General features: G+C 45.0%; 3 protein-coding genes and 1 long non-coding RNA gene across 5 annotated transcripts; 3 read left to right on the top strand and 1 right to left on the bottom strand.

The window, feature by feature from the left end:
• Positions 1-13,475: 13,475 nt before the first annotated feature.
• On the top strand, positions 13,476-14,880 carry LOC123058686 (uncharacterized). Its single transcript, XR_006427274.1, has 3 exons — positions 13,476-13,651; positions 13,825-13,906; positions 14,640-14,880. It is a non-coding gene; the product is annotated as an uncharacterized lncRNA (long non-coding RNA).
• A 12,181-nt stretch (positions 14,881-27,061) lies between these two features.
• Positions 27,062-31,784, top strand: LOC123062313 (protein MICRORCHIDIA 6). Of its 2 annotated transcripts, XM_044485770.1 has the most exons (18): positions 27,062-27,143; positions 27,356-27,724; positions 27,821-27,895; positions 28,004-28,038; positions 28,149-28,227; positions 28,437-28,526; positions 28,616-28,691; positions 28,788-28,866; positions 28,950-29,084; positions 29,372-29,470; positions 29,574-29,675; positions 29,746-29,895; positions 30,064-30,156; positions 30,342-30,505; positions 30,596-30,971; positions 31,131-31,207; positions 31,289-31,331; positions 31,426-31,784. In XM_044485770.1, the coding sequence occupies exons 2-18, from the start codon at positions 27,388-27,390 to the stop codon at positions 31,525-31,527; spliced, it is 2,112 nt and encodes a 703-aa protein (XP_044341705.1). In that variant the 5' UTR covers positions 27,062-27,143; positions 27,356-27,387; the 3' UTR covers positions 31,528-31,784. The 2 variants fall into 2 exon arrangements, with proteins under 2 accessions (XP_044341705.1, XP_044341704.1); XM_044485769.1 differs by lacking the exon at positions 27,062-27,143 and having other exon boundaries at positions 27,234-27,724.
• A 1,606-nt stretch (positions 31,785-33,390) lies between these two features.
• LOC123062312 (uncharacterized) lies at positions 33,391-34,804 on the top strand. Its single transcript, XM_044485768.1, has one exon. It carries the CDS (start codon positions 33,614-33,616, stop codon positions 34,595-34,597), a length of 984 nt encoding a protein of 327 aa, XP_044341703.1. The 5' UTR covers positions 33,391-33,613; the 3' UTR covers positions 34,598-34,804.
• Positions 34,805-39,008: 4,204 nt separating this feature from the next.
• LOC123062311 (serine carboxypeptidase-like 18) lies at positions 39,009-42,117 on the bottom strand. Its single transcript, XM_044485767.1, has 11 exons — positions 41,832-42,117; positions 41,590-41,729; positions 41,423-41,499; positions 41,095-41,320; positions 40,907-40,944; positions 40,710-40,811; positions 40,529-40,612; positions 40,301-40,462; positions 39,679-39,989; positions 39,542-39,587; positions 39,009-39,469 (listed from the first exon to the last, which is right to left on the bottom strand). Exons 1-11 carry the CDS (start codon positions 41,972-41,974, stop codon positions 39,386-39,388), a joined length of 1,413 nt encoding a protein of 470 aa, XP_044341702.1. The 5' UTR covers positions 41,975-42,117; the 3' UTR covers positions 39,009-39,385.
• Positions 42,118-71,552: the final 29,435 nt, after the last annotated feature.

Below are 71,552 nucleotides of genomic sequence, written 5' to 3'. Positions count from 1 at the left end.
TAGAAACATGTACTTGAATACTTGACTTGTTTCTTAGTAAGAATAGTGGTCAAATTCGGGATTGTTCGCTGAAAAAATATAACTTTTTATTAATATTGTTGTCTAGGTTGATGGATTGGTGCATTTGTTGTGCTTGACATAGAATTTCTAATTTTGATAATTTGGCCGATACATTATCTTCTCCTTTTGGATGTTTGTGAATTCCGACATGTCCAATGGGAAAACAAATGCTCAGTTTAGTGACTTCACCTCAAATTCGGTTTTACTTGTTGAATGAGCAGGTTGTGATTTATCTTCAATTTCTCACAGTGGCCACTTACCTGCTGTAAAACTCTTGTTTCCTTTGTGCAGGGTGGTGCGGCCTTATATTTCAAGAAATAAAATCTTATGGCACTGCACCACCTCCTCCCGTGGCGAGGCCTCCCGCTCCAATGACCGCGGCGGAGTGGGGCACCAGTTCACGCCCACGCCGGCGGTCATCTCCGGAGCAGTGCAGGACCAGCCCCACTCCTGACCCAGCAGCTGCTGGAACGCGGCCGGCGGGTCGTCCCTCCTCTCCTCCTCGACGGGGAAGGCGACGTCCCCGGCGGCAGAGAGGGCCATGGCCTCCTCCAGGCCGTCCCACTGCCGCTCGTCGTGCGTGTACATTGAGTCATCCATGACACGCTGCAGGAGACGGGCCTCCTCGTCTGTCATGCGAGGAGGTGGAGGGGGCGACGGAGACGACGACGGTGTGGGCGTGACGCCGCGGACCCGCCTACGCCCGCGCTCCTGGGCGCGCTCCCGTGGCCGCCGCGACCCCGTCGAAGTGCCGGCGAAGAAGGAGGCGCGCCTGGTGTCGTGCTCGTCACGAAACCAGGTGTCCCACAGCGGGGAGTCGGGGGTGTACCAGGCGTCATAGAAAAGGTCGTCGGGGAGGAGGCGGCGGCGGCGCTCGATCTCCTCGGCGCGCGCACGGCCGCTCTTCGGGACCGGCGGGATGGGGACCCGGTCGGCGGAGAGGTGCCAGTCATTGGGGAGATGGGCGTCGCTCCAGGGGACCGGCGTCCTCGTCTCCCAATAACGGCGGCAGACCGACGCCCGGACGTAATGTCGGTCGCGCTCGCCGGCGGACGTGGGCGCGATGGAGAAGGCGGGCGGCGCCGGGGCCCGGCGTGGTAGCGATGGCGAGGCAGGCTCCTCCTTCACCGAGCCGCGGTGGTGTTCCTACGAGGAGCCGGCCTCGCGGTCGTGCCTGCCTTTGCGGCCGTAGTTCCAGAGGCCCATGGCTGCGGGCGGTCGGCCGGCGAGGTCTAGGCTAGGGTTTTGGGACGTGGTCGTCGCTGTCGGTTTCGAGGAGGCCGCGGGGTGGCGTGGGGCAGTGTGGATGACGACCCGTCCACACTTCCCACTTAAAGAAGGACGGCGACCGCACGACGTGCGGATGACAGGTGGGGCCGCCCGCTCGTGCGCATTGATGTGGGTGGGTGGGAGGTAGGTGGCCGCCTGTCACGCCGCCCCGACGCGGACGAGCGCGCGTCCATTTGGTGTCCGCCGCGACCCAAACCCGGCGCAAGTTTGCGCTCGAAATGGGTCGGCCCGGACACAAAACGGACAAGATGGGTCCGGGCCGTCACGCGCTGGGCCGCCTCCTTTGTCCGTTTTACCCCAAACAAACGGGACCGAATAGGATAGGGTCGCACGGTGGAGTTGGCCTAAGGGTCCCAATCGGTGAGAGGCGTAGGTTATGGTGAAATTCTTTTACTCTTTGAAGCGATTGATCTTTGAGAACGAAGAGAAATCTCTAGTTGAGAAGGACAACCTGGGAGTTTTTTTTTCTTTTTTCGTAGATTTATTTATTCAAAATGTTTTATCTCTCCACCAAATCTCGAACCGCTTTCATCGTTGGATTCCTTGCGTCGAGATCTTTAAAACTAGATCCTATATTAATAAGTTTTGACAAAATTTTTTTCTAAAAAAACGAACGAAAAAATTGAAACGGAAGCACGGATTTTTTTCCTTTCCGAAAGAGGCACGACCGTGACTCTCGCGAAAGCACTCCCGTATCTCTCGCGGAAGCAAAACCGTGACTCTCACGAAAGGAAGAAAAAACAGAAAACGCGTTTTTTTCCGTTTCCGAGAGGCACAACTGTGGCTCTCACTAAAGCACAACCGTGCCTCTCACGGAAGCAAAACCTTGACTCTCGCGAAAGAAAAAAAACAGAAAAATGCGTATTTTTATCGTTTCCCAGAGGCACGGCCGTGACTCTCGCGAAAGCACACCCGTGCCTCTCGCGGAAGCAAAACCGTGACTCTCGCGAAAAAAAATAGAAAATATGTTTTTTTTCGTTTACGAGAGGCACGACCGTAACTCTCGCTAAAGCACAACCGTGCCTCCCGCGGAAGCAAAGCCATGACTCTCGTGAACGAAAAAATAATAGAAAACGCGTTTTTTTTGTTTCCCAGAGGCACTGCCGTAACTCTCGCGAAAGCACCCGTGCCCTCGCGGAAGCAAAACCGTGACTCTCGCGAAAGGAAAAAAAACAGAAAACTTGTTTTTTTTCGTTTCCGAGAGGCACGGCCATGACTCTCGCGAAAGCAAAACCGTGCCTCTCACGGAAGCAAAACCGTGACTCTCACGAAAGAGAAAAAAAGAGAACATGTGTTTTCACGCAAATTTTTTTAAAAAAATTATCAAAAGGCTAAGGAAGACCGGTGAAAAATCAAAACGTTGAAAAAACCGTTTAAAAAGCCGAAAACGCGTGCGAAAAAATAAAAACAAAACATGTGGCGAATGGCTGAGAGCGTGCCAAGTGGCGCTGATCGTTGCGAGGCTCCCGAAGGAGCGCTCGTTAACTAGTTGCTCTCTTATTTAGCGAAATTCTCTTGTTACTCAATTTTTTTAGCGAAATTCTCTTTACCACCAAAAAATATATTTAGTACAATTCTCTTCAAAAAAATACCCCCTTTGTCTTAAAATTTTTGTCTTAGATTTGTCAAAATACGAATGTATTTAGTTACGTTTTAGTATTAGATACATTCATATCTAAACAAATTTAAGACAAGAATTTTAAGACGAAAGGAATAGCAAAATTCTACCACTTAAAAAATAGCGAAATTCTACTACCGCTAAAAAAGCAAAATTCTGCTCTTCTTTTTTTACTATTTTGCGAAATCTCCAAGATGATGTAAAATAGGGACAAACTATTTGCACTTTTACTTTTGAAGAATCTGCTGCAAACTATGAAGTACATAATCTAGCCAAGTTTTCGCTTACTCTAGTTCAGGGACGCCACACGTGGTTTGGCCAACGCCATGACATGAATTGTATCCCACATTTCATGATTTTCGATCAATAAAACTTGGATTTACCCCTCAAAGAAAAAATTAGTGAATTCAACAAAGATGATGTATAATAGGGACTGACTAGCTAGCGGGTACCCCTGCATCGGCCTCCCAGTGTGTGGCGCGGGGCACACAACACACGGGCTGATGCTGCATGGTGCGTCCAACCATCATCATGTGTCGCATGTAGGGCGCATTCATGGGAGCACTTTTTTTTTCTGCATGCATTTTTTGGGAGGGGGTTCCTTGTTTTTTTTTTACTTTTTGGATTTGGCTTGTTTGTTTGTGTCTAAAATAGGATTTTGTTTGGTATATTCTAGGTCTTTTAAAAAGAATCATTTTTTCTCGTGCGAAGCACACACTATGGGAAAAAAATGATTTTATACCTATTTTTTTTCTGGTTTTGCAGGTGGAGTTACCCTCGGTTTAGTTGTTCCCACTATTTAGTGCTTAAGACGCCAAAGATGCCTCTGAAGCGCCCACTAGTCCTCAAACCATGAAAGTTTCGCTTGCTGCTAGTCTGCTCGATCGGCTCATTTCATTCTTTTGAATGGTGAAACCAATAATTTTTTAAGATTTTTAAAAAATATTTTGGATATGTATAAATGTTCACAAATTTAAAAAATATTCATGCATTTCCAGAAATATGAACTGTTTAAAAAAGTTCACAATTTTTTAATAAATATTCATGAATTTAAGAATATAAGAATTTTTTAAAATATTCACGGTATTAATGTAATCAAGGTTCTGAAAAGTATTAGTGTTTTTTTAATATATGAACATAAAAGTATTCATGAATTTCAATTAATATTCGCGCATTTGAAAAATATTCTCAAACTAAAATATGAAAAAAGAAAAAGGGAAAATAATAGGGAAAAAGGAAAAGGCATCTGTAAACCGGTAGATTAAAAACATAGAAAAGGAAGGAAAAAAGACGAAGGAACATTCGAATGTTCCCAAGACCAGAAAAACATGAACTGTTACCTCGTTATTGTTGGGGAACGTTGCAGAAAACAAAATTTTCCTACGGTTTCACCAAGATCCATCTATGAGTTCATCTAGCAACGAGTATTCAGATTGCATCTACATACCTTTGTAGACCGTGAGCGGAAGCGTTCAAAGAACGGGGATGAGGTAGTCGTACACGACGTGATCCAAATCACCGATGACCAAGCGTCGAACGGACGACACCTCCGCGTTCAACACACGTACGGAGCGGATGACGTCTCCTCCTTCTTGATCCAGCAAGGGGGGAGGAGAGGTTGATGAAGATCCAGTAGCACGACGGCGTGGTGGTGGATGCAGGGCGTCACAGTAGCAGGGCTTCGCCGTGTACTACGAGGAAGAGAGGTGTAGCAGGGGAGAGGGAGGCGCCAGGGATGCAGGGTTGCGGCTGCCCCCCTTCCCCCTCCCTTTATATAGTCCCCTAGGGGGGGGCGCCGGCCCCTTGGAGATTGGATCTCCCAAGGGGGGCGGCGGCCAAGGGCTGGAGTGGCCCCCAAGCCAAGGTGGGGCGCCCCTCCACCCCTAGGGTTTCAACCCTAGGCGCATGGGGTGGGCCTAGGGGGGCGCACCAGCCCATTATGGGCTGGTTCCCCTTCCCACTTTGGCCCATGGGACCCTCCGGGATGGGTGGCCCCACCCGGTGTACCCCTGGGACCCTTCCGATGGTCCCGGTACAATACCGGTGACCCCGAAACTTGTCCCGATGGCCGAAACAGCACTTCCTATATATAATTCTTCACCCCCGGACTATTCCGAAACTCCTCGTGATGTCCGGGATCTCATACGGGACTCCGAACAACATTCGGGTTACTGCACATACTTATCTTCACAACCCTAGTGTCATCGAACCTTAAGTGTGTAGACCCTACGGGTTCGGGAGACAAGCAGACATGACCGAGACGACTCTCCGGTCAATAACCAACAGCGGGATCTGGATACCCATGTTGGCTCCCACATGCTCCACGATGATCTCATCGGATGAACCACGATGTCGAGGATTCAAGCAACCCCGTATGCAATTCCCTTTGTCAATCTGTATGTTACTTGCCCGAGATTCGATCGTCGGTATCCCAATACCTTGTTCAATCTCGTTACACGCAAGTCACTTTACTCATACCGTAATGCATGATCCCGTGACCAGACACTTGGTCACTTTGAGCTCATTATGATGATGCATTACCGAGTGGGCCCAGTGATACCTCTCCGTCATACGGAGTGACAAATCCCAGTCTTGATCCGTGTCAACCCAACAGACACTTTCGGAGATACCCGTAGTATACCTTTATAGTCACACAGTTACGTTGTGACGTTTGGTATACCCAAAGCACTCCTACGGTATCCGGGAGTTACACGATCTCATGGTCTAAGGAAAGGATACTTGACATTGGAAAACTCTAGCAAACGAACTAAACGATCTTGTGCTATGTTTAGGATTGGGTCTTGTCCATCACATCATTCTCCTAATGATGTGATCCCGTTATCAATGACATCCAATGTCCATAGTCAGGAAACCATGACTATTTGTTAATCAACGAGCTAGTCAACTAGAGGTTTACTAGGTACATGTTGGTGTCTGTTATTCACACATGTATTACGATTTCCGGATAATACACTTATAGCATGAATAAAGAAAATTATCATGAACAAGGAAGTATAATAATAATGCTTTTATTATTGCCTCTAGGGCATATTTCCAACAGTCTCCCACTTGCACTAGAGTCAATAATCTAGTTACATTGTGATGAATCGAACACCCATGGAATTCTGGTGTTGATCATGTTTTGCTCTAGGGAGAGGTTTAGTCAACGGATCTGCTAAATTCAGGTCCGTATGTACTTTACAAATATCTATGTCTCCATCTTGAACATTTTCAGGAATGGAGTTGAAGCGACGCTTGATGTGCCTTGTCTTCTTGTGAAACCTGGGCTCCTTGGCAAGTGCAATAGCTCCAGTGTTATCATAGAAGAGTTTGATTGGCCCCGACGCATTGGGTATGACTCCTAGGTCGGTGATGAACTCCTTCACCCATATTGCTTCATGTGCTGCCTCCGAGGCTGCCATGTACTCCGCTTCACATGTAGATCCCACCACGACGCTCTGCTTGCAACTGCACCAGCTTACTGCCCCACCATTCAAAATATACACGTATCCGGTTTGTGACTTAGAGTCATCCAGATCTGTGTCGAAGCTAGCGTCGACGTAACCCTTTACGGCGAGCTCTTCGTCACCTTCATAAACGAGAAACATTTCCTTAGTCCTTTTCAGGTACTTCAGGATATTCTTGACCGCTGTCCAGTGTTCCTTGCCGGGATTACTTTGGTACCTTCCTACCAAACTTACGACAAGGTTTACATCAGGTCTGGTACACAACATGGCATACATAATAGAACCTATGGCTGAGGCATAGGGGATGACACTCATCTCTTCTATTTCTTCTGCCGTGGTCGGACATTGAGCAGAGCTCAATTTCACACCTTGTAACACAGGCAAGAACCCCTTCTTAGACTGATCCATATTGAACTTCTTCAATATCTTATCAAGGTATGTGCTTTGTGAAAGACCTATGAGGCGTCTTGATCTATCTCTATAGATCTTGATGCCTAATATATAAGCAGCTTCTCCAAGGTCCTTCATTGAAAAACTCTTATTCAAGTAGGCCTTGATGCTGTCCAAGAGTTCTATATCATTTCCCATCAAAAGTATGTCATCTACATATAATATGAGAAATGCTACAGAGCTCCCACTCACTTTCTTGTAAACGCAGGCTTCTCCATAAGTCTGCATAAACCCAAACGCTTTCATCATCTCATCAAAGCGAATGTTCCAACTCCGAGATGCTTGCACCAGCCCATAAATCGAGCGTTGGAGCTTGCACACCTTGTCAGCATTCTTAGGATCGACAAAACCTTCCGGCTGCATCATATACAATTCTTCCTTAAGGAAACCATTAAGGAATGCCATTTTGACGTCCATTCGCCATATCTCATAATCGTAGAATGCGGCAATTGCTAACATGATTCGGACAGACTTTAGCTTCGCTACCGGTGAGAAAGTCTCATCGTAGTCAACCCCTTGAACTTGTCGATAACCCTTAGCGACAAGCCGAGCTTTATAGATGGTCACATTACCATCCGCGTCTGTCTTCTTCTTAAAGATCCATTTATTTTCTACGGCTCGCCGATCATCGGGCAAGTCAGTCAAAGTCCATACTTCGTTTTCATACATGGATCCTATCTCGGATTTCATGGCTTCTAGCCATTTGTCGGAATCCGGGCCCGCCATCGCTTCTTCATAGTTCGAAGGTTCACCGTTGTCTAACAACATAATTTCTAAGACGGGGTTGCCGTACCACTCTGGTGCGGAACGTGTCCTTGTGGACCTTCGAATTTCAGTAGGAGCTTGATCAGAAGTATCTTGATCATTATCATTAACTTCCTCTCTAGTCGGTGCAGGCACCTCAGGAACATTTTCTTGAGTTGCGCCATTTTCCGGTTCAAGAGGTAATACTTCATCAAGTTCTACTTTCCTCCCACTTACTTCTTTCGAGAGAAACTCTTTCTCTAGAAAGGATCCATTCTTGGCAACAAAGATCTTGCCTTCGGATTTGAGGTAGAAGGTATACCCAATAGTTTCTTTAGGGTATCCTATGAAGACGCATTTTTCCGACTTGGGTTCGAGCTTTCCAGGTTGAAGTTTCTTGACATAAGCATCGCATCCCCAAACTTTTAGAAACGACAGCTTAGGTTTCTTCCCAAACCACAATTCATACGGTGTCGTCTCAATGGATTTTGATGGAGTCCTATTTAAAGTGAATGCGGCAGTCTCTAAAGCATAGCCCCAAAAAGATAGCGGTAAATCAGTAAGAGACATCATAGATCGCACCATATCTAATAGAGTGCGATTACGATGTTCGGACACACCATTACGCTGAGGTGTTCCAGGCGGCGTGAGTTGTGAAACTATTCCACATTTTCTTAAGTGTGTGCCAAATTTGTGACTCAAGTATTCTCCTCCACGATCTGATCGTAGAAACTTGATTTTCCTATCACGTTGATTCTCAACCTCACTCTGAAATTCCTTGAACTTTTCAAAAGTTTTAGACTTGTGTTTCATTAAGTAGATATACCCATATCTACTCAAGTCATCAGTGAGGGTGAGAACATAACGATAGCCACCGCGAGCCTCAACACTCATTGGACCGCACACATCAGTATGTATGATTTCCAATAAGTTGGTTGCTCTCTCCATTGTTCCTGAGAACGGAGTCTTGGTCATTTTACCCATGAGGCATGGTTCGCACGTGTCAAATGATTCATAATCAAGAGACTCTAAAAGTCTATCTGCATGGAGCTTCTTCATGCGTTTGACACCTATGTGACCAAGGCGGCAGTGCCACAAGTATGTGGTACTATCATTATCAACCTTACATCTTTTGGTATTCACACTATGAGCATGTGTAGCATTACGCTCGAGATTCATTAAGAATAAACCATTCACCATAGGAGCATGACCATAAAACATATCTCTCATATAAATAGAACAACCATTATTCTCGGATTTAAATGAGTAGCCATTTCGAATTAAACGAGATCCTGATACAATGTTCATGCTCAAAACTGGCACTAAATAACAATTATTGAGGTTTAAAACTAATCCCGTAGGTAAATGAAGAGGCAGCGTGCCGATGGCGATCACATCGACCTTGGAACCATTCCCGACGAGCATTGTCACCTCGTCCTTCTCCAGTCTCCGCTTATTCCGCAGCTCCTGCTTTGAGTTACAAATGTGAGCAACTGCACCGGTATCAAATACCCAAGAGCTACTACGAGTACTGGTAAGGTACACATCAATTACATGTATATCACATATACCTTTCGTTTTGCCGGCCTTCTTGTCTGCTAAGTACTTGGGGCAGTTCCGCTTCCAGTGACCACTTCCCTTGCAATAAAAGCACTCAATCTCGGGTTTGGGTCCATTCTTTCGCTTCTTCCCAACAGCTTGCTTGCCGGGCGCGGCAACTTCCTTGCCGTCCTTCTTGAAGTTCTTTTTACCCTTACCCTTCTTGAACTTAGTGGTTTTATTCACCATCAACACTTGATGTTCTTTCTTGACTTCTACCTCTGCTGATTTCAGCATTGAAAATACTTCAGGAATGGTCTTTTCCATCCCTTGCATATTGAAGTTCATCACGAAGCTCTTGTAGCTTGGTGGAAGCGACTGGAGGATTCTGTCAATGACCGCGTCATCCGGGAGATTAACTCCCAGCTGAGTCAAGCGGTTATGCAACCCAGACATAGTGAGTATGTGCTCACTGACTGAACTATTTTCCTCCATCTTACAGCTGAAGAATTTGTCGGAGACTTCATATCTCTCGACCCGGGCATGAGCTTGGAAAACCATTTTCAGCTCTTTGAACATCTCATATGCTCCATGTCTCTCAAAACGTTTTTGGAGCCCCGGCTCTAAGCTGTAAAGCATGCCGCACTGAACGAGGGAGTAGTCATCAGCACATGTCTGCCAAGCGTTCATAATGTCTTGGTTCTGTGGGACGGGTGGATCACCTAGCGGTGCTAGTAGGACATATTCTTTCTTGGCAGCTATGAGGATGATCCTCAGGTTTCGGACCCAGTCCGTATAGTTGCTGCCATCGTCTTTCAGCTTGGTTTTCTCTAGGAACGCGTTGAAGTTGAGGACAACGTTGGCCATTTGATCTACAAGACATGTTTGCAAAGATTTTAGACTAAGTTCATGATAATTAAGTTCATCTAATCAAATTATTCAATGAACTCCCACTTAGATAGACATCCCTCTTCTAGTCATCTAAGTATAACATGATCCGAGTCAACTAGGCCGTGTCCGATCATCACGTGAGACGGACTAGCCAACATCGGTGAACATCTTCATGTTGATCGTATTTTCTATACGACTCATGCTCGACCTTTCGATCTTCTGTGTTCCGAGGCCATGTCTGTACATGCTAGGCTCGTCAAGTCAACCTAAGTGTTTGCATGTGTAAATCTGTCTTACACCCGTTGTATGTGAACGTTAGAATCTATCACACCCGATCATCACGTGGTGCTTCGAAACAACGAACTGTCGCAACGGTGCACAGTTAGGGGGAACACTTTCTTGAAATTATTATGAGGGATCATCTTATTTACTATCGCCGTTCTAAGTAAACAAGATACAAAACATGATAAACATCGCATGCAATCAAATAATAATAGTGACATGATATGGCCAATATCACATAGCTCCTTTGATCTCCATCTTGGGGCTCCATGATCATCTTGTCACCGGCTTGACACCATGATCTCCATCATCGTGTCTCCATGAAGTTGCTCGCCAACTATTACTTCTACTTCTGTGGCTAACGCGTTTAGCAATAAAGCAAAGTAATTTACATGGCGTTTCTCAATGACACGCAGGTCATATAAAAATAAAGACAACTCCTATGGCTCCTGCCGATTGTCATACTCATCGACATGCAAGTCGTGATTCCTATTACAATAGCATGAACATCTCATAATCACATATAGATCATTCATCATTCATCACAACTTTGGCCATATCATATCACAAAGCACTTGCTGCAAAAACAAGTTAGACGTCCTCTAATTGTTGTTGCAAGTTTTACGTGGCTGAAATATGGTTCTAGCAAGAACATTTTCTTACCTACGTGAAAGCCACAACGTGATTTGTCAACTTCTATTTACCCTTCATAAGGACCCTTTTCATCGAATCCGCTCCAACTAAAATGGGAAAGACAGACACCCGCCAGCCACCTTATGCAACTAGTGCATGTTAGTCGGTGGAACCGGTCTCACGTAAGTGTACGTGTAAGGTTGGTTCGGGCCGCTTCATCCCACAATACCGCTGAAGCAAGATAAGACTAGTAGCGGCAAGAAAGTTGACAAATCTACGCCCACAACAAATTGTGTTCTACTCGCGCAAGAGAACTACGCATAGACCTAGCTCATGATGCCACTGTTGGGGAACGTTGCAGAAAAGAAAATTTTCCTACGGTTTCACTAAGATCCATCTATGAGTTCATCTAGCAACGAGTATTCAGATTGCATCTACATACCTTTGTAGATCGTGAGCGGAAGCGTTCAAAGAACGGGGATGAGGTAGTCGTACACGACGTGATCCAAATCACCGATGACCAAGCGCCGAACGGACGGCACCTCCGCGTTCAACACACGTACGGAGCGGATGACGTCTCCTCCTTCTTGATCTAGCAAGGGGGAAGGAGAGGTTGATGAAGATCCAGCAGCACGACGGCGTGGTGGTGGATGCAGGGCGTCACAGTAGCAGGGCTTTGCCGTGTACTACGAGGAAGAGAGGTGTAGCAGGGGAGAGGGAGGCGCCAGGGATGCAGGGTTGCGGCTGCCCCCCTCCCCCTCCCTTTATATAGTCCCCTAGGGGGGGGGGCGCCGGCCCCTTGGAGATTGGATCTCCCAAGGGGGGGCGGCGGCCAAGGGCTGGAGTGGCCCCCAAGCCAAGGTGGGGCGCCCCCCCACCCCTAGGGTTTCAACCCTAGGCGCATGGGGTGGGCCTAGGGAGGCGCACCAGCCCACTATGGGCTGGTTCCCCTTCCCACTTTGGCCCATGGGGCCCTCCGGGATGGGTGGCCCCACCCGGTGGACCCCCAGGACCCTTCCGGTGGTCCCGGTACAATACCGGTGACCCCGAAACTTGTCCCGATGGCCGAAACACCACTTCCTATATATAATTCTTCACCTCCGGACTATTCCGAACTCCTCGTGACGTCCGGGATCTCATCCGGGACTCCGAACAACATTCGGGTTACTGCATATACTTATCTTCACAACCCTAGCGTCATCGAACCTTAAGTGTGTAGACCCTACGGGTTCGGGAGACAAGCAGACATGACCGAGATGACTCTCTGGTCAATAACCAACAACGAGATCTGGATACCCATGTTGGCTCCCACATACTCCACGATGATCTCATCGGATGAACCACGATATCGAGGATTCAAGCAACCCCGTATGCAATTCTCTTTGTCAATCGGTATGTTACTTGCCCGAGATTCGATCGTCGGTATCCCAATACCTTGTTCAATCTCGTTACAGGCAAGTCACTTTACTCATATCGTAATGCATGATCCCGTGAGCAGACACTTGGTCACTTTGAGCTCATTATGATGATGCATTACCGAGTGGGCCCAGTGATACCTCTCCGTCATACGGAGTGACAAATCCCAGTCTTGATCCGTGTCAACCCAACAGACACTTTCGGAGATACCCGTAGTATACCTTTATAGTCACCCAGTTACGCTGTGACGTTTGGTATACCCAAAGCACTCCTACGGTATCCGGGAGTTACACGATCTCATGGTCTAAGGAAAGGATACTTGACATTGGAAAACTCTAGCAAACGAACTAAACGATCTTGTGCTATGTTTAGGATTGGGTCTTGTCCATCATATCATTCTCCTAATGATGTGATCCCGTTATCAATGACATCCAATGTCCATAGTCAGGAAACCATGACTATCTGTTGATCAACGAGCTAATCAACTAGAGGCTTACTAGGGACATGTTGGTGTCTGTTATTCACACATGTATTACGATTTCCGGATAATACACTTATAGTATGAAAAAAGACAATTATCATGAACAAGGAAATATAATAATAATGCTTTTATTATTGCCTCTAGGGCATATTTCCAACAGTTATATGGGCCGGTCAAAGATGTGCAATCTCATGTGTGCATTTTCTACCAAATGACTAATATATGGCACGCGAAGCGTCGAATAACATTTTCCTCATCGCCGCCCTTACATGTAAGTATCCAACACCTTTTCCTTCCTTATATAGTCCGCTTGATTGTTTCCTCACAAAAAAATTGCTTGACCGGAAAATAGAAAAAAGAAACGCTCAGACTCTCTTACAAAAGAAAAAAGGAACAAAGGTAGAATATCATCTAAATTTATGGCAAGTGCCAGCTAGACTAGATCTGAAAGATGGGATATCATAGTCATCCACACGACTTTGAAGGCGTTCTTGTCACACTTGGCTCTTATCTTTCTTTCAAATTCAACACTGACGTCGTCTCATAACATCTTTTCTTATCTTCGCCAAATCATTAATATAAGATTCACTTCCTGCTGCCCGACGCCTAACTCACTAGCCATGCACATGGCCGCCTCCTTGATCCACCCCCCGCTTGTGATTGTTGTCCACCCTAAATCTCGGGTCTAGAATACCAATAGATCTAGATCTAAGGGCCTCATAGATTCAAAGGGACTAGGAATTGTAGAGGATTTTAATCCTCGAAAATTTCCCAACGAAGGTTGTTTGATCCGTATGATTACAATCTATATGGGTTTTCTTTACTTATGATTCATTTGCACCGGATTTCATACGAATATATCCATCCATTCCATCCTCTTGTGAATATTATGTTTTTGCTTTGCACATACATGTGTTCATGCAATTCCTATTTTTTGTGTTTTAAATATGCAGAATCAAAGAGGCGCTGAATTTGGTTACTTCGGTCTCTGCATCACCTTGGAGTAAGAGCGTGGATTGCGGCCCGGATACAAAGGTAAAGCATTACAATGTGTTTTGGCGGAATTTTATACTTGTGATGTTTATCAATTCGAGGATCTTGAGATTCCAATTGTATGTATTGTTTGGATTACAATAATTTACCATAAAATACGTTGGTACATGGACGCTTCTAGTATTATACCGCAGATTCTTATTTCACCTACCCGTGGGTTTTATGTCTTGACATTATGTTGATTGCTTTCCACTGAAATCCATATTGAGGACTCATTGTCTTGGCTTCATCAAAACCAACACACCACGGTTGCTTCTGCTAGACAATATGCTCCACCTTCAAAAACACCCTTCCTCCCTCGTCCTCCTCATCAATATTTTTCTCGTTTTGTTTGACTATAGGTCTTTCCTATCACTGTCTAAACACTGTTAGTTCAACACCTTGTTTACATTGCACCTAACGGTGGCGAACGACGATAATAGATGCCAACACAATGTTTGATACACACATGGGTGATGCTAGTGATGTCGGGAAATTAACAAGGCGGCATACTTACGCTCCTAATTATTGTCAGTTGAGTGAAGATAATGGAGTGGACAAAGTTTTGGTCAGTATTTGTACGCAAGAAGCTGCATGTATGTTTGATCAAGGTGTGCAGGAATTTGGTTGTTTCTTCTGGTTGTCACGTACAAAACATGGTCCAGCTATAGATGCACAAGAGATATTTTTTATTGGGACTAATCAAAGAATCCTAACCTACTACTATTTCTCACAGTCAAGACCGCCGGAGCAACAAGCGTACGTCAACAGATTTAAATGGTGGCAGTTGCTTTCCTTGAGAGATATAGGTTGGGGGCCACCAAATAAATTGTGTTTAGTTATTTTAGGTATTTATTTTGTAATGATTACCTGCTAAAATAAAGCACGTGATCAGTTTTACTTTCTTTGGTTATTTTGATCGAGAGTTAGAGATAGAAAGAAAGTTTGTTCGGTCAACTTCTTAGGCAAGTTTGAGTTCGCAGGTATACTAGTATATATAGTCATAGTACGATCAATGTAAAAGGAGAGGTTATTTTTGTATGAAATAGAGATGTGTTTTCGAGGGTAGAAACCCGTATCAAGTTTTTGAGGTAACTTTAGAAAACCTCTTTGTTGCGATTTCTGCAAGGAAATTGTTTTGCGCGTGAGGTGCCGTCGTACAGATTGTTTCTCTCTTGCTGAGCCGCAAGGTTCAAACCCTCTACTTCGTGTACATCGCGTGCACGGGCGAGAAGGTTACTGCTACTGAAGGTGGAGTGTCGTGAAAGATCAGACCGCAACAACAGACCGGATCTCACCAACGGGGTTCGGTCCACATCAAGTGGTATCAGAGCAAAGGTTATTCACGATACAATATTTTTCTTTGAGTTATTATTAAACTTGTTCATCATGAGGAAAGATTGTAGCTCGCAAATGATGATGTCGGTGGAGAAGGATCCATTGTGTGCCTTGCCGTGGTACCAATGCTTTATGCGTGTGCGTGTAGGGCCGGCGAGCTGTGCAACTTTAATGAATTGCTATTCTGGGATGAATTTAGTGAGTCGGACTATGGTTGATGCTTTGAACCTGTCGTTGATTGAACATCCAGAACCGTATGAGCTTTGGTGGAAGGATAAGTTTGTCAAGATTATGCATCGCGTCGAGGTGCGGTTTACTTTATGCGGATATGGTGATATGGTTATGTGTGATGTGCTTCCTATGCACATGCATACATGTTCGATACTGTTAGGAAAACCATGGACAGATAAAAGACGGTTAACATATCATTCAGTTGGAGAATTTTCTTTTGTTCATGGAGGACAATACGTACCAGTTGACACGTACACTTTTGATCAGTATAAGGTGGACCGTCAGAAGCGTGATATTGCTCATGCTGCATCAGAAGTAAAGAAGAAGAAAGTTGAAGCTCCTGAAAAAAAATCGGTCATTGCTCAGTCTGCTATTGTTGAAGAGATTGACTTGAAACCGAGGACGGTTTCGTTTCAAGGAGGAGAGGATGATACACACATGGGTGATGCTAGTGATGTCGGGAAATTAACAAGGCGGCATACTTACGCTCCTAATTATTGTCAGTTGAGTGAAGATAATGGAGTGGACAAAGTTTTGGTCAGTATTTGTACGCAAGAAGCTGTATGTATGTTTGATCAAGGTGTGTAGGAATTTGGTTGTTTCTTCTGGTTGTCACGTACAAAACATGGTCCAGCTATAGATGCACAAGACATATTTTTTATTGGGACTAATCAAAGAATCCTAACCTACTACTATTTCTCACAGTCAAGACCGCCGGAGCAACAAGCCTACGTCAACAGATTTAAATGATGGCAGTTGCTTTCCTTAAGAGATATAGGTCGGGGGCCACCAAATAAATTGTGTTTAGTTATTTTAGGTATTTATTTTGTAATGATTACCTGCTAAAATAAAGCACGTGATCAGTTTTACTTTCCTTGGTTATTTTGATCGAGAGTTAGAGATAGAAAGAAAGTTTGTTCGGTCAACTTCTTAGGCAAGTTTGAGTTCGCAGGTATACTAGTATATATAGTCATAGTATGATCAATGTAAAAGGAGAGGTTATTTTTATATGAAATAGAGATGTGTTTTCGAGGGTAGAAACCCATATCAAGTTTTTGAGGTAACTTTAGAAAACCTCTTTGTTGCGATTTCTGCAAGAAAATTGTTTTACGCGTGAGGTGCCGTCGTACAGATTGTTTCTCTCTTGCTGAGCCGCAAGGTTCAAACCCTCTACTTCGTGTACATCGCGTGCGCGGGCGAGAGGTTACTGCTACTGAAGGTGGAGTGTCGTAAAAGATCGGGCCGCAACAACAGACCGGATCTCGCCAACGGGGTTCGGTCCACATCAATATTATCATGACTGAATGTTGGATCGAGCTGCGACCCAATCCTGAGGATACCAATGGACAAAAAGAAAGGCAACACAATGACTAGATCTGAATTAAACCAATCTAGATGAGGTGGCAACAACACTTGTCATGTATTTTTTCACGATAACTACAGATAATTTAGCTTATCAAGAAATATATTAAGTTTAAAAAATGATATGTACTGGAAAGAAAAGAAATTACAAAAAGCTGCAAGCCAACCCTCCAAACCGGAATAAGGATGCTCTTTTCATTCTATGGTGGCCTACTGGTGGTCCACGGCGCACCATACAAGTTAGTAGAATATCTATAAATAATATACACTTTTTTAGAAAAGGCAAAAGGTGATGTATTAAGTAGCACAAACCTTTACAAAGGCACTAGTAAGAAACACATTCAAATTCATGGGGCACCGAAGTATTTTTCCTTCTGCATGCACCGGCTGTTTGTCATGAGCAACGCTCGTTGTCTTCTCTGGACCTCTGCCTCAACGGAGCAAACTTATTTAGACCCAAGAGCTTGTAGAAGCATCGACGTAGACCTTAAAATGTCGATGTCCCAGTCTTAAACAACATCGAAGTAAATTGTACTTTGGTGTCACTAGGTTGCGGCGCAAGCACGTCGATTTCACTAGGTAGACTCGATCACGCCTAATCTGGAGTTTGGTGCTTTCTAATCCCGGAGTTTTTTGTATCGCATGTGCGAGAGAGGAGACCATTGTCCACAGGGTGTGGCATTGCCCCATTCGGTTCAATTCTGGAGACTGCTCAGTAAAGAAATAAAGGGTCCCATTGCCATAGCTACCTAAACACATAGATTCGGTGGACAACATGCGATCGTGGGTACTGTACTGGTTTGTGTGTGCAGTAGATGAGGAGAAACAAACTGTTATGAAGGCGTGGTATGAGTTGTGGCTTGCGCGCAACAGTGCGTGGGAGAGCAGCCGGATTGAGGATTCGGGCTCGATCTCCGAGAGAGTTGTTCGCCTTGGTGAAGAGTGGAGAGCGATCAGAGAGTCTCCAACAAACTCACCTGTGCACCGGACCTTGGAATCCTGGAGGAAACCGGAGAAGGGCTGGACAAAGGTCAATACGGACGGGGCAGTGGCTAAGCGGGGCGGATCAGGAGGAGGTGGAGCTGTTCTTCGAGACTACCATGTCATGTTTGTGGCAGGAGCATGCCATTTTTCCTAGCTGCTGCCGATCCAAAGACTACGGAGCTATTTGCTTGTCGTCGAGGTGTTCTTCTAGCACAGAAAGTTAACGCCCAAAAGGTAATGGTGAAGATGGACTCGCATATTGCTGTGGGTAAGATCACCAGCCAACAACGGGACTTATCAACGAACGGACAAGTTGTCCAAGAGATTAAGGAACTACTAGCCCAGTTTCAAGATTCTAGGGTGGTATGGGTGCGTCGTTCCGCAAATAAGGTAGCGCATATCCTTGCTAGGGAAGGTTGTTGTAAGTCTTATGTAAAACTTCGTTTCATGTGGCTCCGGATTGTGTTAGCTCGAAGAACTCCATAGAGGAGACTATGAATAATGAATAAAATAGCAACGTTTTTCTCTAAAAAATATAGCTTTTTTTAGAATAGTGCTTTTTAATAGCTAACCTGTTCGTTTCTGGTTTCTCTAATTTTGTCGATCACGTTCGATTTGGAATTTGGTATCCTCCATATATGAGTCAGATTTTTTCTACCTTCCGGTTCGTTTCCGAGTACGTAGAGAATCGATTGAATGCCTTGCCGCGTGAGGTTTTTCAAAATTGTTATCTATTCTAATCTCCGTGTTTCTTTTTCTTTTGAGCAAATATATATCTTTGATTTTTTTAAATCTCTGTTATATTACGTTCTAATCTCTTGTTGTATATGGTGAGCCATCTCACGTAGGCCTAGGTACCATAAGTTAGAGTTATACTAGGCATGGATATTTGGAATATCAAACAAGAAAGGCTTATCCTACAAGGACTCTGTTGGTCAGGCTATTGTTTTGACCGAAGGATTTTTTTTTTGGTAATCACGTGTTGGAGTAGGACTTCTACCTGGGTACCTTTGTCTCAAAAGAAGAAGAAAACTGGGTACCTGGCCCAGTATATGTTCCTGGACATATTTCCTTCCTTCAAAATATGTACATGGCCCTGTTTTGGACCAATGCCTAAAGATTCAGGGATATTCTCTTGGCATATAAATATGTGATGAAGGGCTTCATTGTACTAACACCTTATTAGATTGCAGATCCCCAGTTGCTAGGGTTTGGCACTGTCATCAAGGGCAGGGCAAAAGCTTCTGAAGTTGAAGGAACTTCCAACAGAAGTTATTGACAAATTAAGAGACCTCATCAATTTCCAAAAAGCATCCAACATCAAGATCGCTTGATCTGATCCAAGAAACCACCGCGGAAGTGGATAGGTGGCAGGAGAAAAGTAACTCGACTTGTGAATCCACAAGCACACGTAAGTATCTTGAGCATCTAAACATATTCAAGGTTTTCCTCTTCCTGTGTTGTACTGTCCAAAGGATTTTCTTGGTGAGTTACTTTTTCTACTTGTATATTGTGGTACATCAGGCAATTCAGGCCTCTTTCAGTTCATAAAGTAGGAAAATCATAGGAATAGGAAAGTCATAGAAAATGAGATGACATGTATATCAAATCCTATGAGTAGGAATAGGAAAAAAGATGCTCTTTGATTCACATCATAGAATTTTTTCCATTAAGTCTAGGCTAATGTTTATTTTTCTATGAAATGTGGAGGATAGGAAGAATTCCTCCACAAGAATAGGATTCCATTCCTACAAACCAAAGGCTCTAAAGGAATTTTTTCTATAGAAATCCTATCCTATGAAATTCCTACAAGATTCCTCTAAACCGAGGCCATTTTCTTAAAAAAAAACAATTGATTTTTGAATCTGGATCCATTAGGGCCTTATTTGAGTTTTGCATCTAGATCGATTGTGAACTTGTTTGAATATGTTTAGAGGATCGTAGCCTATTGAAAACCTCTTGTGTTTTTATACGACAATAAAATATCTTGAATATCTTTTTACTAAAAAATGTATACATGGCTCTATCTTGCGTTTCTTTCTTTCATCCGCTCTCTTTTTGCCTCAACTTGCTCATGCAGTTTTTAGATTTGTTGATTTTGTCTGACAAACTTACCTTGAAAACCACCTCAACTAACCCACGTCTTATTCGCTTACGAAATAAAATGACAATAAGGATTGATTTAATTTATAGCTAAAATTTATTTTTGTATGCATAATAAAAAGTTCGATAAATTACAGTAATTGTGCATAGAATATTTGTCCCGTAGTTACAACGTGTAGTTCTCGGTGTAGGCTGTTTGTCGCGACTCACTCCTAATTATTCTTGCGTGTGTTGTGTTGGGTACCATCTGTCGTACCCGATGTGTTCTATCTCACTTTTATTTAAAATGAAAATGGTTCGGGCCGGCGTAAGCCCGCCGGAGCACTGGAAAAAGGGGTAAGATTAAATACTTGCTCTTGGTTGTCAAGAAAACCTAGCCTTTGAGGAATTTTACTATGTTACTAGCTAATTACTCATGCATTGCAAGGGCTGCATACATATTCTAGTGGTTTAACAATCATGTTCGACATAAATCTTACTCCTATGATATGCCTTGATAAGATCTGATTTGGTTTGAGTGGGGAAGGCAAGGAAAGTTTTAATTTAGTTGATGTTCTGGTAAATTTGATTATTTCATATGGGTAGAAGAAGGTAAGAAACTTTTTGATTTAGTTGAGGTTGTAAGATTTTGATTTGATTTGATTGAGTCAATCTCTACTTACTTAAAAATAACGTAAGGTTTCCATTTCACTTTTTTCCCACAGCCTATTCGTTCAACCTTCCATGTACATGATAATCAATCACCTTAATTTACTTACCTTCTGAACCAGTTTCACCTTAATTTACTTACCAGACTTATAATCAAAATATAAGGTAATTCACGGTCAGAATTTGATGAACATTTATTTACACAATTGACATGTAAATCACAATCTAATGTACTAGAATATTTATATTCCGTTGTAACGCACGTGCATCTCTACTCCTAATGGACGAATTGGTTGAATAGCCCCCCCCACTTTCAACCAGTTTATTTTCAACCGGGTTTTTTTCAACCGGTTTTCTTTCGTCCCACCTCCCACCACCCCCCTCCCACCGGTTTTTCTCTTTCTCGTCTGGCCGACAATACCCAACGTATTTATGGTAATCAATCACAATTAATCCACGTATGGTAAGGCTATAAACTTAGAAATCTCAAATATGATAATTATAGTAATAAATCAATCCATGTATGGCAGGCTATAACTAAGGAAATTTCGAATATGGTAATTATCACCAGAATCAAAGCTTTCCAAAAAAGTTCTTCTTGCCATACCCTAATCGTGACCTCCTCATCCTGAGGCATTATCTCTACTCTTAATGGAGCAGTTGCCAGGATTGCGTCCACTGTTATTATTCGTCTGGTTTATTTTCGTCCGGTTTATTTTCGTCTTTCCTTCCACCATCCCATGTACCGAAAGCCAAACGAGTCAGAACTTTCCATGTGGACACAAATTATTTCTCTACTCCTAATGGACGAATTGGTTGAATAGTCCCCCCCACTTTCAACCGGTTTATTTTCAACCGGGTTTTTTTCAACCGGTTTTCTTTCGTACCACCTCCCACCACCCCCCTCCCACCGGTTTTTCTCTTTCTCGTCTGGCCGACAATAGCCAACGTATTTATGGTAATCAATCACAATTAATCCATGTATGGTAAGGCTATAAACTTAGAAATCTCAAATATGATAATTATAGTAATAAATCAATCCATGTATGGCAAGGCTATAACTAAGGAAATTTCGAATATGGTAATTATCACCAGAATCAAAGCTTTCCAAAAAAGTTCTTCTTGCCATACCCTAATCGTGACCTCCTCATCCTGAGGCATTATCTCTACTCTTAATGGAGCAGTTGCTAGGATTGCGTCCATTGTTATTATTCGTCTGGTTTATTTTCGTCCGGTTTATTTTTGTCTTTCCTTCCACCATCCCATGTACCGAAAGCCAAACGAGTCAGAACTTTCCATGTGGACACAAATTATTTAGTAATGTCTTTATGGGAGAGAATCTACTCCTAATGGATGAATTGGTTGAATAGTCCCCCCCACTTTCAACCGGTTTATTTTCAACCGGTTTTTTTCCAACCGGTTTTCTTTCGTCCCACCTCCCACCACCCCCCTCCCACCGGTTTTTCTCTTTCTCGTCTGGCCGACAATACCCAACGTATTTATGGTAATCAATCACAATTAATCCACGTATGGTAAGGCTATAAACTTAGAAATCTCAAATATGATAATTATAGTAATAAATCAATCCATGTATGGCAAGGCTATAACTAAGGAAATTTCGAATATGGTAATTATCACCAGAATCAAAGCTTCCCAAAAAAGTTCTTCTTGCCATACCCTAATCGTGACCTCCTCATCCTGAGGCATTATCTCTACTCTTAATGGAGCAGTTGCTAGGATTGCGTCCACTATTATTATTCGTCTGGTTTATTTTCGTCCGGTTTATTTTCGTCTTTCCTTCCACCATCCCATGTACCGAAAGCCAAACGAGTCATAACTTTCTATGTGGACACAAATTATTTAGTAATGTCTTTATGGGAGAGAATCAATCACGGTTAATCTCTAATCAATATTTAAAAATCAAATCCAAATTAATTAACTTACCATAAGTCGGTCAATCACTGATTAATCTTTCCATACGTAGTCAATTTACATCAAAGGAAATGTTTCGATTATAGCAGTACCCTGCTACAAACCGAGCGAGTCGGGCTTTCACCCCGCACCGCACGACTCTTCTCTTCCCCTCGCCGCCTCCCGCCTCGGGCCGCTCGCCGTTTGTCTTCCCGAGGGACGCAGTCGCACCACCGCGCTCAGCTGCTCCCTCACCTCCCCCGCTGTCCTCACCCGTAGGACGCCGCCGCACCTCTCCTCTGCATCACCCTGTTGGCGGGATCCAGGTCACGGGGCTGATGACCTCATCATCTCTGACGGCGGATCTGATCGTCGGCGAGGAGGCCGAGCCTGATGCTTCGGCCACAGCCACCCCGACCTCGTTGTATGTTCGCCTCCTCATCCACCCCCTTCCCTGTCCAATTTTGCTTTATTTTGGTTCGTCTTTCATCCCGTCCAAACCGGACTTTTTACCTTACGATGCCCGCCTCCTATGTTTCTGCATTAACTAACACGGCGTCACGTGATCGTGGAGCAGCAGGGTTGAGAGGATGGGTCTCAATGACGGGCGGATGGCGTTCGTCGTGTGAGCGAAAATAGTATGTAACTCATGGAGTGCAAGCTGTTGTGCGGCTACATGGCGATGCTCAACTATAGCGTTGAGACGTAGGGCACGTGCGCCATGATGTCGTGCTTCACCATCGCCTCCCCTAGCTTTCTCTCAAGGCATCATGGTCTCGATGGGTTGGGGCTCGCCTCCCGCACTCCTCTTTGTCGTGTACAAAAACCAAGGTGACCCCTAGGTACTCTCAACGCTTGGTCTAGAAATCCCTCGAATTCGTTGCCCAAGCCGAGTGTTGTGATCTGACGATCGGTCATCATGCAGGTGTCGAATTATTGAGGGAGGCTTCAGATCGTCCTGGGCATGGAGATGAGGCTGGCCATTAAGGATGTGGGTGAAGGTCATGTCGTTTCTTCTCCTGGCTCCAATATCCACTGCTGATATTTTGAGTTCTTTGATCTGAGAAAGAACCATGGGAACGTAAGGTTTTTAACCCAACATGATTTAATTACCCTTTTCACTTTTGTATTTTATAAGTACATAAGCATTCAGTTCTTCTATCCTTTGTATGAGGATGCAATTCACTCCAAACATGTAAACAGTGTCACATCTTACAGAAGCTTCTAATTTTTTACAATGAGTATGGTACATAAACCAATGTGCTTGGGCTGTGCTTTGTGTTTCTGTCATGCCTTGTCTTTAGAAGGCACCGTGATGAATGCTGATTTAATAAAGGAGAATCAAGCAAGCGATGTGCAATGATTTTAATGAATTTTAATGACCATATTCTACACTTAATGATGATTGATAGTCGATTTATGGTTTCTCCCACTTTAGTAAGAAAGATGTGGTGTACAGAATCTTGCAAAAAATGGAGGATATGGATTTGGGGCGCGGACTGTCCCGACAACGGCGGTGCTGCCTACCAACACCATGTGCAAGACTGCCTGACTTGTCCTCTATCTTAATGGTAAGTTTCTCTCTTTTTCTATCTCGTGGTCTCCTTGATTTGTCTTTCGAGAAAGGATTGAAAGTAGTTTGGGTGGTTCAATTAATTCAATGCCCAACAATATCATCATTTGTCAGCAAGAAGTTACTCCAAATTCCATCGCCTAACAATATCATCAGTTGTAAGAAGTTAGGAGTTTGGTACGTACCCCGGTGCAAGAGACCATGGATGCAAAAGGTACTTCTGCTAGAGTAAGATTAGATAGTCAAATTGTAGACAAACAACAGTGTGCATTGGCATTGCAACTTCTGACATGGGATATTTGTGTAGTCAGATAATTAGGAACCTGGACTACAAGGGCAAATGGGAGGCACCTTTCATCGACATTCAGCCCAGGGAACCTCAACTTTCCCACTGTTGTACATTCATACTACTGTCCATGTATCGCTTCTGCTCAACTATAATACACGGAAACATGAAAGCTCATGTTTTTCCCTTGTTTGTGCAGAGTACAAGGATGATTCCTACATCTATGCATTGATATGCTGAACCACATTGGCATTGAGCCAAGCCAGGTTAGTGCTTCAAAAATTCTGAAAAAATCTGTGAAATGTTGTTGACACTTTGTTAAGTATTTGGTTTAACTATGTATGTTTGATTCTTATCCTATGAAGCATAATTAAAGTGTTGACTCTGTTTGACATTTTGATGTATTACGTCTAATTAGTAGCATTTGACTTTTGTTTCATTTCAGATGTCTGATGTAGACAACTAAGGCAATGGCTATTGCATTATAGGACGAGAAGGTCCAACGCGGTGGCAGCGGGTACATACCCAACGCGGCGACCCGTGGGCGCACCGGTTCTAGGGGCTTGAGAGCTGGGGCCGGCATCCAGGCGGTGAACATGGATGGTGGCGTGTGGAAGTGGGCGGTGGTGGGCAGGGAACAATGTGGCCCTGTTGGCGTCCTCTTCGTTTAGCTTGACATGATCGTCGTTCAGCTGAAAACAAGATTACCTAAGGGATATTAAGACTAGAACATGAATGCGCAATACTTTTTCGATGTGATTTTTGTAAATGGAATTAACTTTGTAGAGTTGGCATGACATGCGCCTTCACTAGCGTTAATAATAGACCCTCCCTCCTTCCAAATTCCTGACCAATCATTGTTTTTGTAAGGATCCTTGTCGACTTTTGTTAGTTGTTCATCTATTGTTCATCTATGAATGAATTTAACCATGTGGTCTAACTGATTGGTCATATGAACTTATGAAGTAGTTGTCGTGTGTACTAATTGCGACAAATGGAATCCTTTGCTTTTTGCATTGTTCACTAATATCATTAATAGATATGCATGTGTTACCGATATTTCTTAATTTAGCTGACTGAGCATTACTAGGCTACAATTCTTTGTGACTTTTGATTTTGTCTGTTGTTCTGATCCTATGTCGAATCAATCCTGATCCATGGGGAAGAAGATACAAGGGGACCGACCACTGAGTCGATGATGCCGACGATCGAGGACGGCAAACATAATCATTTTGGTGTCATAGGTTCATTGGAGCTGATCCCGCCACCTCCTCGCCCCTTGGTCTCGGAGGTTGTGATGGCCAGGTCAGCGACATGGCCACATAGTATGCCTCATTTTCTCCTATTGCGTTGTTTCTTTTTTATCATGTGATTTCTATTTTGTTTCTGTTAGCAATAATTACAGCTCCATGAAGTAAAAGAAAGCTTGAGAAATCATTTTTGTTTATACTCAAAGGCTTGGCTACCTAGGGGTGTTATTGACTCCCTACCAAAAGTTGTGTTTATACTCAAAGGCTTATGCATGCTTTCTAAAAAATATGTTGCACAATCACTGTAATTATGGTGTTATGTGAGTTAGAAGATTTCAAAAGTGCATCAATTGAGAATTACACATATTTATACATCGGACAGGGAAGCATGTATTTGATATTTCCTGCTGAAATTCAGCGTTTTCTATCGGAGGTCTAAATTTTCATATGCGAGACTTTTAAGTTAGATGGTGTGTACTATAATGATTTTTTATTGGATGTTGTGCTGTATATTTGGGTCTATGTAATATTTGTTAGGAAATTCCATAATATATTAAGGTTCTGGTTGCAGCATCTTGGAATATTTGTTTAAAGGTAACAAAATGCTCCATCTGTTGTCTTTAATTAATGGTTAATAACAATGGAAATGCTTCGTGAGATGATTGGTTTTAAGCATAAAAGTCATGTAGGCTGCTATCTACCTTGTGTAATATAGTGCACAATAAAGAGTACTATGTTTCTGTACCACTTTCTTTATTTTGTGAATCGCGTGTCTTTCTATGTATACATTATCGAATTACATTTTGTATCGAAGAATATTTTGTGTGATATGGATTTCAATTATGTTTACACGTAAAACTTGATATGCATTATGTTTATATATGCACACGGTAAAAATATTTAAAAGCCCGTGGCAACGCACGGGCCTTCTACTAGTTGTTCTAGTATAGAAAAAATTACATAGGGGCGACAAAAGGAGGTGAGACGAACGTAGTAGAGATAGTCAATTCAACGTAAATCGCCAAAAAACAGAAGTTGAGAGAGAGACTGTTCAGATAACAAGGTCATTTTTTCTTGTGAATTAGACAACAAGGTAATTAATTGAGTGAACTTGCATGTGTTGTCCAATCAGATGTGGATATATTTTTGACAGTGAGGGCGAGTTTTCTAGCATTGGCAGAAAATCAACATGAATAAAAGGATAACAAACATAAAAAAATTTTAGAGATTGTTTAGGTTTGTCCTGTTCACATGGTATAGATCTTGGAGGAGTCCTCTCCAATATTCTTTCTTCCTAAAAAAGTGGAAGGATAACTACCAACACCAAATCTAAACTACTAGTTGTCTCCTAAAAGCTAGGGATACCCAATAGGTAGGCATACAAATAGGAGTAGATTGGTTTCCTCCTCTGATTCAACAAACAAGTCTTGTACAAATCGGACTCTCCCCCTCCCCTCCCCTCCCCTCCCCCACTTCTATTCAAGTATATATATACCCATGAAGATAGCCTAAGGGGCACATACACTTATTGAATCTGTGGTGCTTCATCAAAAGGTATTGAAATTAGGTTTACCAAACTCTTCTTGCCTTAAACCTTTTAATCTTTCATCATCAGGGCTGAAAATTATTTTTGCTATATTTTCCACTTCTTTTCTTGTTTTCTGGTGTGGAGAATTTGCTGGTTTCTCTGGGTTAATCAGGGACGTGATCTCGCAACTGCACGGCCATATCGCGCCACTGATCCGTGGTGTCTGACATGTGCACAGGGAACCGCCACACCGGGACGACGACGGACCCCATGGACACGCGGCGGGACGTGAAGCCCTTCTTGGCCCCGGTCACCAGCCACAACCAGCGAGGCGTCCCCGGGTTCGGCGTCTGCCAGGCGGCGCCGACGCCGCTGGGCCGCGGCGCGCGCGTCTCCGCGGCCCCGCAGCAGGCCGCCTGCGTCGTCAACCGGGCCGCCTCCCTCGAGCCGGAAGGCGGCTGCAGCCGCGACGCCGAGGCGGCGGGCGCTCCGGCTCGCCGCCCCGCTCCTCCTCCTCCTCCTCTCCTCGCCGCGCGGGTCAGCAGGAAGTTCTGGACCGCCGGCGACTACGACGCGGCCGGCGGGAGCCCCGCGCAACCGCCTCGAAGTAAGCACGCCGCAATGTCCCGGTTCTTTCCTGCCAATTTCGCAGTTTCGCATGCTTTCTCACCGTTCCTTCTTCTTGCTCGCCCTCCCTTGGCAGATGTGGGGAGCCGAATGTGCGTCCACCCGAAATTCCTCCACTCGAACGCGACCTCGCACAAATGGCCATTTGGAGGTGAGCGGTTACGCGGTTGCTGCTGTAATTTCTCCGTCTGCTGCCAAAAGTTAATATTTTGCTTGTGCATTTGCGTCTTTACACCTTCTTTCTGCCTTATTATTGCAGCCGTTGCAGAGTTGCTGGATAACGCGGTCGACGAGGTAATTTAATTCAGTAGCTTCATTGTTTCCATTGCGTTTCCGGGACGAATAGGAGCGCATTTTGTACGTAATTTGGGATCGTGTGTCTGAATGGATTTGTTTGATGACAGATCAAAACTGGTGCTACTAGAATCGTGGTGGACAAAATCGTTAACAAGCGAAACGGGTCGCCAGCTTTGCTTGTTCAAGGTAACCCTGTTATGTTAATCTTATAGTACCATGTTTGCTTCCTTCAGAATGGCAAGCGATATCCTGACGAAAGGGACATAAAACAATCAGAAAATATTTCTTATAAACTGTACAGCCGACAATATTCAGATATACTCCAAACTCAGAGTATCCAAACTCAGAAATAGAAAACTAAAAGAGTTCTTATGAATTTGCTGTTTGTTACAAAGATGATGGCGGAGGCATGGACCCCGATTCCATGAGGCGTTGCATGAGCTTTGGATTTTCCGACAAGCAATCAGGTTCTTCAATTGGACAATGTACGTTCTACTAACTCGGTTTCATACTCACTTATCCTGCCCCCAAAACTATATGACTTCTGATGTATTGGCACTGGGCTTCCTGACAGATGGCAACGGTTTCAAGACTAGCACAATGCGGCTAGGGGCAGATGCTATCGTCTTCAGTCGTTGCATGAAGGGCAGGTATGGAGTCACTTTTATTTGCTTTAGTGCAATAACTTGTTATCTTTGTGCCTTACTTTTTATTGAGTTATTGCCAAACTACTACTGGTTTTTCAGTGGACCTACACAATCGGTTGGTCTTCTCTCCTACACCTTCTTGGCGGAAACCGGTCAAAAGGATGTCGTAGTTCCCATGGTATGCTATGTGAACCGATTTCTTTGGCACGGCACTTATCAAAATATGTTGATGGTTCTGATGATATTCTTTGTTTTCATTAGGTGGACTACAAGTACGATTTATTGACAGGGGACGCTATACAGTATGAGCGACATGGTGCAGATCAGTTCTGCTCAAATCTGTCCGTGTTATTAAAATGGTCCCCTTTTGCAACAGAAGAAGATCTGATGGGCAATGTAAGTTAGACGTCCTTCCTATTGGCTGCTGTTCTGTAGATACTATCTTTTTATTACACCCTTAGAAGACAATTATTTTACCAAACATGCAAATCTTAGACCTTTCAAAGCTAGAAGTTTCATGTCTTCGAGATAAACGGCACAATTGGTTGCAAAGGGGGAAACAATCAAGCTCAAACAAAACATGTAGCTAGTACTATTTCGTTTAGTAGTTACTACCTACTAGTAGCTTATCACCAGTTCAGTGTACTAATGATTGTTTTAATTTTATGGTTGATGAGGAACAGTTCAGTGACATTGGTCCACATGGCACAAAGATTATAGTCTTCAATTTGTGGTCTAATGACGATGGTGTTCTGGAGCTCGATTTTGACACCAAGGAGGAAGTAAGCATCAGATGCTTATATTATTTCTTAAATGACTTTGTATAATTTTTTGTATTGTTGAAGTGGCATTCATAGTCATGAAGTTCTCTTTCCCTTTCACCAGGATATTATGATTAGTGGTGCGCCAAATCCAGCAGAAACAACTAATGCTGTCAAAAGAACGAACGAAAACCATCTGTCAAATCAACTGCGCTATTCTCTTAGGGTGAGTATATCACACGGCTAATCATTTACCTCCGATACTCATGAAAGATTGCTGAATTAGCATTTTGCAGGTGTATGCTTCTGTCTTATATTTGCAGCTGCCCGGGTACTTCAAGATCATACTTCGGGGACAAGAAGTTCAGCGCCACAGCATTGCGACTGACCTCATATACCGTCAAGCTGTTTCTTATACACCCCTAGAATTCCTACGGAAAAAGGAGGTTTGTCTTGAAATACACCATTATTTTTCCAAGTTTCACGTCTTTCACCCACATTGCCCGTTCATTTACTATAATCATGTCAGCATGGAATTATTAAATTTATTCAATGTTCCTTTTTGCATCCACATGTTTACATTGCTCATTTTTGCGTCCACTTGCTTAATTCAGGGTGAGGTTGTTACAAGTATCGGATTCTTAAACGGTGCTCCAACAATTAGTGTGCATGGATTTAATATCTACCATAGGAATCGCCTTATATTGGTGAGCCTCAAATTCTCTCCGTGTTTACTTTGTTTCAAGATGGTCAATGGGCATATAAACATCAAAACAAGCTCAACTTAATCACATCCTGATTATCTTTATCTATCTGATTGTTTGGAAAGGGGCTGAGCCCGGTTCAAAAAAACATTTATCTGATTGTTTACACTAAAATTAACTCTGTTCAGCCTTTCCATCGAGTGTTGAGTTCTGCAAGCAGTAAAGGTAGAGGCGTTGCTGGGGTGCTGGAGGCGAACTTTATCAAGCCCACTCATGACAAGCAAGACTTTGAGAAGTCGCAGCTGTATCAGAAGCTGATCATTCGCTTGAAAGACATGACAACTGAGTACTGGTAACTCCTGTTTTCACTTCTGTTTCTTCCAAATCCACAACCACCAAAGTCTCCTTCTGTTCTGTAATTAGTATTTCCACTTGCTTTCAGGGATTTACATAGTCACCTGATTGGATACCAAAAGAAGCCCCGTGCATCCGTTTCTCCCACCCCTCCTGGAATGCTTACAGCATCAGACACCATTGCTGAACCGTCCGAGAGGAACGCAGTCGGTGCCGGTCTCTCGGTTGCACCCTGGAGAGGCGGCACCCGCGATCACCCCGCGAGTGCTATTCCGATCGCCTTTGCTCCTCCGCATCTGTCTGTTCCTGCCGGAACCAGCGGGCACGCACCTTGCTCCATGCTAGCTGCGCAGATGGTGCCTGCCACTGATTCAGCGGAGACAAGAAAAAGGAGAAACGAGGATGATGTCCAGATGGATCCGTGCAAGAGGCAGGCCATACAGAGTTTGGAGGTCGATAATCAGGTCAGTCTAAGTTCCATTGCTAGTTTATTACAGGCTTACGGCGTTGGTCGATCCTGTGCCTCCGTGGATGATCCATCTTGACAGAGGTGTTCTCTGCCTACCACTGCAATGGCACTTGATTAACTTACAACTTTGTACTTCTGCATTTGAATGCCACAGATTTGCCAACACATGACCGAACGGGATCTGAATGAGTTCGAGCACTTGAAGTTTGAGAATCAGCAGCTCCATGAAGAGTGAGTACGAAAACCACCGGCTGCCTTTTTTAGCAAACACTGGTAATTTTGGCTAAATTTCATGAAATTTGTTGTTTCCAGGTGCTTGGAGCTGGAGGTGGCTGAGAAGGAGCTTTTACTCAAGGTATTGCCATGGTCATCAGTAGTACAAACATTTTTGCTTTAAACCGCACTTTGCTGATGGAAGTTGCGAACTTATAATTTTCTTGCGTGTCCAGGAGCAACAGTTAAGGCTCCAAATTCAGCAGGCGGAGGCGCAATACAAGAGTTTACTGAACGAGTACATTTCCGCCACTCCCGTGAGGACGCGAATGCCGTAGATGTCACTGGCCTTGGTTTTCTTCCACAAAACCAAGACGAAGAATCGCAAACACTTCAGAGGAAGTTGAACCTGAACTTACAATGGCTAGCAACTTAGCATGATGAAGGGCTGAGCTAGGGGAACACGCCCGTTACGAGGAACGCTGTAAGATCGGTCGGACTGGTGTTTCATCTCCCCTGCTTGTCATATGCCGACCACAGTGGGTTTTGTAATGTGTACCCGTGTATACATGCAGTTTTAAATTGATTCGTTCAACTCTGGCTGACTCCTTAGAAGGGCACCCTCTAGAGTGGTCTTGCACTGGGATCTCTAAAACTGTTTGAGGTTTTGTAGCCCTTTGCTATTTCAGATTAGTACTATATTTTTTACTCTTAGTTTAACGATAGGTATCGTATATGCATATGAACTCTATTTCAACTCCAATTTGACATTAATGCGTTTCAATGTCCACACAATTCAACAACATTTCAAAATGTATATTTTTCAAAAAAAATAATTCAAATTCAAATTCAGACCTAACATGGAGTCAAAGGCATGATAAACATACTTTTCTAGTCAAACCATGACACCCTACTTAATCTATAGCTCGAACGAGTTGAGCCACCTCTTCTGTTCCTTACTTGCATTGTCCCCCGTAATAGTCGTCTGGAATGTGATTTCGTCCCCTCCCCTTCTCTCCATTAACTCAATCAAATCTTATCAAAATCAACTCAATCAAATAAAATAAAATCTTACCATAATCTCAATTAAAATCAAAACTTCCCTTGCGTTCTCCCATCCATACCCAAACCAAATAAAACCCCAACTACATCAAAACTTTCCTTGCTTTTCCTTACCCGTAACCAAATCAAATCAAATCTCACCCAAACCTGAACTAAATCAAAACTTTCCTTACCTTCCCACATACTCAAATCAAATCTCACAAAAAATCCCAAATATGATGGTTGTAATGTACACGGTGGACACGGATTGATGTTGAACCACAAGAATATGTATGATCCACATTGCAGCACACAGGCAATTAGCTAGCAATGATAGCTTGGGTCGCTGGCAGTGTCGAGGGAGAAAATTTCCATAAAGGCCTTTCCCTTAACGGCCTCAACAATGTCCTCCTCGTCTATCCCAGTCTTTAGCTCGGCGAGTATGGCATGTGCCTCCCTCTTCCAAGCCTCGACCTCAAGTGGCAAGAAGCTTCTTCCGGCGACATTGGTGGCAGTGGTTGGTAACTCACTCCAACTCCAATTTCTATAGTTTTCGAAGCACCCTCGAAGAGCTACACAAAAGACAGGGACTTTTAGGACCTACTTGACATATTTGAAATACTTTTAGAATCTCCAATGTATTTTACTCTCTATATAAAATACTACGAGCGGTCCTTTCCCTAAACATAAAAAATACTAGGAGGCGCCTCAGGGAATCTTTTTTAATAATATTTTTTTAATAATACAAACTGGTCAGGCTGGTGATAGTGGGGAGTAACTTAGACTAGTAACATACATATGTTACTAGTGTATGTTACTACCTTCATAGTGGGTAGTGTCATAGGTGTGGTAACATAGTTGCCTTCATTTATTACTTTGTAGACTCATTATGCATTGGAAACCGCTATGTGATGGTAACATATTATGTTACTCTATTTGCCTCTCTCCTCATTAACTACTTGCCACATCATCATTTTTGCTTACGTGGCATCTATATTACTACCTATGTTACTCCCACTATGACCAGCCTCGTAGAAAGTCGCTAGAGCGCCCCCTCGTGGTTCCCGTTCGGTGATACTTTTTTATTTTTGGCCGCGGCCCTCACTCGTGGTCCGTCGCGCAGCGCGGGCGATTACCACATGAGCCCAAGCCATGCCGCCTCCCGTGCGCCCTCGTCGCCCGGCGCCACGCTCGACACGGGGTCCATCCATCCACCCAAACACCCTGCCAAGTTTTCTTCCACCTATCCCTTCCCCGATTCGAGCGAGCCCGACGCCCCCCACCGACCGCGCCTTCCCCACCACGCCGCAGCTCCGGCGGGCCCAAACCAAACCAAATCAATCGCCTCGCCGGATCCCCCTCCCCCCTCCCTCCGCACCGCCCATGGAGCTGGCGACGCGCGATCTCGCGGCGCTGGGCGCGGCGGACCTGGTCCGGGTCTCCGCCGCGATCCCGCGCGCCGCGCCGCGCACCTTCGCGCTGCTCACCGCCTGCCTCGTCTTCCCGCTCTCCTTCGCCGTGCTGGCGCACTCCCTCTTCACCCACCCCATCCTCCGCCGCATCCGCACCTCCGACTACACCGCCACCTCCGCGCAGTGGGTCGCCCTCTTCGCCTACCAGTTCCTCTACCTCATCTTCCTCTTCACCTTCTCGCTCCTCTCCACCGCCGCCGCCGTCTTCACCGTCGCCTCCCTCTACGCCGCCAAGCCTGCCTCCATCGCCTCCTCGCTCTCCGCGCTGCCGCCCATCCTGCCCCGCCTCCTCCGCACCTTCCTCTGGGTCTCGCTCCTCATGCTCGCCTACCACGTCGGCTTCGTCCTCACCGTCGTCCTCCTCATCCTCCTCTTCGACCCGCCCATGACCGCCTCCACCCCGCCGCCCCTCTCCTTCCTCCTCGCCCTCCTCGCCGTCGCCTTCCTCTTCCTCGCCATCCACGTCTACATCTCCGCGCTCTGGCACCTCGCCAGCGTCATCTCCGTGCTCGAGCCCCTCTGCGGCCTCGCCGCCATGTCCAAGAGCAGGCAGCTCCTCCAGGGCCGCACCCGCACCGCCGCCGTCCTCGTTTTCTCCTACTTCGCCATCTGCGGCCTCATCACGGGGATGTTCCGTTCGGCCGTCGTCAAGGCGCGGGGCGAGGAGGGGAGCCTCGACATGAGCTTGGCCGGCCGGATAGGCGTCGGCGCTCTGCTCGTCTCTGTTCTCGTCTGTGTCAATCTCTTGGGGCTGCTCGCGCAGAGCGTCTTCTACTACGCCTGCAAGGCCTACCACAACCAGGAGATCGACAGGACCGCGCTGTACGAGCACCTCGGCGGCTACCTTGGCGAGTATGTGCCGCTCAAGAGCAATATCCAGATGGAGAACCTGTGAGATTCGTCGTAAGCTGCTCACTTGCCTGCTCCTTACAAATACTAGCTGTCCTGCTGGATCTTGCTCTAAAGAAGAGCATGCCGTTGCCAGGATTTCTTGTTTCTAGTTTATTGTGCTTGCCTGTTGTAATCTGTAATTAATAATAATGCGCAGTATGGACTGATCTGTGGTATGGAACATAAAGGAAGTTCTCATTCCGCTGCAAAATCCTCTGTGTTTGTTACTCCCTCTGTCAACTTATATAAGACGTTTTGGTAGTTCAAATTGATTTAGTGGTAAGTTGACAGAGGTAGTACTTATTATTCTTGGCTCATGGTTACTGATTGATTTAGTGGTAAGAGTGGAGGTTAGCATTGCGATATCGAGTTATTATTCTCTTTACCAATTTGAGGAGTTCATGATTGTTGATGCTCTTATTCTTCCCCTGTCGTGACACTTAGAAAAGCAATTGTGTAGAATTGATGATGACTGTCTTGACACTTAGAATAGCAATCGTGCAGGACTATTATTTTGAGTTCTTAGGCATGGTTGGAGTGGAGATGACCAGTTTTTTGTGGGAGTTTGGGAGATAAACTGCACTATTATTTTCATGTTACAGGACTGGTCCTGTTATGCACTTCTATAGTTTAGACAGAGAACTATCTAACAAATGTGCACAATGGTTTCAACAAAATAAATGTGCACAATTAGCTTTGTTGTTAGAGAAAGAGAGGTGTAAAATTTGAGGAAGAGTGCACAGTAAACCATTACTGATGCATTCCTTTCAGCTTCTATACTCAATTGTGTTGGAATATGTTTCTGAAGTACTCCCTCCGTAAACTAATATATTTTAGTGATCTAAACGCTCTTATATTAGTTTACAGAGGGAGTAGTTGTCAAAATCAGTATGTTCCTGTTTTGTCATAACATTGTGCAGTTTATCTTATTATTTACCTGTGATCTTGTTGTTTTTAATTTGGTATATTCTTGTAGCAAGTTGCAACCATTAGAATTCATCCTTGTTATGTTTTTTATCACCGTGCTAGGAAGCAAAGCTTGTTGAAATGAATGCACGCTCTCTTGTACTGTGCTAGTAAAATATGCCATGTTTCCAGTTTGTTGCTTGATTGAATTGAATCAATTTTAAGTTTAGAATATGCTATTTCAAGGATTGCTTTGATCTGTCGAAACTTCTGAAGAAATATCAATTTGATGTCTCACCTTAGGTTGCAGAAATTTACCTGGTTACATGGTATTCAAAACTTTATAATTTTGCAAGATCTGTATGTTTTTTTTTTGAAACGAGGCAAAATATTTGCCATTTTCATTGATTAAGAAAAAGAGAATTGCCCGGTTAATTGACGGAAAACCGGACTAAAACCGATACAACCCAACCCACATGACATGGGCACCACCGGCCATCCTGGCCACCGACATGGGACACAACCCCGACGGCACATGCCACCAAATGGCCACACGCGCAAGCGTGGCGCAAGCAACCGACAACTCCGACTTTGACGGCGAGCCTCACAAGGAAGATATGCAGGACTTGCGCCGACCGTGCCCTCCGCAAACCGGAAGAGCACCTCGGACACGCCGGGAAGAACCGACTACCGAAGTCCAAGCCGCGACCCGAGCTCCTCTCGACGCCATCATCGTTTCCAACCAGAAACCAGCGCCCCGCCTCAGCAAACCACGCGGCGAAGATGCCACCATCCACGGCGAAGATACCGCAATCCACTAGTCTCTCGGTCGTAGCCGGCTCCGAGACGATGCCCCCAAGGAGGAGAAAGACGCGAAGACGCCTCCATCGCCCGATCCAGCGGATCTGAGGTTTCCCTCCGGAGCCAAAGCCGTGGGGAGGAGCACCTCCACGGCGACGCTTCCAAGAAAGATCACGACACCTGCGGGCGCCGCCGTCGCCGGCTCCGATGAAGACCGGAGCAAGAATTTCTCCCGGAGAGCACCACCCCACCGGCCGTCGCCCACCAATCACCACCCCTGCTGAGGCTGACCTCACCCTAGCCACGGGATCCCACGATCCACCGCGCCCAGGCACGCACCACCCCCTGGCTGTAGCCGCCGTCCACCACCGCAACACCATAGTGACCACCACCACCGCAGCGACCATCGCATCGCAAGGAGCAGCAGCAAGATCAGAACCACCAAGGCCAGATCCAGATCGGAGCAGCTCCAGCGAAGCAGCATGGTAGACGAGCAGGCCCTGCACCGCAGCACACCTCGAGCTCCGGAGATGCCACGCCCGTCGCGCCCCACCAGCCACCGCGCCCGCCGCGCGCAGTCATCGCCGCGCCCGACCAAGGATCTGCGTCCCCGCGCTCACATCCAGAGCCGAGAGCCGGCCCAACCACGCGCGCCGTCCACTCCCAGGTCACGGCCGGAGCCCGGACCGAGGCCGCCGCCCGGCGCCCCAACCTCTGGCCGCAGCCAACGCCAAGCCGAACGCCGGCCGTCCCGTCCGCGCCAGCCGCCGCCCGTGAGGTCCTAGATCGGGATCGCCCAAGCGCGAATGACCGCGACCGCGCGCCCACCGCCACGACCAAACGCCTCGCCGTGCGCCGAAGACCACCTCCGCCGCGCGCCAGGACGCCGCCCCGAGGCCGAGCGGACAGCTGCCTATCGCCCGGGAGATCCCCTTCTCCCGAGCGACAGCAGCCAGAGAGCGCGCCCCGCCGCCGCCGGCTCCGCACAGGCTCTGCCTGCCGGAGGCCACCGGCGACGGCGAGGAAGAGAGAGTCGGGGAGAGGGGGAGGCTGCGGGGGACGGGGGGCCGCCGCCCGTGTCGCCCCGGGGAAGGAGCGGCGCGGGGGCCGGGATGCGCTAGTTTTTCTCCCAAGATCTGTATGTGTCATTAGAGCCCTGTCATTTTCATTACACCTAGTCTGAATGGGATGACAATGGACAAATCCTAAGGGCAAAAGCCGCTATCTAGGGATGAGTGAAGATGTTTTTATGTAAGAGGGCACCAGGAAGTTGTAACTACGCTTAATTGGAACCGGGCTTTTCATGAAACCAACAATAACGGTTTATTTTGGTTCCCTCATTCTTCATGTTTGATTCACTTTGTTAAGATAACTGAACTTACCGACCATATGAGAACCTTAAAATCCTATCCATAAAGTTGTGTAGATTGGAGAGTGGTTTGCAAGATTAATTCTCCATCATGATAGTGGTAGGAGTGTCATGCATGACCAGTGTGCTTACCTTTTTTTTCTTCTATCTATGGATCAGCACAAGATAGTGAGGCACATATCAGTGGTGAATTTTCTCCAAATAGAAAGAAAAAAAACATGGGCCTGAGAACTTGGGAGCCATTTTGGTAGTAGGACCAACATATATACCATTTTTGTGGAGTATGGAACTATGGATTGTGTTGATGCCCAGTCAGAATGCACTTTGACATGTGAGTGTCGACCTACTATGATACCATCTCTTTAGCCTGTAGTAGTATTATGATCAATGCACTTCCTCCGTGTCACACAACTTCTCCGTTTGAATAAGCAGCGAAGCGATTGTCTGCTCGCTTAGCCTGATGCTGATGGCTGGTGATGCTTGATCACTTCTTTATATACTTATTCGATCTTCCGTTTATACTCGGTCACTCATCTGCTGCGTGCCGTCGTATTTCCGTCTTTGTTGGTCATACAGTATTACAGTACAATTCGTCCTCTTAACTTGTTTAGCGTGCATTGTCCTGTCTGTCTGTAATATGATTTTGCCGGCCGGATTTGCTTGTCTTTCTGGAAGGACTGCTTCACAGAGCGGTTCTGACCAATTTGGACCTTGTCAGCTGTTCGCGTCCGTAGCGATAGATTAACACTCAACCGCTCGATCGGCGCCGGTGTCTCGCTGCGCAGGCCTGCATCACTGATAATGGGTTCAACTGTTCCAGTTTTTGTTTTTGTTTTAAATAGAATCTGCTTTGAAGTTCGACTGACGTAAGACTCGAACGGTAATGGCTTCTTCCATTCATTCGAAGTACATGAATAGGAAATACGTAGGATTGCGATGTCATGCCCATGAAAATCCTAGAAGATTTTCTTAATGAATGTTGGAATGCTACCATTGTTACTGTTGGAATGTTACTGTTGGACTGTTGGAATGTTACTGTTGGAATGTTACTGTTGGACTTGAATTTGAAAAGACCAGCTCAGGACCTCAAGCCAAGCACTTAGTAAATTGACAGACAAAATGCTCTTTCATCTGAATAAGAAAGCCGTGGGGCCTCGTTAACGCGACCTAAAGTCGCGTGTGTCAATTTAAATATGGCGTGCAAGGAGGCGGCACTGAAATTGGAAAAGCAATGGCCATAACCATATGCCAATTTAATTGAAATTGGAAAAGCAACAGCCATAGCCATGTGTTAATTTAATGTGAGATCACTGTATCTTTAGTTCTGAACAGTAGCGTATGTAAACATGACGACAATTTGTATAGCAATAGCATCAGTGTGATCCCTCCGAACCTTGCATTTGTAAAATCTTTGTCTGCTGCACCAAAATGCAGATTTATTGTATCTTCCTAGAATTTTCCTTGTCGCATATATCTATACCATACTTAACAAGATATTTGTAGTATCCGTATTTTCTTTCTAAAATATGTTAAGTGTTTTTCTCCAATATAGACGGACGCGGCATCAGACGCCTATATGTTCTAGTACGAACTACACTGCCAGGCAGTATAGTTCATATGTAGGCGAAACCATTGATTAGTGGAGTGGAGAGGTACCCAATACTTGAAATCGTGAGGCTTGCCCCCTTCTCTACTTGGTTGTTGCTGTTAGGAGTACTAGAGTGGTTCGCCGAGTATCCATCGGCTGAACATGGCGAAGCACCTCTCGGGCTCGTACTCCGGCGCGGTGTGCCCGCCGCCCTGCAGCAACCGAATCGAACTTGATCAGAACCAGTTTGTGTATCCAGGCAAAAAAAAGAACGCAAGTGTTACCTTAATGGTTGTGAATGTCATGTTGTTGGAGTAAGTTAAGGTGAACCTGCAAGAAATACATGCATCGACAACAATAAGCAGAATACAGTCAGCGTGAAGTAAGAAGTAGTAGTAGCGAGGCAACGATGGTGTGGTACCCAGCAGACTGGCCATGGAGATGCCACGCCCTCCAATGGTGTGCCACGGGGAAGCCAAGTGACCTGATCCACGCCTGTGTCCCCAGGTGCGGCACCAATGCGTCATGGTCGCCGCTGTATACAAGCGCACGGTAGCCACCATTGGCCGTGACGTTCCGGTGGTACTCAATGCTGCTCCTGAGGTCGATTGTGTAGGGCAGATCGCCGTTGTGGCACCTCACCCACTCCTCCACGCTCCCCTCCTTGATCCCAAGAGCATTTCGGGTCACCTCCGCGTTTGCCCAGAAATACGATAGGTAGTACCCATAAGTCTGCCACAATATTGGTATACATAGCACTGATAAGTTACTTTTATTCTCGGGTATGTACTTGTAAGTTGTCAAAGTGATGGAAAAATACGGTAGGTAGTACCCATAAGTCTACACAATATTGGCTATAAGTTGCATTTTTCTTGGCTAAGTACTACTCCCTCCGTCCCAAAATATAAGAACGTTTTTGGCACTAGCATACTGTCAAAAACGTTCTTATATTATGGGACAGAGGGAGTAATAAATTGTTAAAAGCGATGGAAACTATCTAACTCGCATTGTACTACATGAGGAATGGAGACATTACTACTTACAACACATCCAAATGGAGGGCGAGGTGGCGGATTTCCAACTAGGATCCTCCTACCAGCGCCACCCGAGTACTCGGTCCCACTATCAGCTTCTGGCCGGGCTGGAGTGGACGCAAAAACGCAGGTGTCCAGCAAAATCTGGGCCTGCTGAACTTCGGACAAAAGCTGCAAAAGTTGCATTGCGAACGGTCAAGTCAATTCTAGCATAAGATGTTTCTTTCTTCTTCTTACATGATTGAAATCATCCAGAGCTTGGGCGCACAAATCATTTGTCGGGAACATGTAGTCCTGTCCTTGGCAATGGCCCAATATGGTCTACATATATTATCAGCAAAGAAAATATTAATGGCCACTTCGATTGCGATAAAATGGAGTATATACATGGCTGATATTAGGCTCGAGTCTAGTTTACCTCATACAACTGATCTGATATTATACCAACTCCGTGAGCATATGGCACTTTAGAGCTTATATCGATGCTTTCACCAGTCGATGGGTTGCCTACTAGATATCCCTGAAATCAACAAACATACATATATGATAATGATTTATGATACTTACTGTTATCGCTAAAACAACTAAGTAGTAATGATTATGTCATTATGGTACCTTAAGATTAATGCGGGGACTATTTCCTGCTTCAATACCTGAAGAGGGAAGCTAGTGAGCATGAATTCATATGCAGTTCAGAACTTGAGATAGAGCTTATAGTGAATTGAAACAGTTGATGATACTAGTTTGCACACAGATTGACGCAGATGGAGTTGCCAAACAGGGCGTAGGGTATATATATGTACCTTGTGAAATGATGTGTGCGATATATGGCACAAGTTTTCCGGCATAGGAATCTCCACCGATATAGAAAGGATTTTTCAGGTATTTGGGGTGGTCGCTGAACCACTTGATGAGGAAGTCATGGAGCTGCAATGAGGAGGACACATCCCCGACCTCGTACCCCTTGGGTTGCTTGGCAAAGGAAAATCCAGCACCGACCGGCGAATCGACGAACAGGATGTGTGCCACCTGCACATTCCCTTGGTACTGTCAGGGTGCAAGCAGCATGCGTACAGATACATTACAGGCAGCGAGCTGCTTCAGATGGAAGAAGAAGCTGGCTAGGAAGACCTTTGTCCATGAGTTTGGGTTGATGTGCAGGCGTGGTAAGCTGCCATTGTAGGGCTCCAGGACGAACCTGACGGGACCTGCACTATACATGAATGATGTGATCATGCTGCAGACGGAGAGACGACCCAGCAGTCAGCAATTCTAGTTGATTGAATCAAAAGAGAGACCGATCTCGTAGGCGAGGCCGCTGAAGGCGGAGCAGCGGTCGCCGCCGGTGAGCCAGAGAAGGAAAGGTACCCCCTCGCCGCCGGCCTCCGACTCGACGAAGTAGTAGAAGAGCTCCGTGCCCTGGTCCACCTCCACGTACCTTGCGATTCAATTCATTCATGGACATGTCGACTTAAGAATCCAACGGAGGAAGTAGACTTGGCTCATGGAGATTGAGATGGGGATGAGGGTACACACACACCCAGTGTGGAGGCGGAAGGGGAGGCGGCCGTCGAAGCCGGGGAGGCTGGTCACCAGCTTGGAATCGATCGCACGCGGGGCGACGGCGATGAAGATGAACGACAGCAAGTAGCAGCAGCTGAGCAGCCGCGTCGTCGGGATCATCTCAGTGCTCGTACTCGGACTAGCGGCGGCAACGGCGGCAGAGCAGAGCAGAGCGGATCAACTGCTGGCATAGTTTTGGCCGGAACTGTCTAGAGAGGTGTTGGAGATTTTCTGCCGGTCTCAACTGCTCTACCACACGTGTCATGCCTCTTATCCAGACGTGTCACGGCAGGACGACTGGCAACATCCGCCGCTTGGAAACGAATCTGATCACCGAAACTCATCACGTTAGCTCGGTGAATTCCAATCAGTGACACGCCTCCGCTAGTAATAGTGGGAGTAACTTAGTGAGAGTAACTTTTTTTTTACAATAAAAATTTGCGATCTACTCCATCCGTTCCTAAATATTTATCATTCTAGGAATTTCAACAAGTGACTATATATGGAACAAAATAAGTGAATCTACGCTCTAAAATATATATATATATATCCGTATGTGGTAATCCATTTGAAATCTCTAAAAAGACGAATATTTAGAAACGGAGGGAGTATTCATCAACTGTCAAGGTAGTACAAAGAACACTAAAAGTGAAAATTAGATCCAGATCCATAGACCACATAGCGACGACTACAATCACTGGAGCAAGCCGAAGGCGCGTCGCCATCATCGTCCCTCCATCATAGGAGCCGGACAAACCTTGTAGTAGTAAACAGTCGGGAAGTCATCGTGCTAAGGCCCAAGAGGATCAACGCACCAGAACAACAGCTGCCGCCGACGAAGAGAAACGTAGACCGAAAGGATTTGACCTGAAGAGATACGAACACGTATGAACGAAGACCAGATCCAAGTGGATCCACCAAAGACAAACGCTGACCGAATCCCGCGAGATCCGTCGGGAACAAATCTCCACACGCCCTCTGATGATGCTAGACGCACCACCAGAACGGGCCTTAGGCGGAAGAACCTTATTTCAACTTCAGAGAGCCTCCGTCGTCTCGTTTTCTTAAATAGAACACAAACTCTAAACGAACACAAAAGAGCACCTAAAAATAATGTAGGAGTCCTCTCACCAAAAAAGGCCATTCCTACTAAAGTCACCGGGGAGATGAATGATGAGATCAATGATGGTTATGTTTCCTAACCATAGACATGAGTTGTCATTTGATTAACAAGATCACATCATTAGAGAATGATGTGATTGACTTGACCCATCCGTTAGCTTAGCACGATGATCGTTTAGTTTGTTGCTATTGCTTTCTTCATAACTTATACATGTTCCTCTGACTATGAGATCATGCAACTCCCGAATACCGGAGGAACACTTTGTGCTACCAAACATCACAACGTAACAGGGTGATTATAAATGTGCTCTACAGGTGTCTACGATAGTGTTTGTTGAGTTGGCATAGATCGAGATTAGGATTTGTCACTCTGATTGTCGGAGAGGTATCTCTGGGCCCTCTCGGTAGTGTACATCACTATAAGCCTTGCAAGCAATGTAGCTAATGAGTTAGTTACAGGATGTAGCATTATGGAACGAGTAAAGAGACTTGCCAGTAACGAGATTGAACTAGGTATTGAGATACCGATAATCAAATCTCGGGCAAGTAACATACCGATGACAAAGGGAACGACGTATACCGCTATGCAGTTTCACCGATAAAGATCTTCGTAGAATATGTAGGAACCAATATGAGCATCCAGGTTCCGCTATTGGTTATTGACCGGAGACGTGTCTCGGTCATGTCTACATAGTTCTCGAACCCGTAGGGTCCGCACGCTTAACGTTCGGTGACGATTGTATTATGAGTTTATGTGTTTTGATGTACCAAAGGTAGTTCGGAGTCTCGGATATGATCACAGACATGACGAGGAGTCTCGAAATAGTCGAGACATAAAGATCGATATATTGGACGACTATATTTGGACATCGGAATGGTTCCGGGTGAGATCGGGCATTTACCGATATACCGGGAGGTTACCGGAACCCCCCGGGAGGTATATGAGCCTTATTGGGCCATAGTGGGAGAGAGGAGAAGGGAGCAAAGGAGGGGGCGTGCCCCCTAAGCCCAATCCGAATTGGGAGGGGGGCCGCCCCCCTTTCCTTCCTCCTTCCCCCCTTCCTTCTCTCCTAATCCAACTAGGGAAGGGGGGGGGGAATCCTACTCCCGGTGGGACTAGGACTCCCCTTGGGGGGCGCCTAGGAGGCCGACCCCCTCCCCCCTCCACTCCTTTATATACGGGGGAGGGGGGCACCCCATAGACACACAAGTTGATCATTGATCTTTTAGCCGTGTGCAGTGCCCCCCTCCACCATAATCCACCTCGGTCATATAGTAGCGGTGCTTAGGCGAAGCCCTGTTCCGGTAGCATCATCATCACCGTCATCACGGCGTCGTGCTGATGAAGCTCTTCCCCGACATTCTACTGGATCGTGAGTTCGTGGGACGTCACCGAGCCGAACGTGTGCAGATCGCGGAGGTGTCGTACCTTCGGTGCTAGGATCGGTCGATCGTGAAGACGTACGACTACATCAACCGCGTTGTCATAACGCTTCCGCTTACGGTCTATGAGGGTACGTAGACAATACTCTACCCTCTCGTTGTTATGCATCACCATGATCTTGCGTGTGCATAGGGTTTTTTTAAATTGCTACGTTCCCCAACAGTAATCCTGTTCTGAAAGTCATGTTACTAGACCATAATGAACCCACAAACTATGAGGAAGCGATGATGAGCCCAGATTCTGTGAAATGGCTTGAGGCCATGAAATCTGAGATGGGATCCATGTATGAGAACAAAGTGTGGACTTCGGTTGACTTGCCCGATGATCGGCAAGCAATAGAGAATAAATGGATCTTCAAGAAGAAGACTGACGCTGACGGTAATGTTACTGTCTACAAAGCTCGACTGGTTGCGAAAGGTTTTCGACAAGTTCAAGGAGTTGACTACGATGAGACCTTATCACCCATAGTGATGCTTAAGTCTGTCCGAATCATGTTAGCAATTGCCGCATTTTATGATTATGAAATTTGGCAAATTGATGTCAAAACTACATTCCTTAATGGATATCTTAAAGATGAGTTGTATATGATGCAGTCAGAAGGTTTTATCGATCCTAAAGGTGCTAACAAAGTGTGCAAGCTCCAGTGATCCATTTATGGACTGGTGCAAGCCTCTCGAAGTTGGAATATACGTTTTGCTAGTGTCATCAAAGCATATGGTTTTATACAGGCTTTTGGAGAAGCCTGTATTTACAAGAAAGTGAGTGGGAGCTTTGTAGCATTTCTAATATTATATGTGGATGGCATATTGTTGATTGAAAATAATACAGAATTTTTGGATAGCATAAAAGGATACTTGAAAAATAATTTTTCAACAAAAGACCTCAGTGAAACTACTTATATATTGGGCATCAAGATCTATAGAGATAGATCAAGACGCTTAATTGGACTTTCACAAAGCACATACCTTGATAAAGTTTTGAAAAGGTTCAAAATGGATCAGTCAAAGAAAGGGTTCTTGCCTGTGTTACAAGGTGTGAAATTGAGTCAGACTCAATGCCCGACCACTTCAGAAGATAGAGAAAAAAATGAAAGTCATTTCCTATGCCTCAGCCATAGGTTCTATCATGTATGCAATGTTGTGTACCAGACCTGATGTGTGCCTGATACGTCTCCGTCGTATCTATAATTTTTTATTGTTCCATGCCAATATTCTACAACTTTCATATACTTTTGGCAACTTTTTATACTATTTTTGGGACTAACATATTGATCCAGTGCCCAGTGCCAGTTCCTGTTTGTTGCATGTTTTTTGTTTCGCAGTAAATCCATATCAAACGGAGTCCAAACGGGATAAAAACCAACGGAGAATTTTCTGGAATATATGTGATTTTTAGGAAGAAAAATCCACGCGAGACGATGCCCGAGGGGGCCACGAGGCAGGGGGCGCGCCCCAGGGGGCAGGCGCGCCCCTGACCCTCATGGTCACCCCGTAAGGCGGTTGATGCCCTTCTTTCGCCGCAAGAAATCTAATATCCGGATAGAGATTGTGTTAAAATTTCAGCCCAATCAGAGTTACGGATCTCCGGGAATATAAGAAACGGTGAAAGGGTAGAATCTGAGAACGCAGAAACAGAGAGAGACAGAGAGACATATCCAATCTCGGAGGGGAAACCCTTCTCCCATCTAGGGAGGAGGTCAAGGAAGAAGAAGAAGAAGGGCCCCCCTTTCCCCTTCTCTTCCGGTGGCGCCGGGACGCTGTCGTGGCCATCATCATCACCGCAATCTTCACCAACAACTTCACCGCCATCATCACCAACTCTTCCCCCCTCTATGCAGCGGTGTAACCTCTCTCTTACCCGCTGTAATCTCTACTTAAACATGGTGCTCAACTTTATATATTATTTCCCAATGATGTATGGTTATCCTATGATGTTTGAGTAGATCCGTTTTGTCCTATGGGCTATTTGATGACCGCGATTGGTTTGAGTTGCATGTTTTATTATTGGTGTTGTCCTATGGTGCTCTCCATGTCGTGCAAGCGTGAGGGATCCCCGCTGTAGGGTGTTGCAATACGTTCATGATTCACTTATAGTGGGTTGCGTGAGTGACTGAAACACAAACCCGAGTAAGGGGGTTGTTGCGTATGGGATAAAGAGGACTTGATGCTTTAATGCTATGGTTGGGTTTTACCTTAATGATCTTTAGTAGTTGCGGATGCTTGCTAGAGTTTCAATCATAAGTGCATATGATCCAAGTAGAGAAAGTATATTAGCTTATGCCTCTCCCTCAAATAAAATTACAATAATGATTACCGGTCTAGTTATCGATTGCCTAGGGACAAATAACTTTCTCGTAACAAAAAGCTCTTTACTAAAACTAACTTAGTTGTGTCTTTATCTAAACAGCCCCTACTTTTAATTTACGTAATCTTTATTATCTTGGAAACCTATCCAACAACACCTACAAAGTACGTCTAGTTTCATACTTGTTCTTGGTAAAGCGAACGTCAAGCATGCGTAGAGTTGTATCGGTGGTCGATAGAACTTGAGGGAATATTTGTTTTGCCTTTAGCCCTCATTGGGTTCGACACTCTTACTTATCGAAAATTGTTGCGATCCCCTATACTTGTGGGTTATCAAAACCTTTTTCTGGCGCCGTTGCCGGGGAGCAATAGTGTGGGGTGAATATTCTCGTGTGTGCTTGTTTGCTTTATCACTAAGTAATTTTTATTTCTGTTCTTAGTTGTTCTTTATCTTTAGTTATGGATATGGAACACGAAATATCAAAAAAATTAGGTGTACTTGCTGCTCATGGAGATGGGGAACCTCCTAAAACCCTCGATGCTCGTTATGTGACAGATATTATGTACTACTTGTATAATCCAGAGAAAACCCCATTCAATTTGGTAATGGGAGACACGTTGGATCAACATGAATACTTTAGGGATTATCGCTTGACTCAAAAAGGGAAACTATCATGGGATCAAATTTATATGTTATATTGGTATGCTAGGCAACTATGCTTGAGATATGATTATACTTGTTGCTCTAGGATGAAGTCTCCACACCTTCCCTTTTCATGCAAATTTAATGATAATGAAACATTGGATTCTTATGCTAGAGGTATATATGACTACTATGATGTGGAACAAATAGAAGAATTTGTTGCTTTTATGGGTGCTTATGAAATTGAATCTATGTTCAAAGATCTTTATGATGCTGTTTACAGAACTGAAAATTTAGCTATCCTTAAATATTGTTATGAGAATTATGAATACAATTCTGACATTGATGCGTTTATTGAGAAAGTCTCCGCTGTCCCAGAAGAGATTAATATTTTGCAGGAATCTATGGAAGAAGAAATTGATGAAACTGTGAGCTCATTGGATGAAAAAGATGAGGAGGAGAGCGAAGAACAAAAGGAGGAAGAGCAGATTGATCACCCGTGCCCACCTTCTAATGAGAGTAACTCTTCAACTCATACATTGTTTAATTTCCCTTCATACTTACCGAAGGATGAATGCTATGATAATTGCTATGATCCCATTGATTCTTTTGAAATATCCCTTTTTGATGATGCTTGCTATGCTTGTGGCCAAGATGCCAATATGAATTATGCTTATGGAGATGAACTTGCTATAGTTCCTTATGTTAAACATGAAATTGTTTCTATTGCACCCACAGAAGATAGTCCTATTATCTTTTTGAATTCTCCAAATTACACTATATCGGAGAAGTTTGTGCTTATTAAGGATTATATTGATGGGTTGCCTTTTACTACTACACATGATGATTTTGATGAGTATAATATGCATGTGCTTGCTGCTCCTACTTGCAATTATTATGAGAGAGGAACTATATCTCCACCTCTCTATGTTTCCAATATGATAAAATTGCAAGAAACTGCTTATACTATGCATTGGCCTTTACTAGGTGTGCATGAATTGTTCTTTTATGACATGCCGATGCATAGGAAGAGAGTTAGACTTCGTCATTGCTTGATATATGTTACTTTGTGCTCACTACTAAATGCTAAATCATTGTTAATTAAAATTGGCTTTGATATACCTTGGGATCCGGGTGGATTCACTACTTGAGCACTATATGCCTAGCTTAATGGCTTTAAAGAAAGCGCTGCCAGGGAGACAACCCGGAAGTTTTAGAGAGTCATTTATTTCTGTTGAGTGCTTTTATATAGTTTAAAAACAACAACAAATAAAGAGGGGAACCCAAAACTTTTCAAAAAGAAAAGCGAAAGTGAGAAAGACAAGCATTGTTGAAGTGGGAGCTAGCCTTGAACTTTGTTCATGCTCACGGAAACTTTGTGACCCTTGATTACAGAAACTTTTCAACAAAAATAATTATCCCCTTGTACAATTCCATTGTATTATAAATGCCAAGGTTTTCCTTTAGGATGTTTACTTTGCTTGTTGGTTTGTACGGTGCAGGACAGAAACTTTGGCTGTAGTGCACGATCTTACATTTTTTACTGGAACGTCAAATGGTTCTGATTCTTTTTGCACTGTCTTTATATACAAATTGTTTATTTTTCCTAATTTTGGCAGAATTTTTCAAGTATCAGAAGTATGGTGAATGTTCAGATTATTACAGACTGATCTGTTTTAGACAGATTCTGTTTTTGATGCATAGTTTGATTGTTCTGATGAAACTATCGATTTATATTAGTGGATTAAGCCATGAAAAAGTTATATTACAGTAGCTACAATGCCAAAACAAAATATGAATTGGTTTGCAACAGTACTTAGAGTAGTGATTTGCTTTATTATACTAACGGATCTTACCGAGTTTTCTGTTGAAGTTTTGTGTGGATGAAGTGTTCGAAGATCGAGGAGGTCTCGATATGAGAAGAAGGAAGAGAGGCAAGAGCTCAAGCTTGGGGATGCCCGAGGCACCCCAAGTAAATATTCAAGGAGACTCAAGCGTCTAAGCTTGGGGATGCCCCGGAAGGCATCCCATCTTTCTTAAACAAGTATCGATATGTTTTCGGATTCGTTTCGTTCATGCGATATGTGCAATCTTGGAGCATCTTTTGCATTTAGTTTTCATTTTTATTTTATGCACCATGCTGGTATGAGATAGTCCTAGGTTGATTTATAGAATTCTCTTTGCACTTCACTTAAATCTTTTGAGTATGGCTTTATAGAATGCTTAATCTTGGAGCGTCTTTTGCATTTAGCTTTCATTTTTCTTTTATGCACCATGCTGGTATGAGATAGTCCTTGGTTGATTTATAGAATTCTCTTTGCACTTAACTTAAATCTTTTGAGTATGGCTTTATAGAATGCTTCATGTGCTTCTCTTATATCATTTGAAGTTTGGATTGCCTGTTTCTCTTTACATAGAAAACCGCCATTTGTAGAATGCTCTTTTGCTTCACTTATATTTGTTAGAGCACGGGCATATCTTTTGTAGAAAGAATTAAACTCTCTTGATTCACTTATATCTATTTAGAGAGATGACATGAATTGGTCATTCACATGGTTAGTCATAAAATCCTACATAAAACTTGTAGATCACTGAATATGATATGTTTGATTCCTTGCAATAGTTTTGCGATATAAAAATGGTGATATTAGAGTCATGCTAGTGGGTAGTTGTGGATTGTAGAAATACTTGTGTTGAAGTTTGTGATTCCCGTAGCATGCACGTATGGTGAACCGTTATGTCGTGAAGTCGGAGCATGATTTATTTATTGATTGTCTTCCTTATGAGTGGCGGTCGAGGATGAGCGATGGTCTTTTCCTACCAATCTATCCCCCTAGGAGCATGCGCGTAGTACTTTGTTTCGATAGCTAATAGACTTTTGCAATAAGTATGTGAGTTCTTTATGACTAATGTTGAGTCCATGGATTATACACACTCTCACCCTTCCACCATTGCTAGCCTCTCTAGTACCGCGCAACTTTCACCGGTACCTTAAACCCACCATATACCTTCCTCAAAACAGCCATCATACCTACCTATCATGGCATTTCCATAGCCATTCCGAGATATTGCCATGCAACTTCCATCATCATCATATACATGACTTGACCATTCATTGTCATATTGCTTTGCATGATCGTAAGATAGCTAGCATGATGTTTTCATGGCTTGTCCGTTTTTTGATGTCATTGCTACGCTAGATCATTGCACATCCCAGTACACCGCCGGAGGCATTCATATAGAGTCATATCTTTGTTCTAGTATCGAGTTGTAAGTAAATAAAAGTGTGATGATCATCATTATTAGAGCATTGCCCCAGTGAGGGAAGGATGATGGAGACTATGATTCCCCCACAAGTCGGGATGACACTCCGAACTTTAAAAATAAATAAATAGGCTAAAGAAGCCCCCCAAAAAAGAGGCCAAAGAAACCCACCAAAAAAACAAAAAAAAAGAGAGAAGGGAAATGTTACTATCCTTTTACCACACCTGTGCTTCACAGTAGCACCATGTTCTTCATATAGAGAGACTCTTGAGTTATCACTTTCATATACTAGTGGGAATTTTCATTATAGAACTTGGCTTGTATATTCCGATGATGGGCTTCCTCAAACGCCCGAGGTCTTCATGAGCAAGCAAGTTGGATGTACACCCACTTAGTTTTCAGTCTGAGCTTTCGTACACTTATAGCTCTTAGTGCATCCGTTGCATGGCAATCCCTACTCACTCACATTGATATCTATTGATGGGCATCTCCATAGCCCGTTGATACGCCTAGTTGATGTGAGACTATCTTCTCCTTTTTTGTCTTCTCCACAACCACCATTCTATTCCACCTATAGTGCTATGTCCATGGCTCACGCTCATGTATTGCGTGAAAGTTGAAAAGGTTTGAGAACATCAAAAGTATGAAACAATTGCTTGGCTTGTCATCAGGGTTGTGCATGATGTGAATATTTTGTGTGGTGAAGATGGAGCATAGCCAGACTATATTATTTTGTAGGGATAACTTTCTTTGGCCATGATATTTTGAAAAGACATGATTGCTTTATTAGTAGCCTTGAAGTATTATTGTTTTTATGTCAAATGATAGACTATTGATTTGAATCACTCGTGTCTTAATATTCGTGCCATGATTAGATACATGATCAAGATTATGCTAGGTAGCATTCCACATCAAAAATTATCTTTTTTATCATTTACCTACTCGAGGACGAGCAGGAATTAAGCTTGGGGATGCTGATACGTCTCCGTAGTATCTATAATTTTGATTGTTCCATGCCAATATTCTACAACTTTCATATACTTTTGGCAACTTTTTATACTATATTTGGGACTAACATATTGATCCAGTGCCCAGTGCCAGTTCCTGTTTGTTGCGTGCTTTTTGTTTCGCAGTAAATCCATATCAAACGGAGTTCAAACAGGATAAAACTAACGGAGATTTTTTTGGAATATATGTGATTTTTGGGAAGAAAAATCCACGCGAGACGATGCCCGAGGGGGGCACGAGGCAGGGGGGCGCGCCCCAGGGGGGCAGGCGCTCCCCTGAACCTCATGGCCACCCCGTAAGGCGGTTGATGCCCTTCTTTCGCCGCAAGAAAGCTAATATCCAGATAGAGATCGTGTTAAAATTTCAGCCCAATCAGAGTTACGGATCTCCGGGAATATAAGAAACGGTGAAAGGGTAGAATCTGAGAACGCAAAAACAGAGAGAGACAGAGAGACATATCCAATCTCGGAGGGGCTCTTGCCCCTCCCACACCATGGAGTCCAAGGACCAGAGGGTAAACCCTTCTCCCATCTAGGGAGGAGGTCAAGTAAGAAGAAGAAGAAGGGCCCCCCCTCGCCCCTTCTCTTCCGGTGGCGCCGGGACGCTGTCGTGGCCATCATCATCACCGCAATCTTCACCAACAACTTCACCGCCATCATCACCAACTCTCCCCCCTCTATGAAGCGGTGTAACCTCTCTCTTACCCGCTGTAATCTCTACTTAAACATGGTGCTCAATGCTATATATTATTTCCCAATGATTTAAGGTTATCCTATGATGTTTGAGTAGATCCGTTTTGTCCTATGGGCTATTTGATGATCGTGATTGGTTTGAGTTGCATGTTTTATTATTGGTGCTGTCCTATGGTGCTCTCCGTGTCGCGCAAGCGTGAGGGATCCCCGATGTAGGATGTTGCAATACGTTCATGATTCGCTTATAGTGGGTTGCGTGAGTGACTGAAACACAAACCCGAGTAAGGGGGTTGTTGCGTATGGGATAAAGAGGACTTGATGCTTTAATGCTATGGTTGGGTTTTATCTTAATGATCTTTAGTAGTTGTGGATGCTTGCTAGAGTTCCAATCATAAGTGCATATGATCCAAGTAGAGAAAGTATGTTAGCTTATGCCTCTCCCTCAAATAAAATTGCAATAATGATTACCGGTCTAGTTATCGATTGCCTAGGGACAAATAACTTTCTTGTAACAAAAAGCTCTTTACTGAAACTAACTTAGTTGTGTCTTTGTCTAAACAACCCCTACTTTTTATTTACGTAATCTTTATTATCTTGCGAACCTATCCAACAACACCTACAAAGTACTTCTAGTTTCATACTTGTTCTAGGTAAAGCGAACGTCAAGCATGCGTAGAGTTGTATCGGTGGTTGATAGAACTTGAGGGAATATTTGTTCTGCCTTTAGCTCCTTGTTGGGTTCGACACTCTTACTTATCGAAAATTGTTGTGATCCCTTATACTTGTGGGTTATCAATGCCTTGCGATAAGTTTAGCAGGGAGGTATCAAAATAATCCAGGAGTGGATCATTGGACAGAGGTCAAGAACATCCTGAAATACCTGAAAAGGACGAAGGATATGTTTCTCGTTTATGGAGGTGACAAAGGGCTTGTCGTAAATGGTTACGTCGATGCAAGCTTTTGTTGGAGATATGCCCTAGAGACAATCATGTATGATGATATTTCCTATGTGTTTATGAATAAAGATAGTCCTTGGACATTATAATGATGTGTATCACCAAGTACGTGACTTGTTTGTGGGACTATGCATTGTATGATGACTGTCCTAAAAGGTCCCTAGTCGAAAGGGCTGTGTGGAGGCGCAACCAACTAGACTAGCATATGACACGGTCGATGGCTTGGTCTCACTAGGCATGGAGCATTGGATGCTAACCGGATAATATGGACTTGGAAGGATGTGGTCGAATTCGAGGTAGTTGGATCCGAGTCGAGATAAGGTCCGAGTCGGACAGACCCAACTATGAGACGCAGCGATATGTCATCTGTGAGTCTCGAGCACAACATATGTTCTATGTCCTAAGACCTGAGCTGACGCATGTACTCGGGATGGTGACAGACTTGCTTTGGGCTAACCAAACGCTACTCCGTAACTGGGTAGTTACAAAGGTAGGTTTCGGGTTTGTCCAGAACCATGCTGCGAGACGTGGTCGAGCAAGATGGGATTTTCCCCTCCGATCAGGAGAGATATACTCTGGGCCCCTCGTGTGGTCCGACCAGGATAAGCATGGCCATGCGACAAGGATTATGAGATAATCTGGTTTGTGGTCGGCATCACTGGAACGAGAAAGAGGTCGGGCAAGCACAAGGATGACAGACTCGCCTCAAGCCCAACAACATATATTGTGTTGCAAAAGGAATGGAAGTATGATGTACAGGTTCGCCTAACCAGCTTCATAGTCTATTTTGTGTTCGGCATGCCTTGCTAGATGTAACGCCCCGAGACCGATGTGCCAGGTGTCTTCCTGTTATTCGCTGTTGTTGCCATGTCATTTGCTTGCGTGTTGCATCTTGCCATGTCATCATGTGCATTGCATCATCATGTTTTCAAAACCTGCATTCGTCCGGGTTCCCCCAGTTCCTTCTGTTGTCCGTTCTGAGCCCAACCACACTTGCACGCGCCCGCGGCATGTCCGAAATGTTATTTTATAAGTGGCCGGAAAAATGTTCTCAGAATGGGTTGAAAGTTGGCGTGTGGTCTTATTATAGTGTAGATAGGCCGCCTGCCAAGTTTCATCGCATTCGGAGTCCGTTTGACGCCCCAACGGATAACTATAGCGGCAATAGTAGCCGGTCTATCATCGGACATTTTCGGTCTCCGGAAACAGTCGCCGGGCCTTTCTCTCTTCTCTTTTATCAGCCTGAGGCCTTCTTCACAGTCCACTACCACCGTCAGGCCCAACCTAGGCTCTCTCGTCAGTCCGCGGACCTCCTCGCGCGCGCGTCCGAAAAGCTGTCCCGGACCCGACCTAGACTGTCGCCACCGTTGTGTCCGGATCATCCCCAAACATCTACAAAACGTCTCCGTTTTGTTAATTGGACTTCCTAGTCTATTTTTCTCGACCGCTCGATTTATTTGGAGGGACGGATTAGCCCCTACCTAATCCCTATCTGCGATATATAAAGCAGATGAAACCCTAGACCACTAGGTTGTCCCGTCCATTCCATCCATCCCGCTGCCACCTCCTAGTTCCATCGGGATCTCACCCAGTTGACCTCCTCTTTTTCACCAACCGGCCAACCACCTTCTTCATCAGATCCAATCCAGCAACCTCCCTAGAATTGCGCCGCCGGCCAACCACAGCTCCCTATCTCCTCACGCCCGAGGCCCCAGCCAGCTGCGCCCCGCTGTCTCTCTGCACCTCGTCTTCAACTAGCCCGACCACCCGATCCGCGCCGCTCTGCCGACTCGTCTTCGGCCCCTGCTTGCCGGACCACTCCCGCCTCCAGTGCTGGTGATCGCCAGACCACCAGGACCGGCCTTCTCCCTGTCCTTCTTCCTTGTTCCCGTGCTCCCCTCCTCTCTCAACTCTCTCTCTCCCTGTGCCTCGCAGGACGCCATGGAGGCCACCGCACTCCTCTGCCTCGTCCCGTTCGCCCGCAATTTTCCGCTGCCACGGATGCCATGGTGCCATCGGAGTCCGCCGCTAACGCCAGGAATGGAGAGGCAGCCACCAGATCCGGCCTATAGAGCTCAGCCTCGGCCTCCTCCCTGCCTCCTCGACCACCACGCCGACCCGTTAGCTTCTCTGTTTCCGGCGACAGGACGTGTTGAGCCTTCGTTGACCTCCAGCGAGCGCCAAGTCTGCGGCGTTGTCAGTCTCCAGGTCACCGCCCTCCTCACCGGAGTCCCTCAAGCTGCCGCCAGACCCGCTGTTGCGGCCTCCTGCGTCGCTGGCGTCCTCTGCATCGAAGCAGATGTAGAGGAGGACGAGCGCCCTGAACTTCCCTGTATCGCTGTGCGTTGACCGCGCCCCGGCCCAGCTGCTCCCCTCCAGTGCCGCGCAGGCCCAGCTCCCTTCAGCCGCGCAAGCCCAGTTCCCACGCGAGGCCCAGATCCCGCACCGGCCTGCCACTGTTACACCGACTGGGCCTCGGCCCAGGGTGAGCAGCCCCCCCCCCCAGCGCCCTCTGATATTTTTTCCGCCGATTGGGCCAACCTGTTTCAGCCCATTGTATTTTTTATGCGCTGCGAATTTTGCCATTTAACCAGAGACTGCCTGTTTTATAGAAAACCCCTCATAGTTCATGCGTATAATAACTTAATAATCGTGCATCGGATTAAAACAAACTTAATATGAAAGCTGCTTAGAATTTTGTCTAGTTTAATAATATGCAACTTTCATCTATGTTTAAAATGTTTAAAATGCTGTTTGTTTTAATTTGCTCCTATGCCATGTTAAAATGCTTTATTTCATAACTAAATAACCGTAACTCGGATTTAATAAACTTTATATGTAAATGGGATGGAAAAATGCCTAGTTTAACATGGTGACATTGCTTTGCATGTTTAACTACTCTAAAATTATGTTCAGGGCAGAATAGTACCAAACCTAATATATGCATATGAGGAGTTTCCGGACTTGTTGTTTTGTTGTTTCGGCCTCATTTAAACTTGCCTAGATTAGATAGTTTCTTCATGCTTAACCTCTTGCCATGCTAACAACATTTAATCTTGTTGGGTACATAAACGAGAGAGAACTAAATAAGTCATGTGGTGTTTTCGTCAATATGCAATTCATTGCATATTGAGCTCCACTTAACTTGTAGTTTTGCTTGTGCACTTTGCCATGCCATGCTTCATTAATTCGGACATGCATCATACTTGGTTGTGCATCATGCCATGTTTATGTGATGGTTGTTTTACTATGTTGTTTGCTTCTTTCCGGGTTATTTCTCGCGTTAGCTTCGGTTTCATTCCGGAGTTGTGAGGATCCGTTCGATTACGCCCGTTTGTCTCCTTCATGGACTCATTCTTCTTCCTTGCGGGATCTTAGGCAAGATGACCATACCCTCGAAATCACTTCTATCTTTGCTTGCTAGTTGCTCGCTCTTTTGCTATGCCTATGGCACGATACCTACCACTTGCTTATCATGCCTCCCATATTGTTAAGCCAAGCCTCTAACCCACCTTGTCCTAGCAAACCATTGTTTGGCTAAGTTACCGCTTTGCTCAACCCCTCTTATAGAGTTGTTAGTTGTAGGTGAAGATTGGAGTTTGTTCCGTGTTGGGACATGGATATTATTTTTGGGATATCAAAATATCTCTTATTTAATTAATGCATCTATATACTTGGTAAAGGGTGGAAGGCTCGGCCTTATGCCTGGTGTTTTGTTCCACTCTTGCCGCCCTAGTTTCCGTCATATCGGTGTTATGTTCTCGGATTTTGCGTTCCTTACACGGTTGGGTTATAATGGGAACCCCTTGACAGTTCGCTTTGAATAAAACTCCTCCAGCAAGGCCCAACCTTGGTTTTACCATTCGCCACCTAGCCTTTTTCCCTTGGGAGTCGCGCATCCCGAGGGTCATCTAATTTAACCCCCCCGGGCCAGTGCTTGTCTAAGTGTTGGTCCAAACTAGAGCCCCTTGCAGCGCCACCTCGGGGAAACTAGAGGGCTGGTTTTAGTTGTACGGATTGCTTATCCGGTGTTGCCCCGAGAACGAGATATGTGCAGCTCCTATCGGGATGTCGGTGCATCGGGCGGTCTTGCTGGACTTGTTTTACCATTGTCGAGGATGTCATGTAACCGGGATGCCGAGTCTGATCGGATTGTCTTGGGAGAAGTAATATCCTTCGTTGACCGTGAGAGCTTGTGATGGGCTAAGTTGGGACACCCCTGCAGGGTTTGAACTTTCAAAAGCCGTGCCCGCGGTTATGGGCAGATGGGAATTTGTTAATGTCCAGTTGTAGAAAACCCGAAGTTGACCTTAATTAAAATACATCAACCGCTTGTGTAACCGTGATGGTCTCTTTCCGGCGGAGTCCGGGAAGTGAACACGGTGTTGGAGTAATGCTTGACGTAGGGTGTTCTCGGATCACTTCTTGATCATAGTTGTTCGACCGTGCTTTTGCCTTCTCTTCTCGCTCTCTTTTGCGAATATGTTAGCCACCATATATGCTAGTCGCTTACTGCAGCTCCACCTCATACCTTTTACCCTACCCTTAAGCTTAAATAGTCTTGATCGCGAGGGTGTGAGATTGCCGAGTCCCCGTGACTCACAGATACTTCCAAAACCAGTTTGCAGGTGCCGATGATTCTGTGCAGGTGATGCAACTGAGCTCAGGAGGAGCTCGATGAAGATCTTGTCCTTTGTGTTGTTTCGTTTCAGTCGATTAGTAGTGGAGCCCAGTTGGGACGATTGGGGATCTGTGTAGCATTTGGGGTAGTCTTCTTTTATTTTGGTTCCGTAGTCAGACCTTGAGTGTATTTGGATGAATGTAATGCTTTATTCATGTATTGTGTGAAGTGGCGATTGTAAGCCAACTATGTATCTCTTTCCCTTATGTATTACATGGGTTGTGTGAAGATTACCTCACTTGCGACATTGCTTTCAATGCGGTTATGCCTCTAAGTCGTGCTTCGACACGTGGGAGATATAGCCGCATCTAGGGCGTTACAAGTTGGTAATCAGAGCCTTCCCCGACCTTAGGAGCCCCTTGCTTGATCGAATCACTGGCGTTGTTGAGTCTAGAAAAATGTTTTGAGTCATTTAGGATTATATATATATCGGAGAGTAGGATTCTTTTTACTCCTCAGTCCCTTCGTCGCTCTGGTGAGGCATCCTGACGTAGAGTTTTTACTCTTCTCTTCTCGAATTTCACTAAAAAAAATTTAGGATCACGCGGGTATTTTGGAATCGTTCCGATTGTTTTGTGATGAGAACATTGTTCTTGGTGCCTCCTGACATTTAGGGGTTATGGCAGTGTCCCGGGGAGTTGAGCTCCGAGGTGTTGTCGTCACAATTTTATCGTTGCAGTTCTGGAATACCTGAGTTCGCCGACATCGAAAATCTCTTTTATGCAGTTGTTGGTGAGATAACCTCGACACCACCCAGTACTGGGGCGGGAGTTCAGGAGTATTGCCATAACTTGTATAACGAATGCTTTTCAAAGGTTGAGGTAAACGATTTCCGAAGATTTCTTGGTTATGTGTTGAAGGATGGATACAGCTGGATGTAGGATTTGCTAGTTTTTGGGTGAGATATTATGCTTCCTCTGTATCCCCAACACCTGATTGCATAACCGGAAAATTTCGGGAGTTTATTAGTGGGAATTCAAGTAGCTCCTAGGATATCTTTCCGACAGATGTATGATATAAAATTGGGGTTCGACGTCTAGTGGTCCGCCTATCCACGGTTGGTTTTACAGTGGTCTCGTTGTGTCTTAAAGAGTCCTTGGCTATGTCGACTCGGGGATGCTTCGTATGTCATGTGCACTACCTTGTACATGATGGTACTATACGACCGAGCCCGTGTAGGCCCCACCACGAAAACTTCGGATGAAATCTCTATCATATGTTTGTTCCGGCTTATTCTGCAAGCCAATCCTTGTTTTGTTTTGAGTTGTGGTATTCGAGTTGCTTCAAAGTCAAATGTTGATATACCTTCTCTAAACGGTGATGTGAACACTAATCCTTCATGATAATCGAGATTGCCATGTCAATCCTTTTTCAACCGGTGTGTCTCTCTTCAAGTGGATCTGATCATTTCAACATTTGCAAGATCCAATCTCAGTTTTTCATCAACGTTGTTCATTTCATCCATCTTCAAGTTGACTTTGTTTTCCCTCCCTCCTACCCTTTTTCTTCAAGGACTCATATATCTTAATAAAGTATCCATTTTATTCATGTGAAGACTCTTCATTCTTGTCTTTGAATGTTCTTATCCGGTGATGCTCATGAAGATTCTAACGGAGCTTCTAGTTCATCATTCTCCATTTTTCTTCTTCTTCGGTGGTTTCAATTCAAGCGTTATTGATCATATCTTTTTCCTTGTTTCAATGCCTTCTCATACCGGTGCACCTCATAATATTTCACTTCTCGCTATTCATTTGTTCCAGAGTGCTCAAGATATCTCAAAAGGCTCGTCTTGTCATTCAAGATCCATTCAACCTATTTCGAGGTTGTTATCCCATTCAAGCCATTTGAATCAACCGGTGCAATCTCTTTTCAAAATCGTTCAACGGTATATCTTTTCAGTGGCCCCTAACCCACAGGTCTTTTTCCAGGATCTTACCTGACTCTTCTAATTTTCCCAGAGCTATCCTAAATTCTTTTCGAAGTTTGACATAAGTATGATTCATCATCAGTCATATGTATTTCTCCAAGATCTTTCAAATTCTTTTCATCGTTGGCCAAACCTTTTCCATTCTTCATTCCGGAGTGCCTCAACAATTCTTGGTGGTGTTTCTCGTCGTCATTCTCGGATTTTGAAGACCGAAGAAGAGTTTTTCCTCCAGATCTTATCCGTTATCTCGGGGATTCGTGGTTCTAGTTCGAGGCCATCATCTCATAATTAGTCATTCTCAGCTTTCAGCTCTCATTCTCTAAATCTTACCGATGCATCATTCAAATTTCTCTAATCAGCTCGGCATCTCTTCGTTCACTTGTATCTAAATTCTCTCAAGTATCTTCTTTCGTTCTCTAATTCTTCCCGGTGGTTCTTCATCTTTTATTCGTTCATTTTCAATTTTTACGGTGGTTCATTCAAGATCTCTCTTCCTTGGCTATCATATCAATTCTTTCGTTCTTTCAAATTATACCAGTGGTTCGTTGAAGACCTTCTCAAGTTGGCGCGATATCTATCTTAATCCTTTCTACGAGAATAAGTGTATGCAATCCATTTTCTGTCATCAATTTAAATTGGTGAAGGATAAGCATAATGTAATTATTATTCTTGTTTCATCGAGTGAATTCAATCCCTGCTTTCCGGAGTGGTTCATCACATCACATTCTCGGTTCGAGATGCTTTATCTTTTCTCCCGGTATTCCAAGTTTCCACTTTATCTCGTCGCAAAGCTTCATCCAATCTTTGCAAGGATTCACCTTGTGTTTTCAATTTCTCTTTCCTTTCGTTTGATAATTCTTTTGTTTACCGGAGTTCTTCATGGATGTTCTACATGATGGTTCACCAATGATATAATTCCTTCTTGAAGCTTTCATCGAGATTCTTTTCTAAGGAGCTCAAGTTTTCTTCATCTTGCAATCCGGAGTGCAATTCTTTCTAACTTATCTTTTGAGATGGTGTTATGTCACTCTTGACAATTTCCCTTCGTGTTTCACGATTCACAAGTTGTCCGGAATGACATATGTTAAACCCATCTTTTTCATTTCGTTCATGAGATCCTTTGAAATCCATCAATCTCTTCATTGGAGTTATCTTGGGTCATATTTCACCTAAAGCCTTCCATTGGGAATGTTGCTCTTTGTGGGGATTACCTATGATCCAAGTTTTATCCTTATCACCTCGGTGGAAGAAGCTTTCTATTCTTTTCGCGCTCTCAATCAAATCTATTGTGTCCGTTAGTGGCGGAATTTCACCTCATAGTTTTGAGATGTTTTCCATAAGTCCACAACAAGCTTATATTTTTTGTTGTTGGTTTTCCAACAACTCCGTTCGACCATTCTCCTAAAGATGCTTTTCAAGCTCATTTGAGGTAGTAGATGGTGTTTAATTCTCCGTTCTTTTGTTCCGATGATCCAACTTCTATTCTTTCATTCCGGAGGCATTGTGATATTGCTTCTTCAACCATCATCTCGTTTTATCAAAGATCATGTTCTTTCCTTTGCTTATCCATTTAACCGAAGTGTTGTGTCCTCTGCTCAAGTTCTTTTCATCTTATAAAGTTTCTTATCACTTTTCAATCGGAGTGCTGCCCGAATGTGTTCTTCCTTGTTCCTCTTTTCTAACGGAGTGTTTTCAACTTCGTTCATCTCCGTTGTATTATTTTCTCGAAATGGCTTAACCTTTTCAAGGTTCCTTGGTTTCACTCGTTTCTCAAAGAAGCAACTTAGTTTTACCTCTTCTCTTTCTCTTCTGTTTTCCCTCCGGTGCCATTGTAGATCTCGGGACGAGATCCTCTCGTAGTGGTGGAGTGTTGTAACACCCCGAGACCGATGTGCCAGGTGTCTTCCTGTTATTCGCTGTTGTTTCCATGTCATTTGCTTGCGTGTTGCATCTTGCCATGTCATCATGTGCATTGCATCATCATGTTTTCAAAACCTGCATTCGTCCGGGTTCCCCTAGTTCCTTCTGTTGTCCGTTCTGAGCCCAACCACACTGGCACGCGCCCGCGGCATGTCCGAAATATTATTTAATAAGTGGCCGGAAAAATGTTCTCAGAATGGGTTGAAAGTTGGCGTGCGGTCTTATTATAGTGTAGATAGGCCGCATGCCAAGTTTCATCGCATTCGGAGTCTGTTTGACGCCCCAACGGATAACTATAGTGGCAATAGTAGCCGGTCTATCGTCGGACGTTTTCGGTCTCCGGAAACAGTCGCCGGGCCTTTCTCTCTTCTCTTTTCTCAGCCTGAGGCCTTCTTCACAGTCCACTACCACCGTCAGGCCCAACCTAGGCTCTCTCGTCAGTCCGTGGACCTCCTCGCGCGCGCGTCCGAAAAGCTGTCCCGGACCCGACCCGGACTGTCGCCACCGTTGTGTCCGGATCATCTCCAAACATCTACAAAGCGTCTCAGTTTTGTTAATTGGACTTCCTAATCTATTTTTCTCGACCACTCGATTTATTTGGAGGGACGGATTAGCCCCTACCCAATCCCTATCTGCGATATATAAAGCAAAGGAAACCCTAGACCACTACGTTGTCCCGTCCATTCCATCCATCCCGCCGCCACCTCCTAGTTCCATCAGGATCTCACCCAGTTGACCTCCTCTTTTTCACCAACCGGCCAACCACCTTCTTCATCAGATCCAACACAGCAACCTCCCTAGAATTGCGCCGCCGACCAACCACAACTCTCGATCTCCTCACGCCCGAGGCCCCAGCCAGCTGCGCCCCGCTGTCTCTCTGCATATCATCTTCAACCAGCCCGACCACCTGATCCGTGCCACTCTGTCGACTCGTCTCCGGCCCCTGCTTGCCGGACCACCCCCGCCTCCAGCGCCGGTGATCGCCAGACCACAAGGACCGGCCTTCTCCCTATCCTTCTTCCTCCTTCTCGTGCTCCCCCTCCTCTCTCAACTCTCTCTCCTTGTGCCTCGCAGGACGCCATGGAGGCCACCACACTCCTCTGCCTCGTCCCGTTCGCCCGAAATGTTCCGCTGCCATGGATGCCATGGTGCCATCGGAGTCCACCGCTGACGCCAGGAATGGAGAGGCAGCCACCAGATCCGGCCTCTAGAGCTCGGCCTCGGCCTCCTCCCTGCCTCCTGGACCACCACGCCGACCCGTTAGCTTCTCTATTTCCGGCGACAGGACGCGCCGGGCCTTCGTTGACCTCCAATGAGCTCCAAGTCCGCGGCATCGTCGGTCTCCAGGTCACCGCCCTCCTCACCGGAGTCCCTCAAGCCGCCGCCAGACCCGCTGCTGTGGCCTCCTGCATCGCCGGCGTCCTCTGCATCGAAGCAGATGCAGAGGATGACGAGCGCCCTGAACCGCCCTGTATCGCTGTGCGTTGACCGCGCCCCGGCCAAGCTGCTCCCCTCCAGTGCCGCACAGGCCCAACTCCCTTCAGCCGCACAAGCCCAGTTCCCACGCGAGGCCCAGATCCCGCACCGGCCTGCCACTGTTACACCGACCGGGCCTCGGCCCAGGGTGAGCAGCCCCCCCAGCGCTCTCTGATATTTTTTTCCACCGATTGGGCCAACCTGTTTCAGCCCATTGTATTTTTTTATGCGCTGCGAATTTTTCCATTTAACCAGAGACTGCCTGTTTTATAGAAAACCCCTCATAGTCCATGCATATAATAACTTAATAACCGTGCATCGGATTAAAACAAACTTAATATGAAAGTTGCTTAGAATTTTGTCTAGTTTAATAATATGCAACTTTCATCTATGTTTAAAATGTTTTTTGTTTTAATTTTCTCCTATGCCATGTTAAAATGCTTTATTTCATAACTAAATAACCGTAACTCGGATTTTAATAAACTTTATATGTAAATGGGGTGGAAAAATGCCTAGTTTAACATGGTGACATTGCTTTGCATGTTTAACAACTCTAAAATTATGTTCAGGGAAGAACAGTACCAAACCTAATATATGCATATGAGGAGTTTCCGGACTTGTTGTTTTGTTGTTCCGGCCTCATTTAAACTTGCCTAGATTAGATAGTTTCTTCATGCTTCACCTCTTGCCATGCTAACAACATTTAATATTTTTGGGTACATAAACGAGAGAGAACTAAATAAGTCATGTGGTGTTTTCGTCAATATGCAACTCGTTGCATATTGAGCTCCACTTAACTTGCAGTTTTGCTTGTGCACTTTGCCATGCCATGCTTCATTAATCCGGACATGCATCATACTTGGTTGTGCATCATGCCATGTTTATGTGATGGTTGTTTTACTATGTTGTTTGCTTCTTTCCGGGTTACTTCTCGCGTTAGCTTCAGTTTCGTTCCGGAGTTGAGAGGATCCGTTCCACTACGCCCGTTTGTCTCCTTCATGGACTCGTTCTTCTTCCTTGTGGGATCTCAGGCAAGATGACCATACCCTCGAAATCACTTCTATCTTTGCTTGCTAGTTGCTCGCTCTTTTGCTATGCCTATGCCATGATACCTACCACTTGCTTATCATGCCTCCCATATTGTTAAGCCAAGCCTCTAACCCACCTTGTCCTAGCAAACCGTTGTTTGTCTATGTTACCGCTTTGCTCAGCCCCTCTTATAGCGTTGTTAGTTGCAGGTGAAGATTGGAGTTTGTTCCTTGTTGGGACTTGGATATTATTGTTGGGATATCACAATATCTCTTATTTAATTAATGCACCTATATACTTGGTAAAGGGTGGAAGGCTCGGCCTTATGCCTGGTGTTTTGTTCCACTCTTGCCGCCCTAATTTCCATCATATCGGTGTTATGTACCCAGATTTTTGCGTTCCTTGCACGGTTGGGTTATAATGGGAACCCCTTGATAGTTCGCTTTGAATAAAACTCCTCCAGCAAGGCCCAACCTTGGTTTTACCATTTGCCACCTAGCCTTTTTCCCTTGGGAGTCGCGCATCCCAAGGATCATCTTATTTTAACCCCCCGGGCCAGTGCTTGTCTAAGTGTTGGTCCAAACTAGAGCCCCTTGCAGCGCCACCTCGGGGAAACTCGAGGGCTGGTTTTAGTTGTATGGATTGCTTATCCGGTGTTGCCCTGAGAACGAGATATGTGCAGCTCCTGTCGGGATGTTGGCGCATCGAGCGGTCTTGCTGGACTTGTTTTACCATTGTCGAGGATGTGATGTAACCGGGATGCCGAGTCTGATCGGATTGTCTTGGGAGAAGAAATATCCTTCGTTGACCATGAGAGCTTGTGATGGGCTAAGTTGGGACACCCCTGTAGGGTTTGAACTTTCGAAAGCCGTGCCCGCGGTTATGGGCAGATGGGAATTTGTTAATGTCCGATTGTAGAAAACCTGAAGTTGACCTTAATTAAAATACATCAACCGCGTGTGTAATCGTGATGGTCGGTTTTCGTTGGAGTCTGGGAAGTGAACATGGTGTTGGAGTAATGCTTGACGTAGGTTGTTCTCGGATCACTTCTTGATCATAGTTGTTCGACCGTGCTTTTGCCTTCTCTTCTCGCTCTCTTTTGCGAATATGTTAGCCACCATATATGCTAGTCGCTTACTGCAGCTCCACCTCATACCTTTTACCCTACCCTTAAGCTTAAATAGTCTTGATCGCGAGGGTGTGAGATTGCTGAGTCCCCGTGACTCACAAATACTTCCAAAACCAGTTTGCAGGTGCCGATGATTCTGTGCAGGTGATGCAACTGAGCTCAGGAGGAGCTCGATGAAGATCTTGTCCTTTGTGTTGTTTCGTTTTAGTCGATTAGTAGTGGAGCCCAGTTGGGACGATTGGGGATCTGTGTAGCATTTGGGGTAGTCTTCTTTTATTTTGGTTCCATAGTCGGACCTTGAGTGTATTTGGATGAATGTAATGCTTTATTCATGTATTGTGTGAAGTGGCGATTGTAAGCCAACTATGTATCTCTTTCCCTTATGTATTACATGGGTTGTGTGAAGATTACATCACTTGCGGCATTGCTTTAAATGCGGTTATGCCTCTAAGTCGTGCTTCGACACATGGGAGATATAGCCACATCGAGGGCGTTACAGTAGAGGCCGCTACCAACTGTGCAGTTCGGAGGTGATCCGAACTACGACCAAGCCGGCTTGAACCTAAGGGGTCGCGCGCTTAAGGGAAGGAACCTACGAGGTCAAATCCGAGGACACTGGTCGGATGTGATCCGAGCTGTATTCGGATTGTGGCCAAGTAGACTTATGGGCTTTAGGGTCCGTGCAAGGCCCAAGTGTTGAGCCTGCGACGGACACCTATATAAAGTGGAGGTGCCGCACACTCACGCGATTGATCGCTTTGGCGCTGTCACTAGGGTTTGCATGTGTTGCGAATAGACACCTCCACTCGCTGTCGGTTGTGTGATCGGACATAGCAGTCCACCGCACGATGTTCCTCCTGCACGCGCGGATACCGTTAGAGGCGGTGCACTTGCGCCGCTCCGGCAAATCTGTACGTGGGGACGGACTACCGGTTGTACGAGGGAGATCGGACGAGGAGGAGACGATCCACACGGCCGCGCTGCCCCAACTCTTCTTCTGCTGCACGACACTGCGCGTCTAGTGGTAACGAACTGTGATCCATCTCCCGTAGCATGTTCTCGGTTGTTCTGTGCGTAGGAAAATTTTAATTTGCAGTCGACGCACCCTACCATAGAACCCAACAGTGGTATTAGAGCAACTGTTGTAGGATTTGGATTCAGAGCGTATGCATATTAGATATGTGGAGGCAATAGATGAGATCTGTTGTCGTTGATAAGATCGGCTGTGTGCACGGTTGATGAGATCAACTGCACATGGGGATCGATGTGGCTATGTTTTCTGATGATCGGAATCGATGAGGTCGTGACACAACCTACCCCTACCAGTAGGTATCCACCATCGGGGTTAACAAACGTAAATCCAAATCGGGCTCGCGATGATCGATAAGATCGGTCAGATCGGAAAATTCGGCGTGACCGTCGTGTGCGTAGCGCCTTGTATTTCGTACACGATCACTCAAAACCGGTAGAATGCGATTCTATGCATAACTTTTTTTTGCAGGGTTTGATGTGAATAGTATGGCTCATGTGTATGTGATGCATGTGTGTAAATTATACATGGCTTGCGTGTCATGTTTGTGAGCCGGCAGGAGCCAAAGTGCTGTCATTTTATTGTATAACGACCTGCGTGTCAATTTATGACTCTATGTAAAATTCATTACTAGTTGTAGTATTTGGATAATAGATCAGGTTGGCGGCTTGGCGGCCCAGCGTGACAAACAAGATGGAGTTTCTAGATGGTCATCGGAGTTGGAGCCGACCTGGAAGAACATCCATGAAGGAACCATACTATTTCACAACATATGTTTTACTTGTGATTGTTATGCTTCTTTGTTTCTATGCATGTCAGAATGGTAGAAAGATCCCTCATGAATATCAAGTAAATTGCCATTCCCGATGTTGCACCTTCGCACGTCAAGTACGTCTAGTAGTGGGCTCATTAAATTGGGGTGCTGCTAGGTGTCCTTGAACTGAAGGGTTTGTGTCGGACACGGACATGCACTGCATTAGGTTAACTTGACAAGGCTATCAAAACGGTTTTGGGCCTTGTGGCAAAAGAGGTCAGGAGCCGGGGTATGAGATACCTACCCGACCGACAGGAGTTGTATAGAGATACGATTAGTAAGGAATTGCTTACCGGATAGGCATGTTGTCTAGCAGTGATGCTAAAGCTCACTAGTCACATGTGCTAGTCGGATCCTGAATCACTGAGAGTTTGTGGAGGGATGTTGACTTCAGTGGGAGTATTTCTGTTTAAGGCTAGAATTACTCTACATAAACACATTGCTTAGTGATTGCATATTTTTCTGTTGTAGATCAATGGCACCACCTGCTCAACCCAACTTTGCATTGAAATCAATTCTAGAAAAGGATAAACTAAATGGAACAAACTTTACTACCTGGTATAGAAATTTGAGAATTGTTCTCAAGCATGATAAAAAGGAACATGTTCTAGAGGATCCGCTTCCAGAGGAACCTGCTGATAATGCTAGTACCACAACCAAGAATGCCTACCAGAAACTCGTTGATGAATCAAGCGAGATTAGTTGCCTCATGCTGGCTTGTATGGAGCCCGATTTGCAGCAGCATTTCAAAGACGTTGGGGGTTTTCGATATGATCAAGAGTCTCAAGCGCATGTTTCAGGTGCAGGCTAGGACCGAAAGGTTCAACGTCTGGCGATCCTTGATGGATTGTAAGCTGAAGGAAGGTGATCCACTGAGCCCGCATGTGATCAAGATGATCGGATATGTGCAAGCTTTGGATCGGTTGGGCTTCCCGCTCTTGGATGAGCTGGCTACTGATGCAGTTCTAGGTTCTCTTCCGCCCAGCTATGGTACGTTCATCTCAAACTATCATATGCATGGCATGGATAAGAAGCTCACTGAATTGCATGGGATGCTCAAAGTGGCACACCAGGATATTAAGAAAGGCACGCATCAAGTGTTGATGGTGCAGAAATCGGCTAAGTTCAAGAAGAGTTGGTCCAAGAAAAAGTCTAAGGCAAAGGGCACGGAGACGGTAACCTCCGCCGCTGCGCCGAAGTCTGGACCAGACTCAAAGACCATTTGCTATCATTGTAAGGAAACTGGTCACTAGAAGAGGAACTGTAGCAAGCGGCTTGCAGAGCATGGCAAGAAGGCCGGGAATGCTGCTTCAGGCAAAGGTACACTTGTTGCATATATTATAGACATTTACCTTGCTGACATACCTAGCAGCTCTTGGGTATTTGATACCAGATTGGTTGTTCACATTTGCAACTCGATGCAGGGGCTGGTAAGAACTAGGAGTGTGGCGCAAGGGGATATTGACATCAGGGTCGGCAACAAAGCAAGAGTTGCTGCATCGGAGATCGGCATGATGCAGCTCCAGCTTCCTTCTGGATTTATTTTGGAATTGAATAATTGTTATTACAATCCTGCGCTTAGTCGGAACATTATTTCTGCCTCATGCTTGATGAGTTAGGGTTATGAATTCAATTTTAAGGACAATGGTTGTTCGATTTATTTGAATGGTATGTTCCACGGCTATGCACCCATTGTTGATGGGTTATTTATATTGAATCTAGAACAGGAACCGGTCTATAACGTGAATGTCAAGAGGCATAAGCCTAATGAGATAAATCCGACATACTTCTGGCATTGCCGGCTCGGACACATTAGTCTAAAATGCACGAAGAAGATCCATGATGATGGACTCCTAACGTCGACCGACTTTGGGTCATTCGAGACATGCGAATCATGCTTGCTCGGGAAGATGACTAAGTCTCCTTTCGCAAAGAGTTGTGAGAGGGCATCCAAGCTGTTGGAACTAATATACAGTGATGTGTATGGACCAATGAGCACAACTGCCAGAGGTGGCTATCAGTACTTCGTGACTTTTACTGACGACTTGAGTAGATATGGATATATCTATTTGACGAGACACAAGTCAGAGACTTTTGAAAAGTTCAAAGAGTTTCAAAACGAGGTTGAGAATCAGCTCGGCAAGACTATAAAACTTCTACGACTAATCATGGAGGTGAGTACATGAGCCAGGAGTTTGATGATCATCTGAAAAGCAGAGGTATAGTACCTCAGCTCACACCTCCGGGTACGCCATAGAGAAATGGTGTATCGGAACGGAGGAATCGTACCTTGTTGGACATGGTTGATCTATGATGAGCAAGTCGGATTTACCCTTGTCATTCCGGGGATACACTCTAGAAACTTCAGCTTTCACACTTAACAGGGTACCATCAAAATCCGTAGACAAGACACCACATGAGATGTGGACTGGGAAGAGTCCCAGTTTGTCTTTTCTAAAGATTTGGGGTTGTGAAGCATTTGTCTAGAAACTTATGTCAGACAAGCTTACACCTAAGTCGGATAAATGCATATTCGTGGGATATCCTAGGGAAACCTTGGGATATAGCTTCTATAACCGGGAAGAGAACAAAGTGTTTGTTGCTCGGAACGGGGTTTTCCTTGAGAAAGAGTTTCTCAGTCGGGAGGCTAGTGGGAAGACAGTCTGACTCGAAGGTATTCGAGGACCACTCGGGGACGATTCGGCTGGTGATGAGATCATACCGAAGTCAGTCAGGGAACCCATAGTGGAAGCGGCACCGGAACCACAGAGGTCGGAAAGATTGTGCAGAGTGTTTGATGTATTGTTGCTAGAAAGTGACGACCCGACCACGTATGCGGAAGCGATGGTGAGCCCAGATTCCGAGAAATGGCTGGAGGCCATGAGATCCGAGTTAAAGTCCATGGATGAGAATCAAGTCTGGGACTTGGTTGATCCGCCGCTTGGCATAACAGCCATTGGTTGCAAATGGGTCTTTAAGAAGAAAACCAATGTGGATGGAAAAGTTCAGATCCACAAAGCTTGGCTTATCTCTAAGGGTTATGGACAAGTTCAAGGAATTTGACTACGACGCGACTTACTCGCCGATAGTGATGCTGAAGTCGGTGAGGATCGTACTAGCTATAGCTGCATATTTCGATTATGAGATATGGCAGATGGATGTCAAGACAGCTTTCCTTCACGCAAATTTAACCGAGGACGTGTGGATGATATAGCCCGAGGGTTTTGTCGATCCGACTAGCACTAGTAAGGTATGCAAGCTCAAGAGATCCATTTATGGGTTGAGGCAAGCATCTCGGAGCTGGAACAGTCATTTTGATGAGGTCGTCACTGGTTTCGGCTTCATCAAAAGCGAAGAGGACTCTTTTTTTTACAAGAAGTTAAGTGGGAGCTCGATAGTGTTTTTGATCTTGTATGTGGATGACATACTACTGATCGGAAATGATATTTCGATGTTGAACTCGGTCAAGGAGTCATTGAATGGCAAGTTCTCAATGAAGGACCTTGGTGAGCCAATGTACATTTTAGGCATTAAGATCTATAGAGATAGATCAAGGAGGCTACTCGGCTTAAGCCAGAGCACGTACATAGATAAAGTGTTGAAGCGGTTCAACATGAGTGAGGCAAAGAAAGGGTTCTTGCCACTCTCACATGGTATATGTAAGTGCATCTAGTGCCACCCCTAGTTGGTTTTGGAGTATTGACGACAAACCTAGTTGAGGGACTAATGTGTTTGTGAGAATTGCAGGATAACACAGGTAGAAGTCCCTCATTGATTCGGTTTTCCTACCAGAGATGACCCCTAAAAATGTATGAAGACATTGAAGTCAAAGGTGGTATATGAAGATATTCACATTGAAGACTATGACAAGAGAAGACACCACATGAAGCCTATGGAGCTCGAAGACTTAGATCTTTCGTAGTTCTTTTTCTTTTGTGTTGAGTCATAGGAACCACCGGGTCCAAGAGAACCAGTCAGAATGACTGAAGTGATGCCTAAACAAAAACCTATGTCTTCGAGTGAAGACTATGAGAGCGAATCTTGTCCAGAGTCGGACAAGTCAGCTTTGCTTGTAGCCCAAGTAAAGTTGCCGTGTGAGTTTGAAATCTGACCGTTGGAACACGTGTCAGTTCCTTAGTGACCCAGGGTCATTTCGGACAAATCAGGTCGGGTTGCCAAGTGGCTATAAATAGCCCACCCCCACAACCATAAATGGTTGGCTGCTCAGATTGAGAATACGGCTTTTGTCGTTTGAGAGCA

This window comes from Triticum aestivum, chromosome 3A (genome assembly GCF_018294505.1).
Source record: "Triticum aestivum cultivar Chinese Spring chromosome 3A, IWGSC CS RefSeq v2.1, whole genome shotgun sequence".
Taxonomy (NCBI): Eukaryota; Viridiplantae; Streptophyta; class Magnoliopsida; order Poales; family Poaceae; genus Triticum; species Triticum aestivum.
The sequence above is the reverse complement of the archived record's forward strand: the minus strand, read 5'-3'. Positions and strand labels throughout refer to the sequence as shown.

Excerpts from the sequence above, each read along its gene's own strand:
- LOC123062313 (XM_044485769.1), top strand. The coding sequence starts at position 27,346 with ATGTGCACAGGGAACCGCCACACCGGGACGACGACGGACCCCATGGAC. Across the intron at positions 28,228-28,436 it reads GCCAGCTTTGCTTGTTCAAG|ATGATGGCGGAGGCATGGAC; the intron begins GTAACCCTGTTA and ends TTTGTTACAAAG. Across the intron at positions 29,085-29,371 it reads AAGAAGATCTGATGGGCAAT|TTCAGTGACATTGGTCCACA; the intron begins GTAAGTTAGACG and ends GATGAGGAACAG.
- LOC123062312 (XM_044485768.1), top strand. The coding sequence starts at position 33,614 with ATGGAGCTGGCGACGCGCGATCTCGCGGCGCTGGGCGCGGCGGACCTG.
- LOC123062311 (XM_044485767.1), bottom strand. The coding sequence starts at position 41,974 with ATGATCCCGACGACGCGGCTGCTCAGCTGCTGCTACTTGCTGTCGTTC. Across the intron at positions 41,500-41,589 it reads CGGCCTCGCCTACGAGATCG|GTCCCGTCAGGTTCGTCCTG; the intron begins GTCTCTCTTTTG and ends TGTATAGTGCAG. Across the intron at positions 40,613-40,709 it reads TATCAGATCAGTTGTATGAG|ACCATATTGGGCCATTGCCA; the intron begins GTAAACTAGACT and ends TAATATATGTAG.